The 66,736-nt window shown below is 63.9% G+C and overlaps 4 protein-coding genes across 4 annotated transcripts in view; 2 read left to right on the top strand and 2 right to left on the bottom strand.

The window, feature by feature from the left end:
• The window catches only part of LOC119233703 (la-related protein 1B-like), a 9,040-nt gene extending 1,067 nt beyond the window's left edge, over positions 1 to 7,973 (top strand). The window contains 11 exon segments of the mRNA XM_054690427.1: positions 1 to 286; positions 422 to 480; positions 1,114 to 1,173; positions 2,969 to 3,134; positions 3,988 to 4,098; positions 4,101 to 4,127; positions 5,635 to 5,772; positions 5,857 to 6,004; positions 6,422 to 6,566; positions 6,684 to 6,852; positions 7,242 to 7,973. The exon segment at positions 1 to 286 is cut by the window's left edge and continues 1,067 nt beyond it. Of these exon segments, the coding sequence (XP_054546402.1) occupies positions 241 to 286; positions 422 to 480; positions 1,114 to 1,173; positions 2,969 to 3,134; positions 3,988 to 4,098; positions 4,101 to 4,127; positions 5,635 to 5,772; positions 5,857 to 6,004; positions 6,422 to 6,566; positions 6,684 to 6,852; positions 7,242 to 7,261 (1,089 nt within the window). The 5' untranslated portion in view covers positions 1 to 240 and the 3' untranslated portion in view covers positions 7,262 to 7,973.
• A 4,492-nt stretch (positions 7,974 to 12,465) lies between these two features.
• Positions 12,466 to 16,558, top strand: LOC119234784 (la-related protein 1B-like). Its single transcript, XM_054690428.1, has 6 exons — positions 12,466 to 12,546; positions 13,071 to 13,225; positions 13,675 to 13,819; positions 14,104 to 14,213; positions 14,591 to 14,718; positions 16,109 to 16,558. Exons 1-6 carry the CDS (start codon positions 12,506 to 12,508, stop codon positions 16,340 to 16,342), a joined length of 813 nt encoding a protein of 270 aa, XP_054546403.1. The 5' UTR covers positions 12,466 to 12,505; the 3' UTR covers positions 16,343 to 16,558.
• A 6,870-nt stretch (positions 16,559 to 23,428) lies between these two features.
• Positions 23,429 to 34,276, bottom strand: PGRMC2 (progesterone receptor membrane component 2). Its single transcript, XM_037497780.2, has 3 exons — positions 33,907 to 34,276; positions 25,918 to 26,073; positions 23,429 to 25,158 (listed from the first exon to the last, which is right to left on the bottom strand). Exons 1-3 carry the CDS (start codon positions 34,274 to 34,276, stop codon positions 25,061 to 25,063), a joined length of 624 nt encoding a protein of 207 aa, XP_037353677.1. The 3' UTR covers positions 23,429 to 25,060.
• A 5,226-nt stretch (positions 34,277 to 39,502) lies between these two features.
• Positions 39,503 to 44,911, bottom strand: LOC119234782 (uncharacterized). Its single transcript, XM_037497779.1, has 3 exons — positions 44,819 to 44,911; positions 44,538 to 44,659; positions 39,503 to 39,833 (listed from the first exon to the last, which is right to left on the bottom strand). Exons 1-3 carry the CDS (start codon positions 44,909 to 44,911, stop codon positions 39,503 to 39,505), a joined length of 546 nt encoding a protein of 181 aa, XP_037353676.1.
• Between the last annotated feature and the right edge of the window lie 21,825 nt (positions 44,912 to 66,736).

The raw sequence follows: 66,736 nt of genomic DNA, 5'->3' as shown, positions 1-66,736 counted from the left end.
TCAGGGGCAGACTAGCACGGCCGGCTGCCAGACGTGTTTGTTTTCAAGGACACGTGGCTCGAGGCCCGCTGGTCATTTTCTGGACGCTCGCTGGTGAGCGTGTAGCTGTGCGGGCCGGGGCCCCCACAAGGCAGCGCCCCCTCACACCGAAGCAGGCTGCCGCCTGGCTCCTTCACACCCCCGCTCGGGGAAGGGCTGGTGTCTCGGTGCCTGTCCCGAGCGTGGCTCTCCCACACGGTGATGCGGCCTCTGGAGAGCAGTGCAGCTGGACTGGAGCTGCTCTCTGGTGAGGAACTGGGGGCCCTGAGTTCAGGTTTTGTTGGGAGTGAAGATGCCGGACTGGTGAATCTGGTGGGATCGCTCTTTTGTTAAAGGCATTGGATGCAGTGGTTGTAAAAACTGTTCTCTGTGTTTTTTTTAGAACTCAGTTCCCCCAAAATTATAAAAGCAGGAAAACTCAAGACAAAGAAATCCAACAAGGTATGTCTTCACATATTTTTTTCTTTTAAAGATTTATTTATTTATTTATTTATACAAGCACTGGGGACAGTCAGAAGCGCGGGAGGGTGAGAGAATTCACCAGAGCCAGAGCGGGGAGCAGAGCAGGCAGAAGGACCGAAGGACACTGCTGAGGGGAGCAGCGGGCGGCAGGAGAGGTCTGCGCGCCATGTGGGACCCTCGCAGGCAGCCAGGGATCAAACTGGCGCTGCAGAGGCTGCGGGCAGCTTCGCAGCCCAGCGCTCAACCGCTGCGCCACCGGGGAGGCCCATGTCTTTGCATATTTTTACCATCTCCTCCTCGATGATTGTGTATTTTCCCCCAGCCATGCCATTGATGTCAGCCTAAGCTGTCACACCGCGAGCTTTGCCCAGGCCCTCATGTGTGCCCGTGACCCTGTGCTTATCCACGGAGTCGTTAGAGACCCTAGAAGTTCGGTCATCAGCCCAGATCATTCCCATGTCGGTGTTCTGTTAGTAGAAACTGCATTAATTTGGCAAATACCTGCATGTAATTAGATGTAGGTATTTTTAAAAATTGCTTTCCCTTTAGAAAATATTGTTTCTATTTAAAATTTCTGATTCGCAGACCTAACACTCACTCATTGCTTCGTAGGCCAGCGACTTCAGCGACATGGCGAGCTGGCCCACGCCGGGGGAATTAGCAAGCACTGGAGTGAGTATTGTTTCAAGGCTTTTTTTCAATGGAAGGAAAATGTTCCCTTTCAACACGCAGCATTTATTCTCCTCCAAGCTGTGTTAGTGAGGACAGACCCTAGATAGCTGAGCCACCCCTGGGAGCCCGCCCTCGCCCGTCACAGTGCCCCGGCTGGTGGGAGGCCAGTTGGCTGGGTGCCCCTGCCCGGCCCCTGCCCGGCCCCTGCAGCCAAGGTGGCTGACTTCTTCTCTTTCCCTTTGCACGCTAAAGGACAGGCGTTTAGGGAGGGACAAGGGAAAGGAGGCATCTGCATGGTCACAGGTGGGCGGGAGGCGGCCAGGGAGGGTGGCTGCTGACCGAGGCCCAGCTTATGTTCAGGGTCCATGTGTACCTTTCATTCACGCCCTCTCGGTGGGCTCAGGTGTGTCCTGTGTTACACATGCACGCCCATGGGTGGGGTTTTGACTTAGCTGTCAAAGGGGCAGAGGAAGCGCCAGAGGGGCTCTGGTGGGCTGGGGACCGGGGGTGGGGTTGCTCTGGGCCCAGCCCACGGACTGTGCCAGGCTCTGTGGCCTGCGTGGCGCCTGCAGTGAGCGACTGCAGGTGGCATCTGCTTATCCGCTGAGTTGATGTAAAAACGACATAGTAAACTACCCGGTTCGCACAATTAGATATTTTGACCTAGACACCCACAGTCAAGACTTGACTCTGCCCACTCCCCCAAGTTTCCTCGCCCCAGCTGGGTTCTCCCCACCTGGTTGCCCCATTGTCCAGGCAGCCGCTGCATCCAGTTTACTGTCAGGTGAGCCCAAGGCCACTTAGGGCCGACTTGCGCCTGCCGGGAGCCTGGGGTGAGTGGTCACGCAGCGCACCCCCCAGCTGCCGGGAGGCTCCACCTTGCGTCTGCAGCGCTGCCCACCCCCTGCCCTGGGCACCCTGGTGTGGGTTGCAGATGTGGGCAGTTGGAAAGCAGGCCGGGTGTCTGGCTCTGCGCTCAGGCTGCAGCGGCCGTGCTCCTCCCTGCTCGGGCACCCGGGCTGCGCAGCACGTTGCAGCTGCTCCTTTGGGCCATTAGGGAGCTACCAGCGTCCCGTCCACACCTCCCTGCCCCGGCCTGTGCTCTCCGGGCTGTGGCGGCCTGGTGGGGTGTGGTATGTGCGGTGTGGGGTGCAGTAACTGCGAGTTTAATTTATGCTTCTCTGACTAATGACATCAGGTGTCTTTTCAAATGCATGTGCTGTCGGTCCACCCTTCGCAATGTGTGTTTACTACAAACCCTTTTTTTTTTAAAGGTTTATTCATTTATGCATCCAAGAGCTGGAGTGCAGGTCAGAGGTGGGAGGTGAGAGGATTCACCAGAGACAGAGCGGGGGCGCAGAACAGGCAGACTGACTGAAACACACTGCTGAGGGGAGCAGCGGGGAGACAGGAGAGGTCTGCCGCGCCATGTGGTCAGCGCCCTGGGCGGGGATGGACTCGTGCTGCAGAAGCTGTGCACAGCTTCACAGTGCTGAGACTTCACCCCTGCCAGGGCGGCCCCACTACAAGTCCATTTTTTAAAAATTGAATTTGTTTCCGTGTCACCACGTGTGGAGCATCCACACTCTGCCCGCGCGGCGAGTCCTCGGCTGCCTGCGGGCGTCTCCCGGTCTGTGACCAGCTCTCCTCAGCGTGTCTTTTGAACAGCCACTTTTCAACTTCAGTAGTGGTTTGTTTTGGGGGATTCGGGCCGGGTGGGGTGTATCACCCCCGCTCAGTGGGTCTGGTGGTGAAATGGCCGTGCAAACCACTTCACTCGGATACCCCTTTGCAGAGTCAGAGCGTTGGCAGCCAAGGACACAGGAAGCCCCAGGGCCGGAAGGAGCGAGAAGACAAGCCCGAGAAGAGAGGCAGCGGTGAGAGCAAGGAGAGCCGGGGGGCCAAGGCCGGCGAGGACGGCAGCGAGGACGAGGCGCAGGCCAGCGCGCAGCGGAAGCGGGGTCAGTGCCCACCCCCCGCCTCATCTGGAAACAGTGGACACGGCGTGACCAGGGAGCTGGCGCGTGAGACGACAGGGCCACCCTTACGGAGTCCCGTCACCCCGCACCCAGCACCGCTGCCCGCGGGCTCCGCGCTCCCTCGCACCTCCGGGCCTCCAAAAGCCCACCCAGGCCAGGCATCGGCGCCGACGTTCGAGGAGCAACACGTTTCACGCACACGTCACCCCGCGGGGCCGCAGGGGACCCGATGTCCTCGGGCGCTGGCCGTCCCCGCAGGCTGGCTGTCCTTCGCCTACGACTCCGTTTTTGTTTTCGTTACACATGCGTATTGGGTCGAAGGCTGGCGTGTCCCCTGGGGGCCTGAGAGCAGCTGTGGGTCGGCCCAAGGCCCCAGCTTCAGTCTGTGAAAGTCAGACCCTTTTGGGGTGTAGTCAGGCCCTTTGGGGGGGGCGTAGTCAGGCCCTTTGAGGGCCTAGTCAGACCCTTTGGGGGGGTGTAGTCAGGCCCTTTGGGGGTGTAGTCAGGCCCTTTGGGGGCGTAGTCAGGCCCTTTGGGGGCGTAGTCACTTTGGCAAGCTCTGTGAGACGCAGGTAGACAGGACTGTCCTGACTGGGGGAATGTCGCTCCTTCTGGCCAGTGCCCCAGGCTGGTACGTCTCCCTGGGTACTGACCCGAGGATGGCAGGGTCCCCCCTTTTCCTTTGGTGTTGGAAGCGGTCTCTGTCCAGCAAAATGAGGCTGTGTCTGAAGAGGAAAACCATTCGGGGCCCTCGGCAGCCGCCCCTCGGGGCAGGTGAGCGTGTCCTGCCTGGCCGGGCTGGGCCCACGCGCTCAGTGACCATCTGTCTCCGCAGCCACCAAGCACCGCTGGGTCCCGCTGCACCTGGATGACGTGCGCCCCGACAGCCAGGACCGGCCAGGCCCCCGCGCCAGCTCCCGCTGCCAGCCCGACGCCAGCAGGCCCCCGCCAGCAGCCGCCGTGCGGACCCACGGAGTAAGCTGCCCCTCCACCCCGACCACCAGTCTGTGCCGAGAGCAGGGGTCCCCACAAGTCCTCGGCTCCAGTTGCTCCACGTGGTCCCACTGGGTCCCCTGGGTTCCTGCTGGGTTGTCCCTGTAGCCCCCCTAGGGGTGGCCTCCCTCACTCCCCCTTTCTGGGGCTGCCTCCTCCAGGGCTATGTGGGGTATGTGCGGGGCATGGGGTGTATAGGGGTGTGAGGGGGTATGTGGGGGTGTGAGGGGCTGTGTGGGGTGTGAGAGGGTGTAGGGGGTGGGGGGGTGTGTGGGTGTGAGGAGCTGTGGGGTGGGGTGTGGTGGTGTGGGGTGTGGGAGGGTGTGAGGGGGTGTAGGGGTGTTTGAGGTATGAGGGAGTGTGTGGGGTATAAGGGGGTGTGGTGTATGAGGGGGTGTGAGGGGGTGGGGGTGTGTGTGGGGGTGTGAGGGGTGTGTGGTGGTGTGGGGTGTGAGGGAGTGTGTGAGGGGGGTGTGTGGGGGGTGTGGGGGTGTAAGGGGATATGTGAGGGTATGTGCAGGGTGTGAGGGGGTGTGTGTGGTATGAGGATGTGTGTGGTGTGAGGGGAAGAGCTGTGCGGCCAGCTGCCCGCCTCCCCCAGGCGCTTTGTCTGGGTGCGGGGGGCCACCTGCGGGGGTGGGGAGTGACGTGGGCGCCCCGACCCGAGCGCGGGTCCCCTGAGGGGCCGCTCACCAGCTGAAGTCCAGGCAAGCGCTGCGTTTCCTCAGTCGTCCGCGGCGCGACGTTAGCGCTGTGGGATCTGCCCGCAGCCCAGGCCTCCCTTTCCGGCGCTGACCCACCCGGAGGCCGCGTCCACCCGCGGGCGCGCGCCTGCGCCTGGGGGCTCCCGGGGCCACGCGGGTGGGCATCGCCATCGGGGCTCGGCCCGTGGACGCGCCTGGCCCGCAGCCCCTCGCGCCGCAGCCCCCGGCCGGCTCGGCCCGGCACGGCCTGGCGCGGCGCCCTCCCTGCGGGGTTCAGGCCCTGCCAGTCCCGCCGCCGCGGCCCCGGGTGCGCCTGCGGCCCCGGGCGTCCTTGGCCCAGCAGGGCCCGGGCCGAGCGGGTGGCGGGGCTGAGGCGGGGACCCCCACGGCCGAGTCTCGTGGCATTCGTGACTAAGCGGCGGGTCTGGGGTGACACCCGAGGAGGCTCGTGCCGCCTGGACAGGGAAGACGCTCATGGGGTGTCGGGGGTGGGGGCCCCACGGGGCTGGTCTCCGGGGCGGCCCCCGCGCGCGCGCACGGTGGGGGTGCAAGGGGGTGCAGGCCGGGCGTGTCCGCGTCCTTGCGCGTGGGCCGTGGGGGCCCGTGTCCTCCCGGCTGCGGCGGGAACGCGCTCTCGGGGCCCCGCCTGCTCCCCGGCGCCCGCCTCGGCCCGGCGCCCGCGGGGTCGTGCGCGCCTGAGGTGGGGCGCCCCTGGCGGGCGGGCGGGCGCGCGGGTTGTCCGCAGTCGCGCGCCGGGTGCGTGAGGAGATCTTGGTTTTTGAAAGGTTGGAGGCGCGACCGGGAAAAGAGAGACGACCGGGACGAAGTGTCCAGCGTGCGGAGCGAGGGCGGCGCCGTCCGGGGCTCCTTCCGAGGCCGCGGCCGGGGCCGGGGTAGAGGCCGGGGCCGAGGCGCCCCGCGAGGTACGCACGGCCCGGCCCGGGGGCGGCCGCCCCCCGCCCCCCCGCCCCAGGGCGCCGGGCACCCAGGCTCCTTCCCGCCCGCAGGCCCCGCGGACTTCCCCGGCGAGCGCGCCGGCCAGCCCTTCCCCGCCGAGCCGCCCCCCGGCCTGACCTACTACTACGACGACGGCTCGGGCGCGCAGGTGTACCCCGTGGGCGAGGCGCTGCTCAAGGACTACATCCGGCGCCAGATGTGAGCGGGGGGCGGGGGCCTGTCCGGGAGCGCAGGGGCGCCTCTGAAGCGGGCGCCTCGAGGGCGCGGCACAAGGGGCGCGGAGGAGCTGGCTGGGTGCCGACTCTTCTGGCCCCGGTGTCCCTCTTGCCTGTTTCCCCGAGGGAGGCGCTGGCCGGTTGGCTCGTGCCCTCTCCCTGCTTTCCTGGGGGGACACGGGGCTCCCGGAGCCGCCGGCTCTGTCCAGCCGCGGCAGGGCCCCGAGGCCAAGGGCGGGGCTCCTCGCGGGTGTGTCCCCCGGCCGAGCCCCCGAGGGCCCGGGAGGGCGCCCAGCACTGCGCTGCGAGCGAGGCCCTGCAGCGGGTCCGCACGGCCAGGGCTGGTGCGCGGCAGTGGGCGGCGGCGCGCCCCGGCGGCCTAACGCCCGTCTCCCGGCAGCGAGTACTACTTCAGCGTGGAGAACCTGGAGCGGGACTTCTTCCTGCGCCGCAAGATGGACGCGCAGGGCTTCCTGCCCATCTCCCTGATCGCCGGCTTCCACCGCGTGCAGGCGCTCACCACCAACCTGGGCCTCATCTCCGAGGTGAGCCGGCCCAAGGCCCGCGTCCGGGCCTGCAGCTCGTGGGGTCGCTCCCTCCGGGCCCGCGCACCCTCCCCCGGGCTTTTCCATGACCGCCATTAAGTTAGAACCCCGGGCCAGGCGCTGAAAGACAGCACGGAGGTGGAGATCGTGGACGAGAAGATGAGAAAAAAGATCGACCCAGAAAAGTGGCCCATCCCCGGCCCCCCTGCGCGGCGCGCGCCCCAGACCGACCTCTCGCAGCTGATCGACTGCCCGGAGTTCGTCCCGGGCCAGGCCTGCGCCCCAGGTAACGCCCTCCCGCGGCCCGAGCCCCACGCCTGCCCCTGGCGAGGCCCGAGAGGGGCTGGAGGACGGCCCTGCCCGCGCACAGCGGCCGGGCGTCCCGCAGAGCCGGAGCAAGGGCTGTGGCGGCCCGGCCTCCTCCCGACCTGGCCCCGGCCGCGGAGAGAGTCGGCGGGCGGAGCTGCGCAGAGGCCGGAGCGCGAGCCGGGGCCTCCCTGGCTGGAGAAGAGGCGCTCCCGCCTGCCCTGGAGCCAGGGCTCTCTCGGGAAGATTTTGTCAAAACTCGGTGGTACTTAGAATTTCTGAGAATTGCTTTCAATGTTGAGATTTTTTTCCCGGAGCATTTTTGAGGCATTCCCTCTTGGGAAACCCGTGTGCTTACACTCTCTTCAGTCAGGGTGATGATCTGCTGATGCTCTTGGACGGGACAAGCGGAGGAGTAGTGACTCTGACATGTCATGACCACAGAGGGACGGCCGGAGCCGCGCAGAGGGACGTGACGGCCCTGCCCTGCCCGGGCATCCGCCCGGCTCCCCGGAGGAGGCCGCGGAGACCACCGAGGTGCCGCCGAGACAGCGTCCGTGCGTCCCCAGAGCCGCCCGCCACGGGGATGCGGCCCTTCTTCACGTGGGAGTGTTAATCGTTCTGGAAAAGCCGCAAGATTCTGTCTGTCCCTTTCAGACTCATGGGCTGTCCAGGGCAATACTGCCCACGCGAGGGTCGGGCTCTGGACACCAGGCCTCAGCCCCACACTGCAGCGCCGGGGCCCTGGGGCTGGTTAATGTGGACACCACGGGACAAGGCGTCTTAGGCAGGACAAGAGCATTTTTTCCTTCACTCTTGAAGATGTATTTTTGATACACCCGTGGAAGAGGCCCGCCCCCGGCCGGCCCTCGCCTCCACACCGGGCAGGCGCCTTAAACGTTGAAGCAACACTTTTCAGTTTTTTAAGGAAATGTAATCTGTTTATTTAAGTTAGATTAATTTATTATGCAACCTTGGGGTCTAGGTTGAGAGTTGAGACCTGGCACCAGGCACGCCACGCTGCCCCAGGGAGCTCAGGCGGCCAGCCACGTTGGCGGCGCGTCCAGTTGCCCTTTATGCATTATTAATAAAATTACAAGAGCGAAATCACAGTGTCTTGTGCATTCTTGTGTTTTGACACGCACAGCACAGCATCTGAGACAGACCATGTATTTCTATTATCATCCAAGGTTTCAGCTTCTTTCCAGTACATGTCCTCGTCAGAGGCCACCCCAGGGGGCACTCTGGGCACTGCCTGCACAGCCGCCCCAGGCACACCCGTGGTCCGACCCTCTGGTGAGCAAGCCCAGCCACCTGCGCCGAGGGGCAGCCTGTGCCAGGAAGTACAGGGGAGCAGGACGGGGAGCAGCTGCACGTGCGAGTCGGGGTGGAGAACGTGGGACTCAGACTAGACGACCTTCCCTTTCTGAAACATGACCCGAGGTGCTTTCCTTAAGGGCGTCCCAGCTTCCCTCTCCCTGTGGGGCTGATGTCTGAGCAGAGGGCATGAGGCAGCAGGAGAGAGGGGGTGCAGGAGACAGGACGCTTGTCTTGGCAACAGGCCCTCCCAGTCCTGTGGGCCTGGGGCTGTGTCACCAGTAGGGCGTGGAGGTGCCGGCCATCGTGGCTTCTTGGTTATGGCTCCTCAGGGCTGCGTAGGGGAAGCTCGGGCGTCCTGGGGACACCTGGTCTGCAGAAAAGTTCTCAAATGTGCCACGCACAGACCATATCATGCTCCTAAAGCACCTGCAAGTTTCCAGAGCTGTGGCTCAGGGTAAAGAGGTCACCTGGACAGAGTAGAATTGTGGGGTATGTGTGTGTGGTGTGTGTGTGTGATGCTTTCTCTCTAGAAAGGACAATTTTCAATCAATAAAAGCAGTGGAGATAGGTCTTTTTATGGTCTCACAAATTAGAACCTCAGAACATACCTACTTCTTTTTTTCTGTAAGTTTAGTGTGAAGCCAAGTTCTATTCAAACTCATTTGAACATGGGAGACCTTCAAGTTTAGTCCAAAGTCTTTTCACTGGAAGAGAACGCAGACACGGAAACTCTCACAAAGCCTACGTCGGGTTTAACACCAAGGCGAGCACCCTTTAAAAATCTTAGATTCAAGGACTAGCCTAGATTTTCTTTTTCACCCCAATTTTTCAGTGATTTAAAGGCATTTGATTTCTCGTGTGAATACAGCCTGAGGCTTGTATAGAATAAACTTCGTGTCTAAACATTCAATTTCCATGCTGAAAGGGCGGGTGCTGAGTCCCGGCTGCGCCACCGGCTGCTGGGAGCTGCCTGCCTTGCTCAGCAGCGTAGGTGCCGGCGGCGCCCGGAGCCGGGCCCTGCAGCTGGGGCATCGGCCCGGCCTGTGCTTCCCGCCCTGCGGTGGGTGAGCGGACGCAGGAGGCTGTGCGAGCGGAATCATGTCAATACTTAGGGAACAGGGATGTTTTGATATATCCCAAAGAGCGGCCATTTAGCACGCCCCAGTGCCGGGAGCCTCTGGCCGGCCCCGTGAGGTGTAGCCCCCCCAGGAGACTGCGTCCCGGAGAGCCAAGGCGCTGGGCCCTGCGGCCTCCCTGCCCGTGAGAAGCCATCGGCCGCCTGCAGGCGCCGGACGTGCAGGGCCCTGACCCGCGGGGACGCTGCGCCTGCCCCGGGCGGGCAGAAGGTGGTGCTCGAGGGCCGCCTCGGCGGGGCCGCGCGGGGCCGGGGCCGGAGGGAACAGCGCCTGTCCAGCTCCACGGTGTAGTTTCCGAAGCCCTTCCCCAGGCAGCCCACACCGGCTGTAACTGAAACCCTCTTGACTTTTGGAAAAATGTCACGGAGGCGGCCTGGGTTGTGAGCAGCGCGGCGCCCGCGGGCTGAAGCGCGCAGAGAAGCGGGTCTGTCGGACGCGTCACCCAGGGCCTGTGTTCAGGGGCTCCTGTCCTGCTCGCGCCGCCTTGGGAGCGCCGCCTTGGGGGCCCCGCCGTGTCCGGTGACCCCCAGGCGAGAGCCAGGGCAGCGCGGGCGGCCCCCTCAGCATAGCCTCACCGTCGGCTGCGCCGGCCCCGGACAGCGCGTGCAGCCTGATGAGGTCGGGAGTCCGGGTGGCCGGTGGGCCCGGGTCCTGCCAGGCCAGCGGGCGGGCGCTGACCTGCAGACTGGGCTCCCAGGGGCGGCGGGCGTCCTGGCCTTGTCGGCCGTCGCCCTGTGGGTCGGTGACGCCTGTGATGTTTTTTTTTGTGGGCTTCACCCGAGAACGTCTTACAACTTCAGGTTTGGGAAACGAGGAAGGGGGGCCATCAAGCCGTCGTGAGAAAGTAAAGAAGGAGTGTGCTTCGTGAGGAAGGCCGTGACTGGCTGTGCAACTGACTAAAACTTTTAGAGCCTGCTCCAAATGCTCCAAGAACGGGCAGCCCCCTGAGCCAAAGGACACCGAGACCTGCTGCCCCCCCAGCCGGCTGCCCGGCCACGTGGACACAGGATCCCGGAGGGAGGCGACAAAGAGGTGAGCCCATGCCCGCCTGGGCCTCAGGTCCGCGGGGTGTGGGGACCGGGTGTCCAAGCAGCCCTCGGCTGCCCCACGCCCTCTCCCATGGGCCTGCAGCTGCCTCCTGGGGTCGGTGCTGCCTGGGGTCAGCTGCGGCCAGCAAGTCCCACGGCCGAGCGTCTATTCCTGGCATTGAAAGCGCGGGGTTGTTGGGTGACTCGGGTTCTGGAAGTGCTGCCGAACTTGAGTCCTTTTTGGAACAGAGTTATCAGTGCAAACACGGGCAGGTTAAAATCGCACCCTCCCTCCCCCTCGCCCCTGCCACTTTCCTTGCCATGTTCAGTATCTTTTGCACAATAATGTAAATACCCTCAACATTGCAAAGCTTCACCTTTCAAGATGGTTAAGATGAAGTTTACCGGGTATTTTTTTTACCTCAATTAAAAATAAAGATGATACAAGAAAAACCAGCTATTCACCAAATATAAAAATGTAACCCAAAAACTTGTGCGTATATCCAGACGGAATAGACCTAAAAAGTAGACGTGGAGACAAAAAGCTTTGCAATCGCTAAAGAGTGAGGAAATCCACAGAAAAGCCCGCCTTAAGATTTTACATATCAAGGGCCTCCCCGGTGGCGCAGTGGTTGAGCGCTGGGTTGCGAAGCTGCCCGCGGCCTCTGCGGCGCCGGTTCGATCCCCGGCTGCTCCCCGGCCACCGGAGGAGGGTCCCACATGGCGCGCAGACCTCTCCTGCCGCCCGCTGCTCCCCTCAGCAGTGTCCTTCGGTCCTTCTGCCTGCTCTGCTCCCTGCTCTGGCGAATTCTCTCACCCTCCCGCGCTTCTGACTGTACCCAGTGCATGTATAAACAAACAAACTAAATAAATAAATAAATAAAGCATGCCTCTAAAAAAAAAAAAAAAAGATTTTACATATCAAGTGTTCAAATGCACGGAGCAAAAATCTCCAGAGCAAACCAGTCAGAGGAAGCAGCTTTATTTACCCCCCAAATACACGAGGAGCATCACACACGACGGCAAGGGGCTCGCTCAGACCAGCCGTGCAGGACGCGGCCCTCGTGCAGTCTCTCACCCCCGTGGGTCACAGCAGGCGGCAAAGCAGTGACCGTCGGGGAACGCCACTAGCGGAGTAAGTTGATGTGTGATAGAGAAAGAAAGTTCTGAACATTTGAAAGCAAAGATCTAGTTTAGGTAACTCACCCGTCAAACACGGCGGGGCCCCAAGCCGGCGTGGGGGTGACTGAACTTGAGGTGCAGCCGGGGAGCTGGGGAAACGTGCTCGACGGGCCTGACTGGCAATCCCGGGGTGTCGTCACCGCGGGCACCTGTGTCCCCAGCCCAGAGGCTGCGCGCACGGCTGTGGGCGCTCGGGTCTGGACCAGCCTCATGGGGCTCACCCGGAGCGCCCCATCGTGGGAAGCCCACCCCGGAGGGCTGTCGTGGGGCTCACCGGGAGCTGCTCTGGCCGAGGTGTGGCAAGGGTGCTCTTCCCCAGGGCAGGCGCGGGTGAGCCGCGTGGGGTGAGCAGCGTGAGCAGGGCTGTGGCGGAAGGTGGGCGCGGTGGAGTGGGGGTGGCACAGAAGCAGAAGTGCGCGCTGGCCGCGGTTTGGGGCTCCAGGGTGGAGGGGAGCACAGCAGGTGACACCACCTGAGCAAACCCCAGACGTGTCCCGGAAGGCCAGTGGCCGCAGCAGGGAGGACAGCAGGCGCCTGCGATGAGCCCTGACGTCCCATGGCTGGCTCCTGCCGCTGCCCCAGGGAGCGAGGGCCGGGCCGTGGGCCCCAACGGGGCTGCTGCGGGGCATGGCCACGGCCTCCGGGCCAGAACCGGCCTCCTCCGGCTGGGTGGGTGTCAGCGTCCGGTGCGGCAGCAGGACGCGGTGCTGGGGCTGTCGTCCAGGCGTCAGGCCCGCGGAGGCCTTGCTTGTGATGCCTGTGCCGTGCACAGCACACCTGGGCTCTGTGACTTCGCGTGATTTCACAATGTGTCAGCGCAGGGCAGGCGCGACGGCCAGGCCCCTGGCAGGGAGGGCCTGCTGCTAGCGGCCACCGCAATGCCCGCCTGCCCCTTCTGCAGCGCCCAGGAGAGAGGAGAGCAGGCCCCGGCACAGCACCCCCTCCAGAGTGTCATGTGGGTCGGGCCATGGACGCCAGAGGCCGGGGGCCACCAGCACCCTCTGTGAGGTACGGTGGGCGCCGCGCCGCCGGGAGCTGCGGTGGAGCAGACGTGTTCAGAGGATCTCTCCCCCCACCCCAGGCTTCACGCGGGCTGGGAAGGAAGGGGGTCTATGGGGGAGACCCGGAGACGTGGCCGCTGCGCCCAGCCAGGCCGTCAGGGGCAGAGCAGTGAGTGTGTTCTTGCACCTGTCTTGCACACTCGTCTCGCACACCTGTCGCGCTTGAGGCTCTCAGGGACTTGCAGCCCCTTTCCCTGAGTGTTAGCGTCTGCCTGGGCGGTGCACCCGCAGACGGCAGGGCGCGGGGAGATGTCTGGCGGATGTGTGTGTCGTAAGGCTCACGTCTCCTCCCGGCACGTCTTTGGTCATCAAAGATAAAACGACTTGGTGGTTTTTCCCGGTGATGCGCCTCCCCGCCAACCCAAGCGAGGGGGATGCAGTATCAGACACCAGGGGCGCAGCGACTCGGGGAGCCCAGGGCCTAGGGGGGCCCCCCCCGCCAAACTTGCCACCTTTCCTCCTCTGCAGCAGCAGCACCTCCCCCACCGAGGGCGCCCCTCCTCCGGGCGGTGCTGGGCGCACCCCGCACCCACTCCCCAGGCCCCAGCACCCCTCCCACGAGCTCCTCAAGGAGAACGGCTTCACCCAGCAGGTCTACCACAAGTACCGCCGCAGGTGCCTGAGCGGTAAGGCCCAGCCCCGGGCGGGGGCCTCCAACGGTGCTTCCCTCCAGGGGCTCCCCCTCCGCCCCCTCCCCTCCCCTCCTGTCCCCTCCTCGCCCTGCCCCCATGCGCCTGTTTATTCACTCCTGGCTTAGCCTGTAGGTTGCCAGGGACAGTGCAGGTGGCTTTACCGAGCCCTCCAGGGGCTCCGGAAGGAATGTCTGCGAGGGCAGGGGTGACCCCTCGGGGCCCCTGGACTGCGAGGCACCCAGAGACACCGGCCCACAGAGCCCCCGCGGAGCGCCCCAGCCCGCCCCGCCCGGCACGACACTCAGCCTCGCGCCCACCAGGGGCCGTCCTGGGGAGGCCGCCCCCAGGGGTCACGGGGTTCCAGCCTTAGGCTGCCGGGAATGTCCGCGGCTCTAGAGAGCGCCTGGCCTGCGCCCACGTCCTGTGATGTCCGCGTTTTCCAGAGAGAAGACGCCTCGGGGTCGGCCAGTCCCCGGAGATGAACACCCTCTTCCGGTTCTGGTCCTTCTTCCTCAGAGACCACTTCAACAAGAAGATGTACCAGGAGTTTAGACAACTCGCCTGCGAAGACGCGAAAGAAAATTACAGGTCGGTCCCTCGCGCGGTCGCGTGTCTGGAGGGAGATTTCAAGCGCTCAGGCGCGGCGGAGCGGGCGTCCTGCCTCCTGCGGGCCGGGGCGGGAGCCAGGCCTTTGTCGGCTCAGCGCTCCTGCCCCCGCCCCGCAACCCCCGCCCCGCACCCCCTGCAGCCCCCCAAACCCCCGCCCCAGCCCGCAGCAGGGGCCAGGCCCGGCCCGCTCGCACCTCGGGGTCCTCGGACGGCACCGGGCGGCTCCCCGGCCGGCAGAGACCCAGCGCTGCTTCTGCCCCCAGGTACGGCCTGGAGTGTCTGTTCAGGTTTTATAGCTACGGGCTGGAAAAAAAATTCAGACAAGACATTTTCAAGGATTTCCAAGAAGAGACCAAGAAGGACTATGAATCGGGTAAGAGAGAAACAAAGCCCCCCGCGACGGGCCTGCTCTGCTTGGAGCGAGCCGGGCTGCGGCGCTGGGGCGGGGGCGGCGGCGGCCGCGGGATTCCCGCGCCCCTGAGCCGGCACCCGCGGGCTCCGGCCGTGTCCGGGAGCTGCAGCCGGGGCCCGCGTGACCTGGGTGACGACCTGACCTTGCCGGCCGGGAGGGCACTCGCCCGGGGTCGCAGGGGCTCCGCGAGCTCAGCGCCCCTGACCCGAGCCCGGGGCCGCCTGGGCGCTGAGCGGCTGCGGCGCCCACGACCCAGCCCAGCCGAGGGCCAGGAGCGTCCCCTGGACACGCAGGGCCGCGGGGCCGCGAACCTGTTTGGGAAGTGCCGCGTCTTCCAGGGCGGCTGTACGGGCTGGAGAAGTTCTGGGCTTACCTGAAGTACTCCCGGTCTGGGGCGCACGGCGTGGACCCCGAGCTGCAGCGCTACCTGGGCGGCTTCCAGAGGCTGGAGGACTTCCGCGGCCATGTGAGTCCCAGCCCCGCCCCGCGGCGCTCTCAGCCGCCGTGACTAACTTGGAATGTGCCAATTTTATTTTTTAGCTTTCCATTTTGAAAATGTCACTTTCCAGGTTTGTTTTTTTTTTTTTAAAGATTTATTTATTTATGCGTGCAAGAGCCGGAGCACAGGCCAGAGATGCGGGGTGGGGGGCGGGGGGCAGAGGAGAGGACCCACCAGAGACAGAGCGGGGAGCAGAACAGGCAGAATGACTGAAATCCACTGCTGAGGGGAGCAGCGGGCGAGTCAGGAGAGGTCTGCGCGCCATGTGGGTCACCTCCCTGGCTGGGGATGGAACTCGTGCTGCAGAGGCTGCTGACAGCTTCCTAGTGCGGTGCTGAACCCCTTGCGCCACGAGGGAGGCCCCAACTTTCCAGTTTGAAACCAGACTAAAGGCAGCGCAGAGCAGTGCAGAGACCCCCAGCCCTGTCCCCAGCAGGGGCAGCGACCTCCCCACCGCTCACTCCTTTCTCAGCCCCCGTCTGAGTTTGTTTCCTCTCTGCGGCCTTCAGTCGGCAGCTCTGGCGACACCGCGTGCAGCGGGAGCCGGGGCCTGGAGTGGCGCGGGCAGGGCGTCTGTGGTCTTCAGCGGCAGGAGACCCGGTTGGACGGTCAGATTTCCAGGGAGAGGCAGCGCCAGGGAACGGGATCCTAACAGAAAAGCAGCAGGAGGTGGCTGGCTCTGCCCAGACACCCAGCCTCGGGTCAGCGGCTTGATGCCCAGGACCGCGTGGCAGAGGGGCCCTGGCAAGCGGCTGAGCCGGCCATGGACCTGTCCTGCCCTCCCTGCCCTGCGCGGGCGCAGCCGAGAGGCTGAGAGTCGGGCCTCGGCTTCCAGATGCAGCGGGGGTCGGAGGGGACGTCATGTTCGTCCCTGCTCTCCAAACCCAAGCCCCGGTCTGGTGGGGAGCAGCTCCGGCCTCGGCCCTCACGACTGGGAAGGCCAGTGGTGGACGGTGGGGTGCGGGCCTGCGGCGTCCAAGGGTCCCAGGGCCTTTCTGTTGAATGTATTTAAGGTCACACCCCCTGCCCCCCAAGATCCAGGGCTCCCGCCGCGGAGTGTCTGGCTTCCTGGGTGTCTGGCGCCCCCTTCAAGAGAGCGGGCCGGCTCGGGGCACGGCAGCTGGCGGAGGGGAGTGAAGAGGGGGAAGCTCAGAAAGGCATTCTGGGGGCGGGGACCCCAGCCTCCTGCCGTGCCCTGTCACGCCTCCGCAGCCCTAATACCCAGGGGGAGCCGAGCACACAGGTGGGGCAACCGGAGGGGCAGCCTGGCAGGGGACAGTCCTGCTCCCCCGCCTGGGAACCTGCACTTCGCTCTTGGGGGGGGAGTGTGTCCTCACACTGTCTCTTGTGCCCGCAGCCCCCTGTAAGCGAGGGGTTGGGACGAAAAAGACATTTAACCACTTCGGGTGAGGAGCGTCCCCAGCGACCCCCGTCAGATGCCTCTGCGATGCCACCCGCCCCTGCCCGGCCCTCACCTGCCTCGTCCTCACCTGCCTCGAGCTCCCCTGCCTTGCCCTCACCTGCCCCGTCCGGGAACGCAGCGGCCCTCTGCCCGCCCGCCTGGTGCTGCCTCGGGCTCAGCCAGCGGTGACCGCCGGGAGGAGCCCGGGGAGGCCGGGCCCGGGGAGCCCAGCCCCCAGCAGGCGCCTCCGACGTGCCCTCGGGATAAGGGATAAAGGATAAATCAGACAGAGGAGAGAGGAAGACAAGTGCTGGCATTTTTTCAAGCAAGATAACGTCTAGAAATGTTTTCCCAATTTCATAAACAGGACAGCTCTGGTGGCTTTTCTAGAAACCCTCTCGTCACGCGTCTGGTCTCGGCGCGTCTCCCCCAAAGCCGTTGCTGACGGCGGGCTCTGGAGAGGCCCACGGAGCCGCCTGCGGTGCCGCCGCCCTGGGCAGATGCCGCGGCTACCTGTCCGCCCGGAGCCGCGCTGGGCCGCCCTGGGCTCGCTGCCCGCTCCCCGCCCCGGAGCGGCCCCAGGGACACTGGTCTTCCCCCGGCGAGCGTGGCAGCTGCCGCGGCGGCCCAGTCTCCGCCCTCGGTGCGGGCTCTGCTGCTGGCCGTGCTCACCGCGGGTGCCCGTCCTCCTGGGACGCTGGCCGCCAACCGACCACGGGCCTGCGGGCGGGTGGGTCCCCGGCAGGGAGGCCGCCGCTCATTGCAAAGGCAGAGTTTTCCCTTTTTCTTCTTTCGGTTCTGTTTTCCTGCTCACGCTTTCAGCAGTTGGAGCAAGTTGATTTCTCACTTCTAGTGCGGTGGACGCAAATGATCGTTTCGGTTTTTGTGGGAGTGTAAAACATCAAGCCCTTATTCCAATTTATTATTATTTTTTGGGGGGGGACCCTCGCTGGCGGCCGTGGAACGAACCGGCGCTGCAGAGGCTGCGGGCAGCCCAGCGCTCAACCGCTGCGCCACCAGGGGAGGCCCCCAAATTATTTTTATTTGTGCTCAGCATACAGTTGAAAAGCCGGAATAGTCAGGTTCTGCTCACAGAGCCCCGTTATATTTGCAATGAAGTTTTGGTTATAAAGTCCAATCGTTTTCATTCGGGACATGAACTGGCAGCAGTAGCTGGTTCAATACACCAGATTAGCTGGCATTTGCTTTTCGATGTCTTGTTCTTGTAGAATGACAACACTGAAATGCATGTAATCTTCTTTGGTTAATGGATTATTATTTATTAGTAGGTAGAGAGGTTTTGTTGGGTTGTTTCCCATGCACAAGTGATAATCGGCAAGTTCATAATGTAATATTCGGGGGGTCATTTGGACGCTTTAAGAAATACTCACATTTGCATATTCAGAAAATTTATTGACAGAGTCTGGAAAGCAAAACTGCCACTGGATTAGAAAAACACTTTTAAATGTTTTCTGAACCGGGCATGGAGCAGCTCTGGCTTTTCAGTGAAAAATTTCCGCGCATGCTGATTATCGTGTGGTCTCCTGCGATGGTCCGAGAGTTTTTTCTCAGCATCCTTTCTGTCTGAACACGTACACCTGAACCCTGCATTTACCCTAGCACTAGCCGCTCAGCTGAGTGTGCAAGTGTAAATTTGATTGGCAAACTATATATATATATATATATTTAAGATTTATTTATTTACACATACAAGAACTGGGGTGCAGGCCAGAGGTGCAGGGAAGGGGGTGAGAGGATCCGCCAGAGACAGAGCGGGGAACAGGCAGATTGACCGAAGTACACTGCTGAGGGGAGCAGCGGGCAGACAGGAGGGGTCTGCTGCATCATATGGGTCAGCTCCCTGGCCGGGGATGGCCGCTGCAGAGGCTGCGGACAGCTTCAGAGGTTGTGTCCTAACTCCTTGTGCCACCAGGGAGGCCCCAAATTATATATTTTATAGGAAACTACAGTATCAAGAGTTTTGTGATGTGTAATTAATTGGTAACCTTAACTCTGTTATTGTTATTTTTATTTTTACCAAACACTGCTTGTGGTACCAAACACAGTGCACCGGGAAGCCCGGAGAAGCACAAAAAAGAAACAAAGTACATTTTTAAAAAAGAGCAGACACCAGCACGGCTGCCCCACCTGCCCGCCCCATTGGCTTGTGCGGGCCGGGCCGGACTGGGCTGGGCCTCAGCAGCCGCCAGGTCTGGGCTCTGGCTCTGACCCGACGGCCAAGGGCGGTGATTCCGGTGCCCCCTGCAAGCTTGGGGCCAAGGAAAGTCCTGCAGGCCGAGGGCCCGGCAGGGCTGCCTCCCCCAGGGGCCGCCCAGGCCTCCACTTCGCGGCGGAGGCGTGGGCTCTTAGACCCCCATCTCCTCTCCCCTGCACCCCGGCCAGCCTCCCCGGTGTGGGCCTGCCCATCAGCCGAGGGAAGGCGCCCACCCTGGGCAGGGGGACCTGCCCCCGCCTGGGAGCACATCCCGGCCCTTTCGGTCCCAAGAACCACACGTGGAAGAAGGCAAAGCCCCTGCCCGGGGCACCTGCGCCCTGACCACCACCCTCACTCTCGCCGCGTGTGACCAGGAGCCGGTCTGGTGCGCAGTCGGCGGGTCTGGGCTTGCCTGTGTCGGAAGCGAGTGTCGCTTAGCTAGTAACACACGTGTTCAACAACTGCTGAAACGCGGACAAGGCTGCACACCCGCTGACGCTCCCGCGGGCTCGTCCCCACGCACGTGGCCCCAAAGGGACACCAAAGAGCAGCGAGGCCGGCTGCCGCCGAGCCCGCACCCTCACTGTCCATCCGCGTCTCAGGATTCAGCGCGCGGCTCGTTGCTTCACTGCCCGCTGACCCCGGCGCGCGCCTCGGGGCAGCAGCCGGGCCGGAGCAGAGCTGGCAGGCTGGCCCCGGTGCCCGGCACGCGGTCAGGACACACCTGGCCCCTGGCCTTCCTATTACTTCACTGGCCACCTGCCCAGTGAGCCCGGCCACGAGTTCCTGCCTTTGCAATGGGCCCGGGAGAGAGCCGTGGTCGGAAGAGCGCCGCCGACACCTCGCACAAATGGTCCAGAAGCTCTGGGGCCCAACGTTTCCCGACGGCGTTCAAGCTTCCGGGGTGTATCGCTGGGCCTGGCCCCGCCCCTCACAGGGCTGTCCACTGCGAACACAGGCCTGCACAGGCATGGCGGATGGCCACCACGTGGTCGGGAAAGCAGCCTTTAATAGCAAGAGATCAGACACAGCCGCATGTCCACCTGCGAGACCCTGGCCAGTCCCTATCCTGTGGCCATGAGGGGCCCCACGGGTAAGGCCACGGGTAAGGAGTGTGGGGTCCTCCTTAGGGTGTGGCCACGTAGGGGAAATGGAGACGCTCAGGCTTCTGCGCCGCGGCCTCTACGGCCATCACCTGCGGCCTTGAAAGCAGGAGGCGCTGGGGGCGTGGGCGCGGGGCAGCGGGCCTAGCGGTGGCACCTGAGGTGCGGTGTGGGCCTGCGTGAGTGGGCGCACCTGGGCCTGGAGGCGCGACTATAAGGGCGGCGTCACAGGGTCAGGGGCGGCGGGAGCAGTGGAGAGACTACGAGAGGGCACGAGAGGCCAGAGAGCCCAGGGAGGGAGGCTCGCGGGCGCCCAGCCCGCCGGCGCAGGAAGGCCGTGGTGAGCCCGGAAAAGCCGCCGGGGGCTGGGACTCCCCTTGGCCGGCCGCGTGCCTGCACCGGTCTCCGGTGAGTGAGGACGGGGAGGCGTGCGTCCTGCCTGCGGTCGGTTGGCCGTGTGGACAGAACAAGCCTGGGAGGAGAGCAGGGGCTGGCGGGGGGCGAAATCTTATCCCTTTCCTCCGGGTCGATGCGCTTCGTTTTGTTCAAGTTCCTAAACTTCACCAGGCGAGAAAGCTGAGGGAATTACCATGGGCTCCTCCTCAGTCTTTTTGGTTTTGCTCTAAAGACAAACACCCCAGCCCCTCAGAGTGTCTCCTAGACAGCGGCGCGGGGCCTGGAAGCAGCCGGTGCAGATGGCGCTCCTTTGCTTTCCCTCCAGGCGCCGTCAGAGGGAGCCGGGCCCCTCCCTTGAACTCAGCTCTGCCCGGCTCAGAGCTGCAGACCCGCAGGTGCAGGCTCCTCTGAGGAGCGGAGCCGGGATGGGCAGGGCCGGGGAGGGGGGCAGGGGGGGAGCCTGCACCTGCCGCTCACCTGTCCCTGCACCTGTGGGGGAGGCAGGAGGCTCTGCTGCACGGACCGGCAGGGTTTCTGCCGTGCAGACTCGGGAGGGACGCGGCCCAGGCCGGGAGAGCAGGGCTGGTGGCCCCACAGGTGGCCCGGTAGCCGGGCCCAGGGCTGGACTGTGTGCTCCGCCACCGTCAGATGCATCAGGTGTGCCTGACGCCAATTTTTGGCCCGGCCCGCTGGGCCCTCAGCAAGGCCGGTGCTGGGGTGGGGAGGGGCTGGGAGGCCCCTGGTCCAGGCAGAGGAGCCGCCCGTCCTGCCTCCTCGGAAAGGGGCTTCTCGCGTGGCGTCCCTCGCTGGCCTGACGTGGGTGTGGCCCTGGTCAGAGTGGAAAGGGCCATGGCCATCTCTGCAGTGGGTTCTGCTGGGCCGGCGGCTGTGTTGAGACTCCACCAAACAGCGTCACCCGGGGCCTCTCGTCCAGGAAACATGGCGCGGGCCCCCACTCAGGGGTGACCAACGCCCGTGGGCTGAGGTGACCACCGGGCTGGACTTGCAGACATCGGAGATAAGGGGCAGCAGGCGTGTGCCGTCCTGGGGCCCTGGGGTGACCGCAGGTCGCTGCCCACCTGTGTCCCGGGCGAGGGCTGCTGGCCTCCCCCAGACCCTCTGGCCCCGTCAGCCCCGGGTGAAGCCAGAGGTGCCTGCCTTCCTGGCCAGGGCCGGCTCCACCGCAGAAGGTGAGGAGACCTATGTGGGCAAGCCCCTGGTGAATTACCCCTTCGTTTGAGGGTGAGGGCTCACACGTTCCGGCAAGACCAGGCTGCCCTCATGTTACCTCCAGACAGGGGTGCGGGGTGACGCCCTCATTAGGTCCCGGGTCAGGATGGAAGGAGGCTGGGGATGAGGACTTGCCCCGACGGGGCAGGGTGGGCCGGGCCATGCCGGGAGCTGTGCCCCTGGATGCCAGTCGTGCCCCGCCCTCTGGGGAGGTGGCCCGTCGTCCCCCTTGGCCAGAGAGTGAGGCTGAGGGGCCAGCACGGACCTGCTTGAGGTGCCCGCGCCCCCCGTAAGAGGACAGGCCCGCTGCCCGCCTGGGGTCTGCAGTGTCCGCCGTTTCTTTTAGGCACTGGGTGAAGACGCCCGCGTTTCCTCTGGCCTCCAGGCCTTGGAAACCTCTGCGCCGGGGACCGGCCTCCCTCCCGCGAGACAGGCGCGTGGCTTGCTGGGTCCGAGCTCCTGCCGGCCACGCGCCTGGGCCCCGCTGGCTCTCCGCCACGTGTCCTCTCCCGCGCTGACTTGTGTAAACCTTTGCCCCAGAAGCAAACGGCCCAGGCCCTTCGAACTTGCCAGCAACTTTTCTCCTATAACCTCTGGACACGGTTGCATCAGCTCAGACACGTGACTGGGAAGCAGGGAGCTCAAAGACCGCTGGCTGAGGGCTCCCCACGTGTGCCAGTGTGTGGGGTGCAGCGACCTCACCCCAGTACCTGGAGACACAGGCTGACTAGTTGGGACTGGGGGGACTGGCCTGGAGGAGGTGCACGAGCCCACACAGGCGCGGCCTTCGGACACCCCCGGGGGAGGAGACGTGGGTCTAGGCACGAATCCTCCATCCATCCCTCCCCCACCCGGCCTCGCCCCCCAACTTTCTGAGCAGACGCTATTGGAGGGCGGGAGACGCCTGGGTAGGAGAGTGGGTTTCTGTGCCCACGCTGGGGCGGGAACCGAGAGGGAAGGAAGACACAGAGACCGTTGCTGCGCCGCCGCTCCCTTCCCCACCGTGTTCGGCTGCGTCTCTTGCGCCGCCGCTGGCTCGCACGCTGTCCGGCGTCGGGGAAGGCCCGCTCTTCCCGCCTTTCTCCATGTGAAAGATGCTTTGTCCCGCGGACCACAGGCCCAGATTTAATGGGTTCCCTCACCGGGCCAGCAGGCGTGTGCGGAGGACCGCCTGGTCTGGCCGGGGCCCAGGCACCAGGGAGGCCCCAAGGGCAGCCTGTGGGCAGCGTGGTGGGACCCGGGCTCTCCCCTCCTCCCTGCCTCTCCGCTCTCCTCGGCCCGGCTGCGGGCCCTGGTCCCTTCTGGGCTCCAAGCAGAGCCCCGACGGGACCTCAGAAGGAAGCCAAGGCAGCGCCAGCCTCACCGTCCAGGCCCCCGCAGCCAGCAGCCTCCTTGGAACACCCCTGCCGCCGCGCTCCGGGGCAGGCAGCCTCTCCTGAGACGGCAGCCAGAGGCAGATGGGCATGTGCCCCCGCCCCAAGGGTACCAGGCGGCCAGGATGGGGCCCTCGTGGGAGGCTGGGACTGCCCCCGCCCCGCACCCCGCTGGGCCTGCGGGAGTGAGAGGCAGACCACGCTGCGGAAAGATTTCCAAAGCACCTGACTGGCCAAGCGAGAAAGCCTGGGTCAGCGCGGGAGGCTGTGTGGTCGTCAAGGATGAGGGGCAGACGCCGCGGGCGGTGTCCCGGCACCACCTGGGGCGCACTTGGCCTGGGGAGCCTGGGAGCTGAGACTGTCTTCAGCCCCGCTTTTCAGCTCTGGAAGCTGAAGAGCTGGTTGCCAGAGGCCAGCTCCAGGGCCAGCCACGTGACGGGTACGGGGGTGCAGGCAGCTGCCGCGGTGAGATGGCGAGCGGCCTGTGTGGGGCCGAGCCCAGGAGCGGGGGACGCTCACCTCCAATGGTGAGGCTGGGCCTTTATTTCGAGGTTCTCGCCACAGGCCAGGGTCACGGCTTGTGGTGTCCACCCGTGGGCCCCCAGGATGCTCGCTCAAGGTGACCTCCACCCCAGGCGGCCCCAGACCGTGCGCCGGGTCACTGCGGGCAAGCGGCCCTCCTCAGACACTGCCGGTCTCCTCAGTCACGCGGACACCGCGCTGGACATCGCACTGGACACCTCTGCGTTCCGTGTTAGGGTTCATGTGAAGTGGCCTGATTTTTAACTCAGATGCTGAGGAAGCAGGGGTGATGCCAACCAGACACAGGGCGCCAGACGCAGCGGTCCCAGAGCAAGCCCACACGGGTGGAACCGGGGCGCTGGGGGCCCCTTCTGGGACCACGGCCCAGGGCCAGCACCGCCAGGCCCAGCTGACGCTGCCCACGCCACCCAGGAGCGAGAACCACCAGGCGTGTCTGCGGAACACCGTTTATTTCCAGCCCAGAAGACAGCGCTGCTCACGCTCTCACAGACACGAGACCTTCGTTGCGTGAACACGCGTGGCTTCCCCACCCAGGCCCCGACGACCCACACGTACGTGTCCATTTACTTCAGAGGCAGGAATTCACACCAACTGTTCAGACAATGGGTCACACACACAGGGCATTTGCCGTCGCCTCCATCCCACTGCCGGGCTCCCGGAAGGCTTGGCTGAGGCCCGTGGTTCCCACAGAGCCGCCCCGCTGGCGGGGTGAAGGGGCGCGGCGTGCACGGCGCGGCTCAGTCGGTCGAAGGCCCCCGGGACGGCTTCTCCTGGCGGTTGACGTGGTCTCTTGGTGTCAGCCGCCCCGTCCCCAAGAACCCAGACCCTCCTGCTGGAGTCACGACCCGCCACGAGGGTGGTGCCAGGCTCAAGGGAGGCGGCACCTGCAAGCTGACACCGCCCCGTGGGCTGGCGCCCCGAGACCCGCCTGCAGAGGGGCCTTGTCCTTGGCTTGGGGCCGGGCCACCCCACTTCCTTCTCCTCGGGCGCGGCCTCGTGCCCTCGCCCCCCGCGCACACAGAGTCCCACGCGCGGCTGCGGGGTTGCACATGCTTTATTAAAACGCACTGGTATTTACAGTCGCAGAGCCTCCCCGGCCTCGCGCGCTCAGGTCCGCAACGCAACACCCACACCGCGGCCGAGCGCCTCACCACGAGGGGCCCGACGCCTCCAATCAGGCAGCTGTTGGGGGGTAGAGTCGACTTGGTTTTCGATGTTTTTGACAAGAGAAAAGCACGGGGACGCAGCTGGCCATGGCGATGCTAACTAAACCGTGTGCAGTGGCATCCACGGCGGTAACACTGATGGTTCCTGACATCCTATACACAGAACGACTCAAGGCTTGCTGGCAACAGCACATCCCAGCTTCAGTCTCAGCGCTGCTGTAGTGACTTCTGACCTCACACAGGGGCTGTCCCTAAAAGTAACCAAGTCTATGTAAGTGAAATAAGGCACAATTAACATGGGTCTGGTCGAGGGCGGCAGGTGGACACTATTTCAGCTGGCCTTACCCTGGAGAATTAGCCTGGGCTTAAATCCTTTGGAAATCCCTTCACCTAATTTCCAAAGTTTTTTGTTTTTAAAGAAATAAAGGCTAACAAAACCCAAAAAGAAGAGCCTGGAATCCACTCCGCTGTCTGGGCGGCCTAAATGACGCCAGTGCTGTGACCCCACGGCGCCGCCTTCCTCGAAGCCAACGAGAGACACGAGGCGCTGCGGGTGAGGCGGCCCCGCCGTCCCGTGAGGAGGGCTGCACACGTGTGTAACAAATGCACATCTGGTTGTCTATGGTTAAAAAACAAAAAACAAAAAAAAACGGGGGAGAAAAGGAAAAAGCAACCTCGTGACTTTCCTGCTGCTGGGAAGTCCCGTGCCCGTGCTGGGTGGGGCGCCCGGCAGAGCACAGCAGCGCACGGCCCGGGGCGCCTGGTGTCCGGCGAGGCGGCCGGTGGCGCTTCTGGTGCAGGTGAGCCGGGCCCGGGACGTTCTGCAAGAGGAAGTGAGAACTGCAGTTCTGAAGGCCCCTGACTTTAGTTGTGTACAAAGTTCAGTCCTGTTTATTGTGATCCTTGGTGTCTTCTTCGTCTGTGTATTCTGACGGCTCTTCTCCCGGCTTTAGGAGTCTGCCGACGTAGTCGTATTTTTCTGAAAGACACATCAAGACAAAGTCAGGAGTGGTCGGTGCATCTCACCGCTCGACTATGCAAGGAAAGCGTCTGCCTCTTTGCACGCCTGGCCGGCTCTGCAGCACCCAAGGCGGGAACAAAGACAGAGGGGGCTCGCAACTCCGCTGGGCACAGCACGGGCACCCTGGGAGAGCGCTCAACAGGCGGCGGGTCTGGCCCCCACGGGCACGCCAGGAGAGCGCTCAACAGGTGGCGGGCCTGGTCCGCCCCGAGCTGCTCGGCCCGACTCTCGGGTCAGGCCTGGGACACAGCGGTGACCTGTGAGTCCCAGCAGCTCCTGACTTTGACACTTGGCTAAAGCAGATTGAGAACCGCGCTGGTAGGGACGGTCCGGTTATTTCAACCCTATAAAGAGACGGGATTTGGCACAGAACTGAGGGGAAACGAAAGGTCGGGGTGCTTTTCGGGGCTACAGAAGGCCAGGGAGGGAGAACGGTGGCGCGCGCGGGGCGGAGGTGGGGGAAGGGGAAGGGCGCGGGCACGGTGCAGTCTCGTGCAAGCAGCTCCAATGGGGGAGAGTTTGGGGGCGAATGGTCTCCAAGAACATGACCACACCGGCAGCGGAAGGCCATGGTCCTGCGCGGCCCCAGCCAACCTCCGCCTCCGCTAGCCCTTCCCGGCCACCACGCCATGCGGGCCTGCAGCCATCTGCTCTCCGAGCAACGGGGGCGCCGGGCCTGGCCAGACACGGGCACGTCCAGGTCCCCGGAGGATGTACCTTTAAACTGCATCTCCCACTCCCGGACACTCTCCATCTGCACGGCGTTCAGGTCTGAGAGGTCGTCGTACTCCTCCCGCAGCGCCTCCTTGTCCAGGCAGAAGGTCGCCAGGCCTCGGGACGCATCCCTGCCCGCAAATATCCCGTAAGGCCCCGCTGGGGAGAGAGAAGAAATGATTTAGCTTTCCTAAGGGTGTCTCAGGCTGCCTCAGAGGAAAGGCAGGGCAAGCTTGGGCGCGGCGCCGTCTTGATTCCAGAACGAGTCTCGCTAGGCGGGACGTGGCAAAGAGTTTCTTCAAAACCTGCCTATTGGCCAAAGTATGGCTTTTCAATGAAAATTTAAACATAGAATTTCAGTTTCTTTAGCTACCCGCAAATCTGTATCCAAAGAGGAAGCCCTGGAGGCGCTGGGAGAAGGGGCGCTGAAGCAGGTGGGTCTGGAGGCCAGTCTTCTTGAGGGGAACCGACACTCTGGCCTCTGGCCAGACCCCCACAGCAGCCCTGGGCATGCACCGTGGAGACGCGCCTGCGACACGTCCTTCCTCCTGCCGTCCACAGGGAGACGCGATGCTGCCCCGGCGGGTGGGAGGCCAGAGCCCGGCACGTGCAGCCCCCCGAGGCTCTGCTGAAGGAGGCGTCTGACAGACACGAGACCCGCTTTCCGAGACGCTTCACGCAACCGCCACAGACTCACGACGGCTGTATACACGAGACGCCAGCAAAGAGACGAAAGGTCTCACTTCTCGTGGGTCGGGGGGACAGACATGGCCGTGAGGAACAGGAGACACGAGACGAGCCTTTCCAGGGAGCAGCGCCCGACGGCCCCGAGCCCTGGGCCGAGCACCGTCAACGGCTTCTGCGAGCTCATCACGGTTCTGAGCAGCAGAGACTCTCGCTGCCGACCCTCCCGCCTGCAGCCGGCAAAGTCTCCACCCGGGCAAGTGACGAAAGACGCTTTGGTCATTTAAAACACACTAACGGGATGAGGCGGCTGACGTGTCACACGTCTAGGAAGCCGGCTGAGCACAGCACGTGAGCCAGCAGAACACTACACGCCACCAGAAAGAATCGGTAGCTCTACGTGTAGACACACGGCAGCCCATGCTGTAACGACGAAAAGCCACCCGGAGGAGCGTACGGTGTAATTCACTTTGAATTGTGAGGGGGATGCGCGTGTGTGAGCACGTGTGCGCTGCGGGCCGCGCCAGGAAGCACACGGCCCGCTCAGCAGTGGCAACGTGTCTGGGGGCAGAAGGGAAAATCTTAACCTCATGTAACTGGGAAAGTCTAGTTGTTTAAAAAATGATTTTCATGATAACCTTTCTAGAGTTATTTGTTTCCGTCTAATCTCGTAAATTTCTGTTAAAAATGTTCTTTTAAGAATACATGGTAGTGGGGCCTCCCCGGTGGCGCAGCGGTTGAGCGCTGGGTTGCGAAGCTGCCCGCGGCCTCTGGGGCGCCGGTTCGATCCCCTGCTGCTCCCCGGCCACCGGAGGAGGGTCCCACATGGCGCGCAGACCTCTCCTGCCGCCCGCTGCTCCCCTCAGCAGTGTACTTCGGTCCTTCTGCCTGCTCTGCTCCCTGCTCTGGCTCTGGTGAATTCTCTCACCCTCCCACGCTTCTGACTGTACCCAGTGCATGTATAAACAAAACAAACAAACAAACAAATAAATAAATAAATAAAACATGCCTCTATTAAAAAAAAAAAAAAATAAGTATTAAAAAAAAAAAAAAAAAAGAATACATGGTAGTAAACAAGGTTTCCAAAATATAGAATCTTACAAACAAAAAATTTCTTTGCCAAATCTGAAAGCTGGCGATACAAGGCCACAGGAATTTAGGGAAAATCACTTTAAAGTCACAACCATCGGTGTAAGGATCGCGAGCAGCCGTGACCGGGGAGCCCGCGGGGCGCGGGTCAGGATGCAGCATCTCCCCCGAGCAGACGCGCCGGTCAGCGGGGCGTTTGTCGGGTCTGGAGCCAGCGGAGTGCCCCGGGCTCGTCTAGGACAAGGGACGTTCTGTGTCGGGGAAGCGCCTGCACCCTCGCCAGCGGGGCCCAGCAGCTCCCTCAGAAAGACAAGCGCTAAGCGCCATGAGCTGGGCCTGAGCAGGAGGGGGCGCCCCGCAGCCCTGCTGCGCCCTCCTGCCGCCCCGGCCATCTCCCTGCCGCGTGCAGCTGGGCCCGGCGCCGTTTCCCTCCTCGGCCTGGGCCGTGACCGCCCTCCCGACGCAGGAACCGGCGCGCAGGGTCGTGCAGACAGCAGGGCGGCTCCCGCAGCCGGCCCCGCCAGCGTCGCAGCTGGAAATCCGACGTTGCTGCTCTCCACAGAGAAAACCTCGAGTTCGCTATACGGGTGCTCGTTATTCTAGAGAAATGTTCATTTTCCCGAGGGGGGGGGCAGCGGCCACAGGGCTCGTGGAGGCGCACACCGCGGCGGCTTCCCGGAGAAAGGGCTGCCCAGGGGCAGCTCAGTGCTGACCCGGCCCTGCTTCCCGACGTCTGACAGCAGCAAGCCCAACACAGAAGGGGAAATAAACCCGATCAGGCTATGACAACCACAAAGGTACTGACAGCTCCAGCTCGTTAAAGAACCTTTTTTTTTAAAAAAAAAAAAGATTTATTTATTTATTTATTTATACAAGCACTGGGTACAGTCAGAAGCGCGGGAAGGTAAGAGAATTCACAAGAGCCAGAGCGGGGAGCAGAGCAGGCAGAAGGACCGAAGGACACTGCTGAGGGGAGCAGCGGGCGGCAGGAGAGGTCTGCGCGCCATGTGGGACCCTCCTCTGGTGGCCGGGGAGCAGCCGGGGATCGAACCGGCGCTGCAGAGGCTGCGGGCAGCTTCGCAACCCAGCGCTCAACCGCTGCGCCACCGGGGAGGCCCTAAAGAATTTTCTGGAGCGTCCCCTGGCCTCCCCGCGGCCAGGCCCGGTGAGTCACCGACAGCGGAGGCAGGCACCAGCCCACAGCCCCCACCCCGCAGCAGCACCCCTGGAGAAGCGCCGACAGGGGAGAGCGGGCGCCACCAGCACCGCCTCTGCGGGCACCGGCATTTTAGGGACCTGTTAAGTCAAGCTGGAAAAGACCAGTGAGACGCTGCAGGTGGAACACGGCGCTCGGCCTACCGCGCCCCGCCCTGGCCTGGGAGGCGAGGCTCGACCCCGCGGGGACACGTCGGGGCCCGCCATGGCGGCAGGGGGCGGCCGGCGACCCCCTCGGGCCAGAGGCTCCCGAGCCAGGGTGAGGGTGCGCGCGACGCCACCCGAGCCTCCCGGTGCCAGGAGGCCGACCTGCTCCCGAGGCCGCGCTGCCCGGTGGCCTTGCCCGGGGGGCGAGGGGTGTGCCGTCCCTCCGAACCGACCTGGCGCCACTGCCGCCGGCGGGAGTCTCCCACCCAGCCCCAGCTCCTGCGGGCCCGGGGGCACCAGCCCGTCTCCAGGAAGCCCCCGAAGACCAGAGCGCCGCGGACCAGAGCCGGGGCTGGACGAGTGGCCCGGACACGGGGAGGGTGCGGCGGAACCCGGGGCGCCTCCCCCACGACGCGGCCCCCGCCTGGCCGCCCCTGACCCCAGCCGCGCGCGTTCGGGTGCTGTGCTCAGGGCCCGCGACGCCACGGACACTCCTGCTCTGGGAAACGACGCTCCCCACACGCTCCCGCCGCGCGGCGCAGGCCGGGACTTCAGAGGTTCATCTGCTTCCGAGAGAGCAGGCGGCCCAAAACCACGCCGCACTCGTCAGGACCGGGCGGCGCCAGCGATCTTCGGGGCTGACACAGCTCGGGGCGGCTCTTTGGAGAGCAAAGGCGCGCGCGGAAGCTCGAAGCTCGGGAGCAGCACCCGGCAGAGGGCATGGGAAGCGGCGTCCTGCAGACTGGCTCCCGCGCGGAGACGCCAGGAAGGAGGAGAGCAAACACCTCAACCACGCAGCTGACCGAGCTGTGACTGCCGGGACGCTCGGGAGGCGCCAGCGGGGCTCAGGAGAACGGGAAAACCCGAGTGAGGATGCTGCTTACTCCCCGGGTGTGAAAAATGACTCCCAGAGACAAGGCAGCGCCGGGGTAAGAGGCCGTGGCTGGCAGTTTCGAGACCCCCGCGGCCGGTGTGCGTCTGCCCAGAAGACGGCGGCGGGCTGAGGAAGTGACCTCCACGCCGGGGTCCTGCCCCGGGGAGGGGCGGCACTGATGCCCCACCCGTGACCCGGGCAAGGGTCCACGCCCAGGACCCCGGAAGCCCGGAGCAAAGGGGGAAAGCACTTTCTGGACTCCAGCCAGGGCCACCCTAGGTAAGGTCTGGAACGCTGGACTCGCCTAGAGGGAGCGGGCGCTTCCCGCGCCTGGGTCCAGCCTGCAGGCCTCCGGCGGGGTGGGGCGCGGGACTCTGAGGACAGAAAGCCCAGGCCTGGGCCACCCGGGCACCGGCACCGGCCGGGCAGAGAGGGCGTGGCTGCAGCAGCTGCACAGCGGTGCCGGCTTGAGCAGCAGCGGGTCGTTCTACAGGCGGCTGCGGACGACCAGCTTCCGTAAGAACCAAGCCCACGCTGGGCCCCCCTTCCACAGCTCAGAGCATGATAAATCCCAAAGGCAACCCAACCATGGGAGTATTAATCCGCAGATTAAACAATCATCTTTAAGTGCAAAGTCTCCCAGCCATAGGAAACTCAGCCTCAAAAAAAAAGATACATTTGACTACAAAAAACACCAAAACTTCCCCTTGGTTTAGAAAACACCACCAGAAAGGCAAAAGGAAAACACTAGGAAAAATATTTGCAGCAAATGCTGATTCTCTTTCTAAAGAACACCCGCCATCTAGAAGACCAATGTCACGCCTGTCACACCCCAGGAGAGGACACGGCGGGTATTGCAGGGGCGGAATCCATGGGCCCCAAGGTCACCCAGGAGAGGGTACCCCAGAGGGAGGCGAGGCCCAGGCACCAAGGAGGGCCAGGAGGCACAGCATCTCCAGGGGCAAGCCACGAACCCCGAGTGAGCCCCTGCCCTCCTGCACTGAGGCGGCACCCCCAGACCCCGAAGGGCTTCGGGTGGGCACCGAGCCTCATCTCCGAGAGGCCAGACAGGGAACACCGCACAACCACCACCACTGCGGCTTGTGGAACAACCTGGAACAAAACTCAGCGAGAGCTGCAGATGCCCGGGGGGCCAGGCACCCCAGAGCTGGTGAGGAGCTCGAGCAAGCGGCTAAAATCCAGTAAGGAAGGAGACGCCAGGAAAGGTGGGGGGTGGGGCAGGCCCAGCTTGGGGGCGGAGGGGTGTCCTCAGACACTGGGGCACCACGCGGGAAACCATAGCACCCCTGTCGTCACCCGCAGGAGGAAGCGAAGGGACAGCGTGCAGGGGCAGCTGCGCCCCCAGGGCGGGCAGTGGGGCTGGACACCCCAAGGGCCAGACACGGAGCCGCCAGCAGGCGGGCAGCAAAGTATCCTCAAGAGGCGGTTCACTCTCACCCAAAAACGCCCGCTGCCGCTCTTAGGCCACTCAGGGCTGGCCTCGACAGTGCCCAGCTGCCCCGTGACGCACAGGACGAGCCCCGGGGGGTCTCGCAGAGACAACCAGGATGTGTGTGAGCAGGGTCACAGTTGGCCAGGAAGCGGAGCTGCCCCCACCTCAGGGCAGGAGGGCGCGCGTGGGTCTGGCCAGACAGCACCAGGGCCAGGCCGGGCCGGGCAGGCCGCACCTGCGATTCTGCGGACTCGGAATAAGCCCGACCGCAGATGGAGCTGCAGGAGGAGGAAGCCACTTGGCAGGCTTGTGACTCTCCCCACTCCTGAACACCGGGGAGTCAGGCGTTGCTCCGTACTCTCCTTCCTGGGGAGTCACAGGGAGCCGAAGCAAGCACGGCCCCGGGGCGGGGGGCACAGGCCCAGATGTCAGGAACAGGCCGAAAGGCCAGCAAGGGCCTCGCCTCTGCCAGCACAGACCCGCTTCTGGTGGGCCCTCCAGGGGCGTTAAATCCACTTTCAGCCCCACCTCCGCGCCAGGCCCTCGGGGAGCCACTCCATATCAGTCGCCCTTCATGTCACTTTATTTAAGGTCAAAGTGGCATTTTGTGGCCGGTGCCACCACACCAGGCAGCAGGACATAAAGCTAAGGGCGTGTGACTTTGGCGCTCTCGATGCCCCAGCAGGATCCCCGCAAGCTTCTCCCAGACAGCAGCGAGGCTGGGCGCTCAGCTACACCTGGGCCGGAAGGCCCAGCCAATGAGACCCGCCAGCCCCGCCAAGGCAGGCGGCCTGCTCAGTGGGTGCTGCGGAACCTGCTCTCCTCGCTCCTCCACTCTGCTCACCTACGGGCTGAGCACCTGGACTGTCACCGACGTGACAGCGACGCATGTGGCTGGTGCCGGCCGTCTGCCGGCGTGTGTTTACCCCACTAAGCAGTCAATATGCTGCTTTTTAAGGACCTGGACTTTAATGCTGCATGACTGAAAAGAAAAGGATCTCAATCTGAAAAAACCGAAGCTCACAAGCTCTGGCATCATGCCCCTTACCCTGGCATGGGGCAGCTACTGGCGGCACAGAAACCGCCAGCTTGTTCTTCCCAACTGCCGAGAGCTCAGATAAGGGTTACTGCTTCTGAATTATCCTGCAAAAGCACCCAATTTGAGACTCACAGTAAAAATCAAAACCCAACTGAACGTGTGTTGCTCCATAGCCAGAACCTTGGCTTTGAGACTGCGGGAAAGTGCTCTGCGGTCTGTTAATGTGAAATCTCAACCCCGCCAGGCGCACCTGACGACTGGCCGGCGTCAGGGGTCCTTTCAGCCTTAAAACATCCCAAGCTCCCCACCAGGCCTCTGGCCAGCGAGCACCTGGGACCATGTGGCGGAATGCGGGCCTGGCTGTGTGGGCGGGAGTCTGGCGTGGGGTGACCTGGGGGGCCGCGCTCAGGCGGCCAACACGACACCTCTCTTATCTGAATTTTTAATTTCCGCTGCAGAACACTTGCCGCTGGAGGCTGCCAAGCTGCCTGAGACTGTCTCTCCCAGCTATTTTCAGAGCGTGGGGAGGCACGTGTGAGGGGGCTGCCTGGGCCCAGCAGCAGCTCAGAGGGGGCCAGAGGCGGACCCCACGCAGGGCAAGGCTGGAACGCAGGAGACCTGCACCCCGTGTCTTAATGTCAGCCAGAAACAAACTCTAACGAGGCACAAAATACTACATAAACCCGAGACTAAGAAAAATAAACGATTTCATCTGCTCCACCTGCTTAAATACAGTATTTCGGTCCCACCCCTTGTCCCGTGTGCACGGGAGTCAGCAGAGGACCAGCCGTCTCCGCGCTGTGGGGGGCACGTCTGGCTCCACCTTTAGACACCCCGAAGCAAGCCTTGGCTGGGCTGACCGGGAGAGGCCCCGACGGGGCACCCGCGCGCGTGGACACACCCCGGGCAGGCTAAGCCGCAACCCCCGGGTTCTCGCCCCACTCAGCTGGCAACAGGCCGCAGCGCCTTCTGAGCAGGCTCCGGGCAGGGCTCTGAATCCAAGGGGCGCATCTGCAAGTGTCAGTAAACGGCAATTACACCCCGAAGGGAAGCAGCCGCGTCTGCACCCGCCCACCCCGGCCTGGAGGGCCTGACGGCCTCTTTCAAGGGGCAGGTCGGCCCAGGTCTCCCCTTTGTTGTTCTCCTCGCCCGCACCTTCGGGCGCCCGGCCCGACGAACCCTCGCCCCACACGCACGCCGTTGCTCAACCGGCCGCGGCTCCAGCAGGCCGGGGCCGGCACCGGCCCACGGCGCGGCCCGACCGCGTGGCCCGCGCGCGCGGGGACGGAGGCCCCGGCCGGCCCCGCCGCCCCCCGGGCCGCGCCCGGAGCCCAGCCCCGCGAGCCGCAGGGGCGCGCCCGGCCGCCCGCCCGCCCGCCCGGCCGCCCCGCCGCCCCCCGGGCCCGCACCCGATAAGTCGTTATCGCGCGTCGGAGCGCCCGCCCCGCCCCCGCCCCCGCGGCCCCCGCCGGCCCCCGCCCCCGCGCTCACCCGGGCCGTAGAACTTGCTGCCTTTGGTCACGTCGAAGACCTTGCCATTGACGGCGAGCAGGATGCGCGGGGTGCGCGCGCCGTCGTACTGGCGCAGCTGCTCCAGGCTGAAGTCCCGCTTCTTCATGCGCGGCAGCGCGGCGGCCGGCCCGTCCTCGGCCGCGCCCGGCCCCGCGCCCCGGCCGCGCCGCCCCCAGCGCCGCCACAGGCGCAGCGCGCCCAGCAGCAGCAGCGCGGCCAGCGCCGCGTGCAGCAGCATCTCCCCCGCCGCCGGCAGCGCCGCCCACGCGCCCGCGCCGCCGCCCGGGCCCCCGCCGCCGCCGCCGCTCCCCGGGGCGCCGGGCTCCTCGGCCCCGTCGCCCGCCGCCATCGCTGCCGCCGCCCCGCCGCGCCGCCGGCCCGCCCCCCGGCCGCTCGGCCAATGGCGCGCGGCGGGGCGGGGCCCGGCGGCTCGGGATTGGCGGCCGGCGAGGTCGCGTGGTCCGCGCCCGCCCCGCCCGCCCCGCCGGCCGTGGCCGGGCGGCGCGCGCGGGTGACGTCCCGCGCGGCCCACACTTCCCTGCTCCGCGGGCGGGGCGGGCCTGGGAGCCGACGCTGCGCCGGCGCCGCGACGCGGGGCGGGGCGCGGCCGCGGCGCGTGCGCGGGCCCGCGCGCCACGCGCCCTCCTCGCCGGCCCCGCCCCCGGCGCCCGCCCCGCCCCTCGGCTCCTCGGCCCCTGTGCGCGTGCGCGGGCCGGCTCTGGGGGCGCGGCGGCGGCACCGCTCCGGGCAGGGGCTGCCCCCGGGGTGGGGCTCCGGGGCGCGTCGCCGACGCGGGGCCGCGGCGCTGTCCGCTGTGCAGCGCGGCTTTTGGGGTCCATCGCCCCACCCGGCCTCGCGCCCCGCCACTGCCCACCCCCCGCCCCGGCCCGGGGACCCCGCCCGCGCCCCCCCGCCCCGGCCCGGGGACCCCGCCCGCGCCCCCCCCGCCCCGGCCCGGGGACCCCGCCCTCGCCCCCACGCCCCGGCCCGGGAACCCCGCCCGCGCCCCCCCCGCCCCGGCCCGGGGACCCCGCCTGCGCCCCCAGCCCCGGCCTCCGCGCGGGGGCGGGCCCGGACGCAGGTGTGGCGGGGCGCGCGGGCGGGTGCGGCGGGTGTCCTGCGGGGGGCAGCGGGTGGCCAGTGGGTGGCCAGTGTCGGGGGCGCAGGGGCGGGTGAGCCGCGGCCGCTGGGGAACTGGGGCTCCGCCTGGGCGGAGGGGGGAGCCGCGTCTGGGAACAAGAGGCGCCCGGGGACGGCGCGGACCAAGTGGCGTCGGAGCCCAGAGTGCGCAGAGCGGGGCGCGGAGGAGCGGGGCGCAGAGCGGGGCGCAGAGCCCCGGGATCCCGGCGCGGGCCGCGCGTCTGTGCGGGGAGGGCGAGGGCGGGGCTGGCTCCGGCCGCAGGCTCTGCACCCCTGCACCCCCACCGTGGGCCTGGGCGAAGCCCGGGGTGTCAGGACCCCCGCCCCTCCCGGGAGAGCAGCCACACGCCCCAGGGCATAAGCCGCGCTGAGTTCCCAGTAAAACTTTATTTATGGGAGCTAGAAATGTAATTAACACACTTTTCAGTGTCAGAAAGCGGCATCCTGTGGATCTAAAATCACAGCCATGTTTTGCTCTCCGGAGGTATGAAACACCTGCTCTCCGAGGAGCGGGGTCTGGGGGGCAGCAAGGACCCAGCTGCCTCTGCCCAGCCTGGAGGGCCTGGCAGGAAGGGGGCGCACAGCGGCAGGTGGCTTGCCGGCCGGGCGCTTCCCAGGGACACAGCTAGAAGCGGGGCCTGGGGCCTGCTGGTGTTTATCGGCCTCCGGCAGGCCCTGGCAGGCTGGACACTGACGTCTTGCCCCTTCTGTCAGGGCCAGCGGCACACCCAGGCCCACCTGCCTTCCCTCCACCAATGCGCACAGTGCTGGCTGGGGCCCCTGATCACACCCCGGGACCGGCCTTGGGCTGTCTAGGAGGTGAGAGGCTTCGGAGTGTCCCCTCCATCGCGGCCACTGCGCCGGAAGCCCTTCCTCTTTCATGAGTCCCGTGAGCAGCTCACTGCCCTTCCAAGCCCCGAGCTGGTCTGCAAGGGTCGCCCAGGGCCTGCCTGCTGCTGTCACCTCTGCTGCCCAGACCCGTCAGTGGCCGCCGAGTCCCGGTGTCCAGTGGTGTACAGGTATTCGGGGCCACGGGGCATCGGCGCTCAGGGCCTCCACCATCATGAGCAGCTTCTCTGCCTTGCAGCGCGCCCGCGGCCAACTCCCTTGCCCGCCTGACACCAGCCTCCGCCCCAGGGATGCCCCGACCCTGCCCACTCAGTCCATCCCCCTCCAAGACCTGCACGCTGCTCCCCAGGGCCACGCAGTCCCCACACTCTGGGCTCGCTGCTCTCCTTCCTTGAATTCTGTGCCTCCCTTGCTGTGACCGCCAGCCCGGCCTCTTCTGCTCTTCCTGACATTACGTTCCTGAAGCTCTCCCTAGGGTCCTCCGCTTCTCCTGCCTCTGCAGCGGCGTTTCTGCCTCCTCTCCACTCTCTCCCCACCGGCCCCCTGAGGCCCGAGGCCGGCTTGGGCATCCGCTGCACCTGCGAGGCCGTGACATTTCACCTGCAGACTCTCCCTGCCCTCCTCATGGAGACCACCAGCCCCCCTCCCCCACAACATGGCAGGGTCTGGCACCAGGGGTTCCGTGTCTCAGGCGCCTGAGGCGTTGGGTTCCATCTGCCAGAGACGCGGGCTGGAGGCAGCGGCTCTAAGGACCTGTCCCTTCCCATGCTCCCTGTCCTGTGGGCCCAGTCACCCAGGAGTTCGCCGCCCCTGTCCGGGCTGAAGTTGTTGGAGGTTCCACGCCCTGCCAGATGGCCGGGGCTTCCACGGGGCTCCTCACGCGGCCGCTTCCCCAGCGACCTCTGACCCGATGGCGCAGGCTCTGCTATGTGCAGAAGCTAAGCTCTGGCAGGAACATCTTGGGGTGCGAGCAGCCCCGGCCAGCGCTCTGGCTCCTGCTGGGGTCAGGGGAGAGAGACGGCGTTCGTGGCATCCCACGCAGCAGCGCGGGCCGGCCCCGCCTGTGTGGGCAGAGCCCCGGCCCTGTTCTGGGCCACTGAGCTGTCTGGGCCTTGGCAGCAGGCGGCGCTGCCTAGTCTGTACACTGGAAGGGCCCCTGGCCCAGAAGCAGCCACCGCGGTGCCACCCTGGGTGTGCGGCCTGCACACTGGCGGTTCCGAGCAGTTGGTCGAGCTGTGACTCACTTAGGAATCTCCCAGCAGACCTAGCCAGACATTTGAACTCAATAAATATTTCTTAAATAAGAGAGACTGTTTCTTGCAATCCTGTCCTATTTCTCCATTTTTGGGAAAAACACTTCTTTCCCACATCAGATGCTCCTCGGAGCCGGAGGGGGTGCCGCTGGCATCCTGCTGGCTCTCGGCGTCAGCACACGTGGCCCTCGCCCCGTCTGCGGAGCTGGCACCTGCACAGCGCTCCCTGCGGGTGCCTGGGTGGGGGCAGGCAGGGAGCTAAGCTCAGTGATAGGACCTGAGAGTGAAGTTTCATTCACGAGAGCGGGAGTTTGCCGTTGGACGTGAATGATTCTGGATTCTACCCAGAGTGGATCAGATACCTTGGGGCTATGATTTAGAAGAAGATAATTTAATCTGCATGTTTCACTTCTTCCTAGACAATCCATATTGGGAGGCGTCCTGGCCAGGTGGAGAACGTCTTTTGGGCTCTCGGTGGCTGGGTGTCTTGATGAGGTCTCTGGACCGTCCTATAGAACTTCTGGTGATACTGGCGTGGCCATGGAAGGCGCTCTGAGATGGCGGGAGAAGGGGGGATTGACTGCCTTGGCGCTGACCTACTCAGGGCGCTCCGGGGACCCTAGGGATCCACGAAGAGGTGGAGTCACCGGAGAAGTGAGCTGGTGGATATGGAGCAGGACATGTTCTCCCCTCAAGGGGGATTTGCACACCCCAAGTCAGTCGCAGTGGATAAGCCGAAAGGGTCAGGGCAAAGGTTTTCGTATATTTTTGCCAACATACACCCCAGATAATTATTAAGTTGATAGGTACACTTTTTGTACTTGGTTGCAAAAGATGTACTTTTAGGCATAATATAAATATTAGCATTTTAGTATAAAAAAGTTTGTGACCTTCACGTGCATTCAATGACTCTAAATCCCACAGAACTCAAATACTTCGATCCATTTTTTAGAAATTTTACATTATTCTTTTTCTCTTTAAATTTGTATTTTCATTCCATTTCACCAAAGACTTAAAAAAAAAATTATGCTCAACTGTACTTGGTTGCTTATGTATTCGTTTCCGAAATAAATTTTATTGGTAGGTTTTCGCATTTCCTGTGACTGCAGCTTCTGAGTGTCAGGATTCCTGTTGGGTCGAGCTCTCAGGCCCATCCTCCATCCTGCCGGCAGGTCTCTGCAGACCCTGGGGAGAACCACTGCGTCCTTGGGAGCGGGCCCTGGCCTGCCGGGAACGCGCCCGCTGCGGGGCAGGGCGAGAGGGTGTGAGTGTCCTCACGGGCCCAGCCGTCAGGTGCTCTCTGCTGGAAGAAGATGAAGATAGATTTGTTACATTCACTGATCTCGAAAATCAGTGAAAGCGTCTTCCCCCAATGCGTCTGAAAATTGTTGAAGAAAATACAAACCGTCAGCCACGCCTGACACCTGCTCCTTGTACACGTGACCTGACCTGACTGAGCAGAAGGCAGCACTTTCTGGCCCTTTCCTGGAAATGGCCTGAAGGAGGCTGAGCCGTGGAGTGAGGCTTCTGCAGGCCTCTGTGGCGCAGGCCAGCCTTGTTGCTGGGGGTACGCCCGAAGGCTCCCTGGCTCCATCCTGGGTGGGTGCAAGGCCAGGCCCCAATCCTCACTGCACACCGGAACTCAGCGCCGCCCCGCCCGCGTGTGCTCAGCTCTGCTGGGGGACGCGGGCTAGAAGGGCGCCGGGAGGCCCTCTGTGGCCGCTGGGCCCGCCAGAGTCGCGGGTGTCCCTTGCGATGGCGGCTGAGAGGCCCTGGCGCACAGGAGCCCTTTGCCCACGACCTCGGCCGGCGAGAGGAAGTCTGTCTCTGCAGTGGGGAGAGTGACCCTTCCAGGGAGACCAGAGTCCTGCCGACGCTTCCGCCTGCGCCATCTTCGGGCAGCTTGGTTTCAGGCAGGCGCGAGTGAGAGCTGGACCACTGGTCCCGAGACCCTCGTCTGCCTTCTCGAGGGCTGAGCCGGCTGAGGCCCGCTGGAGGGGTGCAGGCCGGCGGGAGCGGGGGTCCCTGCAGGGTCCGGAGGCTCTCCTGGCCTCATGGGCGCCCGTCCTCCCTGCGCGAGCTGCTGGGGCAACCTGGAGCCCCAGGCCCGAGTCCCCGGCCGGTCGGCAGGAGCAGGCCGCTGGCCCGAACGTAAGATGGCTGCCCGGGAGCCCGGCCCTCTGGGCGGATGGTGTTCTCCTGCCTTGGGCGACACGCATGGAACAGAAGTAAGTCAGAGAGCCGCGGGGAACACGGCAGGCGGGAGGGGTGACTGGAGGGCGCGGGCATGTGAGCCCGTCCCCTGCCGGGTCTGACATGGGCAGGGCGCAGCGTCAGGCCCCGCTTCTGGGCTCGGCGGAGAAGAGGCTGGTCGTGCGAACCAGCGTGGCCCGCGCTCGCTGCCGGTGTCCAGGCGGACCTGGAGGGACGTAGGAGGGGCCTGAGCCGCCTCCTTTCTGGGGACTCCGGATGCCGCTCCCGGGATGGGGTGTCTGGGGCGAGCTCGGCGGAGCTGCTGGGAGAACCAGGGGCCGAGCAAAGGTCCGAGAGCTGCCGCGAGCTGGGCGTCTGCGGGGCCCCGGCGGGGCGGATGCCGGGGAGCGGGCGGCCTGGGCCGGGGGGAGAGAGGCCGACGGTCGCCGGGGCCGGGGTGCGGACTTTACCCTGTAAGAGCGAAGGAACCACGGAGGCCTTGAGGCCGGCCAGAGAACAGCGGGCGCCGCTCCTTTCTTCCAAAGGGCATTCCCAGCACCGCCGGACAAAGTCCCCGCCGGCTCCCGCACGTGGCCTCTGCTCACTGCCCGGCTGGCCCCGCGGACCCCGTCACCCACCGGGCGCCCGACGCCCCAGACGCCTGTCTCCAGACGCCTCCCCATCTCAGGATGCCTGTGCCCTCCCCGCGTCCTCCAGGAGCTCCTGGACCCTCCTCCCGGCGCGCGGTCTCGGCAGCAAGCCCCGCGCAGAGGCGTGGAAAGGAAAAGTCAGAATTTCTCCCATCCTGTGCCCCCCGCACACCCGACAGTGAGCTCGAAAGTGGCTGTATTTTTAGCTTGGAGAGAGCTGTGCAGCCCGATCTGACGGCTGTCCCTCCGCGCCCCCCATCGGAACCCGGAACGCAGCTCCATCCCCCCCTGCCTGCAGATGCAGCCCCCGCTCCCCACGCCGGGCTGGAGGCCAGAGCGGTGCCCCCAGTGGGCAGCAGAAGTGACCCTGCTCCCCGAGTGCGCCCCTCGGCTTGCAGCGTCCCCTGGAGGCCCCGAGTGTGCTGGCCGGCCCCTGCCCAGCTAGTGGGGTGTCTCGCCCCATCTGTCACGCTCGGGAGCCTTCCAGGACCATGGCCCGCCTGAACCCCTGCCGGGCCAGGCCTGGCGCTCCCCTGGGCGCCATGGGGCGGGGCAGCCCCCCTGCACAGCTGAAGCTGCCGGGCCATGAGGGGCGTGTGCTGCTCTGCACCACCTCAGGCCTGCGTCTTCGCTGGTGTCTGCTCTGGTGTTGTCGGGGGGCACAGTTCTCTGACGTGCGCTCAGGGGTGTCCTCCTGTTTCCTGCTCATTTGCCTTTTGAGATTTTTTTTTAAGATTTTTATTTATGCATACAAGAGCTGGGGTGCAGGCCAGAGATGTGGGAGGTAAGAGGACTCACCAGAGACCGAGTGGGGGAGCAGACTGACTGAAATCCACTGCTGAGGGGAGCAGTGGGTGAGTCAGGAGAGGTCTGCTGCGCCATGTGGGTATCTCCCTGGCTGGGGATCGAACTTGTGCTGCGTGCTGCGGTGGCTGTGGACAGCTTCTAGTGCAGTGTATTAACCCCTTGCGCCACCAGGGAGGCCCCGTCTTTTCAGGCTTTTAAGGCTTCCAGGGCCTTGTAGAATCACTAGATTCCACGTGGTCAACTGTGGATTTGCCTTCCTGGGGAGAGGACACTTTGGTCCTCCAGCTCTGTGTGACGGGTGGGGCCCCCGAGGCTGCCTGGGGGGCTGGAGAACTTTCCTCTCGGGTTCTCTCGCCTCTGAGGCTCCGCTCTCCCCCAGGGGACCCCCTTTTCTGGGATCTGCAGCTGCACTCACGGGCCCGCTCCCGGCCTGCAGTGGCGGGTCGCGGAGCACAGCGCGCCCTGCTCTCCCCCATCCCGTGCGCGGGTCGTCTGTGTGTCCTGCTCTTCGGCGCCCGCCACTCTGGGGGCTGCTGCTTCTTGTTTGGAGTTTGGGGCCAGCACCAGCCTCTGATTTCTGAAGCTTTTAGAGGCACTTTAGAGGGAAGCTGCGTCCTGGGCCCAAGCCCGGGTGGGAGGGCGATGAGAACGGGAGGGGGCGCTCTGGCCGCCTCTGCCTTGGCCGCAGCCCCGAGGGAGCCGTCCAGGAAGGGGTGCGGGCACGGCTGGCAGCACCCACGGCCGCTCACCATTCGTTTAGGCATTTCTTCCCTTTCAGCCACACGTCAGGACCCTCCTGACGAGGCCAAGTCTTCACAGAGCACCTCGCTGTTCCTTCCGGCGGCACAACCTTCCGCTGGCCGTCAGCCCCTGGGGCCGGGCGAGGCTCGCTGCTCTCCACGCTGGGCTTCTTTGCCCCGGCCTCGCGCGGGCTGCCCGTGTCATGAAGCTGGAGAGAAGCGTTTATTGGTTTTATTTTGCAGTAATGTTGGTTTAAGGACGTGTGTTATTTAGGGGTGTGATTGAGGGGGTGGGGTCACGCCTCCAGCCCACTCCCGAAGCACAGTCCCCACCACGGTCCACGGGGCCCCTCCTACTTTGCTGTCCACCCTCCGCTCCCGGAGCCTCAATTCTGTGCCAGGTTCTAGGTTTATGTGGGTTTCGTTTTCTCTGCTCCTGTTCTGCTGCTCTGCGGTCCACGCGCCAGTGGAATCATCCCGACTCGGTCTTTCTCCTTCTGACCTATTCCTCTCAGTGTCCCCTGCACCATGTTGTCTCGAAGGGCAAGAGCCCGTGGTCTGTTTCTCCCACGGCCGCGCGGTGCCCCGCTGCGGCCCTGCGGCGCCCCTCGCCCACGCTGGTGTCTCTGGGCGCCGGGCTGTGACCCGGGCTGCTGGGGGTGGGCTGCAGTGACCACGGGGTGTGTTCATCCCTCTGTTCAGCAGATAATCCAGTGGGAATGAAAGTGGAGACCATTTTGCAAAAACCCTGGGTGACGGCCGGGGCCAGGAGGCCGAGTCTGAGGTGCGGGGCCCCGGGGAGAAGAGGCTGCTGCATTTGGGCAGATTTCAAGGTGTCTTGGAATGTGTCCCAACTTTTATTCACGGGGTCCTGGAGGAGAAAGTGGGGAGGGCCCGGCTGTCGCCTGCCCAGGCCCAGCCCAGGAGGCGGCTGCGTGGCTGCTCGGTGCTGGCGCTCCTGGGAACTCACTTCAGGGCTGGGGGGAGGCCCTGGGGCCGTGGCCTGCGGAGAGCTTCCCCGACCTGGGGGGCTGCCCCGCTGTGCTCTTTGCTGCCCCCTCTACCTCTGCGGGGGCACCCCTGTGGCCTGGGCCCACGGCCGGGGCTGTGCTGTGTGGAGGGGGTGCGGAGGTGGGAGGGATGTGTGTCCCGTGGGTGCAGGGAGGAGGGGCAGGGTGTCAGGTATGCCTGAGGGTCTCCAGTGCGCAGGGGACATGCCGGTGGGTGGAGCAGCCTTGCTCGCAGGAGCAGAAGGCGGAGGAGGGCAGAAGGCGGAGGAAGGCAGGCGGGCAGGCGGGCAGGCGGAGGGTGTGTGTGCATGTGTGAGTGTGAGTGAGGGGGAGAGAGGGAGGGCAGCAGGGGCTGCTGTCAAGTAAAAAAGCCCCCAAAGTGTTCGTGATTGTCGCCTGTATATTGTCATCATTTTGCTGTATGAAATCAGAGACCGTGGCCCAGGCCTTGAGAGGAAACATCCACCGTCCGCGGCTGCGGTGCTCGGGGCACGCTCGGGGCACACTCAGGCGCCTCCCAATTTCTGTGTTTTGTGAGGACAAGTGAGGAAGCTTCCGAGAGCAAGCAAGGCCGCCGCCCCTCGGGCCTGTGATGCTCTGATAAGGCCAAGGGGCCGTCTGACGCCCACCCGGCAGCCCGCTGTTTCCTCCCCATCCCATCTCTGCACACCATGCACGCCACAACCCCCACACACACCCCACACACTCACACACGCACAGACACACACACCCCACACCCCCTCCCCGCCTGTGCAGACTGCATGGGGCTGGTCTGAGCGGATGATGCCCTGCGGCTGCGGAGCCTCCTCACGCGTCCTGGGCTCTGCCTAGTCCAGCTGTGCCCAGGGAGGCGCTGGCCGGCCAGGCCTGTGGAGAGCTTGACCCTAACCTGCCCGGGTGCGGCCGGCCCTGCCCCAGGCCTCGAGCTGTCTCCCTGAGCAGGCTGGGCTGGAGTTGGGACCTAATGGGCTTGTGGGTTTGCACTCATGTCCCGGCCCTGCCCCTTGTCCCAGTGATCAGGTGACCGGGTCCCTCCCTGCCACCCCTGCAAGGCGTGTCACCCTCCGCCAGGCTCCCGCCCCCAGCTGCCAACTCCCCTCCCCTTCCCTTTGAAGCTCCTCTGAGGACACAAGATTAGGACCCACGTGCCCCAGCCCCTGGGGAGGAGGGGCCTGGGGCACAGCGCAGCCTGCTCTGACCTCTTGCCCTCTCTCAGCGGGCCTGGCTCTCAGCCAAGAGCCCCAGCAGACTCTCCAACCGGGTGTGCTGGCCTCTTCCCCCAGCAGTCCTGGGAGCCCTCTGCAGGGGGCCCAGGAGCCAGGCGCCTCCTGCAGGCTGCTGACCGGTGGCCCGTCCTGACGCGTTGGCAGGAGCCGGACCTTCGGCACAGCCCTTATCCCCGTGTGAAGGTGAATGTTCCCTGGAGAACAGGCGCTGGATTCTCCACGTGTCCGTTGGAAGTTTAGTCTCCGCGGTTTTCTGGGTCACCGAAATGGAAAACAGACCCAAACCCAGTCATGTCTACATTTTTTTTTTACGTGGAAAACCTGGGATATGGGCCCGAGGTGGGGGGGTGAGAGGACTCCCCAGGACAGAGTGGGGGGCAGAACAGGCAGATCCCCTGAGATCCACCGCTGAGGGAGCAGCGGGGAGGCAGGAGAGGTCTGGGGCGTCCTGTGGGTGGAACGCAGGCTGTCACAGTGGCAGAGCTGGGACTGAACCCCTAGGCCTAGGCTAGAATAGTGAATTTTATTACCGCGCAGGGATCTCTTACTCGAGGAAGGTTTTTATTTGGAGACAGTTCCCAACCTCAGAAGATGCAAGGACGGGGCAGCCGGCACCCCCGCCCCCCGACTGCCCACCAGTCTCGGCCCTGCTCGCTCTCCCACCCACACCCATGCGTGTCGTTCAGGATTGTCTGGGTGTCTCCAGGGCTGGGTCTGGGGAGCTGGACTGTGCAGGGCTCACCTGGGCGGGGCGGGGCCCGGCGGCCAGAGGACGGTTGTGGGGCACGGCACGGCGGCTTGGCCCAGGGCTTGGTCGTCGGGGGGACGGGGTGAAAACAGAGAGACGGTTCTGTGATTTGGACCCTGCGGCGCCGGGGATTGGGCGTGGATGAGGCGCCGGGTTGTGGAGGCTGGGTGCTGTGTGCGTCTGGGCGGCTGTGCTGCACTGGGCCTGGGGCATCTGCACAGCAGCAGGCAGGGCAGCCGCATATGCCAGCCCTGGGCAAGATGCTTCGGACTCACTGACGGCGGGTCCACCAGCAGCACGGGAGAGGGGGGCGGGGCGGCGGAGCCCGGGAGGTCGGCCAGTTGGTTCATGCACTCATGGTCATCCATCTCCTCACCTGCTGAGGACCTACTGTGTGCCAGGCCCTGCCCTAGTACATGGCAAAACATAGGTCAGCTCTGTCTAAAACCCCAAGTGTCCCCACCGGGGGACAGGAGGTAGAGATTGGACCCCGGGAAGGTGGGGGGTGGGGTGAGATGAGGTGTAGACACTGCCCAGGGCCCTTGTCTCACTTTCGAGAGCTTCTCTGCTCCAGGCTCCGGCCATCACCACCTGTGGTCACCAGGGACATGACTGGGGTCACTGCCAGGAGCCTCCCTCCTTCCTTCGGGTCTCTGGCAGCCAGCACGGCCCACTCGCTGGAGCTGGTGAGGATGTAGTGGTTGGAATCCTCATGCATTACTGGCAGGAATGCTGAATTTGTTCAACATCTATGAAAAGCAATATGGTAGTTTCTCAGAATTTTAAAATAGACTTTCCGTATGAGGCAGCAATTCCCCTCTGGGCATAGACCCAAAAGAATGGAAAGCCAGGACTTGACACTGATGCACACGCACTCTCAGCAGCGTCATTCACAGGACCCACAAGGTGGGAGCCACCCAAAGGCCCACAACCTGTGTGATGGAGGATGAAAGGATAAACGAAACGTGGCAGACAGGTGCAGTGGAATATTATACGACCCCGAAGAGAAAGGCTTTCTGACGCAGGGTACAAACTGGATGACCTTGAAGCTATTGTGCTCAAACAAGCGAGACGCCACAGGACAGCTGTGGCATGTTCCATGTCAGGACGTGCCTAGAGTGGTCACGGTCATGACCTGCTCATAGAGGCGCTCACCAGGGGATGGCAGGAGAGGCAAACGGGCCAGCGTGCACTGGGGATGGGGTTTCCGTGTGGGAAGATGAAAACGGCTGACGTCGGGAGTGGGGCTGGTCGCGCAGCAGTGTCACCAACCCTGAAGCACCTGGTCCCTGGGGATGAACGGTAACATCCCTGGCACTGTGGGTGTGACCACAGCATAAGCCTGCGGAGGAGAACCACCCTGTCCTCGGCCATTGTGGCGGGAGTAGCCGGGTCCGTCTGTGGGCAGCACAGGCCCGGGACGTCATGGGGCTTTGAGGCAGGTCACACTGGGCACCGGAGACTGGGGCCCTGGGCCATGCTCGTGGCTGGCAATGGGGCGGGTGCCACGATGGGGTTGCGGCGGGCCTGCTGGGGGAGAGTGGCTCGAGGGCGGCGCTGCCCACTGCGGGCAACCCTCTGCCATTGCTGGACTCACGAGTGGCGGCTGTGCCTGCAGGAGGCCAGAGCCCATGCACTGGGCCTGCTGGGGCCACCCCAGGCACCCACATACGACAGACCTGCTGGCCTCACAGCCCATGCTGGGCAGCCCCTGGGCGGGGTCCCCGTGCTGCCAGTCCTGCCACCAGCGGCCACCCACTGAGGGGGGAGAGGTGGGGCCATCGGGCGCTGACCAGAGTGACAGGGGCTTCCAATTCAGTCCTGCACGGCATGTGTTTTGGATGGAAATGGGGCCAGAACAGGAGTGTGAAACTGGTTGAACCTGAGCTGACCGAGACCTGGGGTGACGGGGGAGACCCCGCTGGGACAGAGGCCGGGGTGACGGAGGAGGACGAGGCCAGCAGGCTGCGCTTTGTTCTGCATGGCGAGGGGCAGGGCTTCCCGCCACTGGGTCCGGTGCCCATGGCAGTGCTCGGCGCAGAGCAGGACCTCAGTCAATACTGGCAGGATGAGGCCGTTTCTGCGAGCAAAAATGAGGGGCCATTGCCAAGGTGACTTCCTCGGGTTAAATCCTCCCTTGATACCGGTGACCGCCCCCAGGGCCAGTGCAAGCCCCCCCCAGCCAGCCAGTGCTCCGCTGGCCCCGCCCCGCACCCCTCTTCTCACCCCCTCCTGGCCAGCCGTCCCCTGCCCCCCAGCCATCCAACGCTTTTCTCAGCATCTAGGGCTGCCGTGGCTGTGTCTTGTCGGGGTTCTGTCTGTCTCATGGAGCGACACCCCCTCCAGATCCGCCCCTATTGCCCCAAAAGGCACAGGTGACTCCAGGGCTCGGCGCCAGACGCGGACCCACAGGTGACCCATGGGGCGCTGCGACGGACGGGTTTCACCTCCCTGGGAGGCGCATGGGTGTACAGCAAGAGCAAGGGCTGGTCGTGACCTGCAGGCCAGCATGGAGGCCGGGAAGACGACACTGGCGATGACGCTCCTCTCCTGCTGAGGAGAGGCCGTGGCGCCTTCTGAGGGAAGATCGCTTCAGACTGCAGTGTTTGGGCAAGTTTCAGAGTCTCGCTGTCTATTTTGTGATAACGTTTTCTCCTTTGAGCGACACATTTGCAAATACGAGCTAAGGAAAGGCGTAAAGCAGCCATGCTTGCTTACGCTGCTTGTGCAGCCTCAAGGTCCTGACCTGACTTTGGAATAAATATTAAAAAGAAGCTTTTACTTTGCTCAGGAGTTGTCGAGCCGCAGAATTTCAGCCACATTTTCGACGGTCCCGGGCTGTGCTCAGAACGCTTTGGGCGAAGCGCAGCGATCCCGGGTGGAGCACAGACGTGGGCCCTGCTTTCTGTTACTCACCAGCCTGCGGGTGTGAGGCAGCGAGGGTGTGCAACTGGAAAAACCTCCAGCAACTTATCGGTGGGCTAGGGATGGGGGTCAGCTTTCTGCAACCGGTAGGTTTCCAGAAGGAGCCCACCGAATGTGACAAAGAGAAAACCTCCCCAGAAGGAAACAAAGGCATAGGAGCCATTTTAACGCTACCCAACTCGTTGTTTAAAAGAAAAACTTAGCTTTGTTGCAAGAGAAACATCTCTTTTTTTTTTTTTTTTTTGAGAAACATCTCTTACTGATAGAAAGTATCTCAAAAGATGTCAACCAATCTCCAGCGTGCTAGCCACCCAAAAAGAACAGAACCCATCAGTAAAACCAGAAACTTATCCAAAGTCCAGTGGAGACGGAAAGGCAAAGCCAGCTGGGCCTCAGTTCTGCTGTTGCGCGGGGTTTGCCGGAGCAGGATTGCGCGATGCACCTGCACCTGGTAGGTTTCCAGAAAGCGCCCACGGAATGTGGAAAGAGAAAATGTTAAGAACTAAAGTATTCAGCGTAAAGGCCCAGACAGACAGACACTTTCGTCCCGTCCCTGGACAGAGCCGGCGGCACAGCCCCTGCGGGAAGGGACGGGGCGGCCAGGCTCGACGGGCGCTGGGGCCAGCGGCAGGAGCCCGGGCCCGGCCTCTCCCAGCAGCCCGGCCCTGCGTCCAGGCCTTGGAGCAGGTGGCGGAGAGGCCTCCCCTGGAAGCTCAGTGGGGACGGGCTCCCTCGCGCCGCCCGGGCAGGGTCGCAGCGGCCGGGCCTGTGCTTTCCGCCCTGCTTCGTCAGAGCCGCCCTCGCAGGGGCACGCTTCGTGGGAATAATGCGGGAATAAAATTATTTCCTAAACGAGTCCTGCTTAGCAATTTGCATAATTGGCTTGAAATAGTCCGCATCTGTGATAGAATGAAAACAGCTGCTGGATGGGACCATAACCCCCCGAACAGCTGTGTCGTGGCAGCGCCTCAGTCCTCGGGCCTGAGTGGTGGGCGCGCAGGTGGGTGGGCGGGCGAGGGCTCCGGCCTGGGCTCCCACCACGGGTGACGCCGTCCAGACGCCCGAGGCCGGCCATGGACCGGGGCTCCTGCGTTGTTCTGCAGCCGTCCCAGGCTGGCGGGGTCACCGCAGTTTCAGGCAGCTTAAAAGAGAAGCTTGGAGCCCCGGCGTTGCTCCCACGCAGGGGACGCAGGCTGGCGGGCCCCTGTGGTCTCCTCGCATTCCTTCCTCACCCGCCGCCCCTGCCCCTGTGACCCCGCCCTTATATCCTCCCTTCCAGGCCCAGGGGCGCCCACCCACGCAGGCCCACACCGCACCCCAGGTGTCCACCAGCAGGCCCAAGGCCCTGCCCCTGCCCCCGGAGCCTCCTGCTCTCAGAGCCACTTAGAATGCCAACAGTGCAAAGCCTGAGCATCTCCACTCCCTGCATGTGTGTAGCAGCGTCTGCGACTGGGTGGGGGAACACCCTGAGCTTGCACAGGCTCCGCTCCGCCCCTCCAGGGCCTCCTTGGGCTGCCAGCCATGGCCGCCTCTCGGCACCACCCCAGGGCCAGTGGGGCGCTTCTCCCTGGAGGCCGGGGCTGCCTGCGGCCTCCTTGCCCTGGGAGCCGAGCGCCCACGGTCGGAAGCGCTGAGGCTCACTCCTCCTTTCTGAGGGCTCAGCACCTGGCACGGCCCATGATAAAAAGGGCCTCAGTAAGGAGCAGTGACACGGATCTGTGAGTTTATCCTGTCTGGAGACAGTGGGAGAGTGACTTACTCTGTGGCTGGACGGCCCGAGCCCTGCCTGGGAACAGCGAACTTGGCCAGGGGTCAGCGTGCCCGCCACCAGCCCCGCCCGCTGCGCCCCATCAGCTAGGGTCTTGGGGCAACCCCAACGCAGACAACGCTGCCTCCAGGGTGTGCAGAGCCGCAGACCTGCCCTGGTGGGCGGTGAGGTTCTCGGCTGCCATTAGACACCAACGTAAGAGATCGTTGCTGTGAAATGGAGGGAACATTAGTTTACATCGGATGGGTTGCAAGGGCACACCTTCTCGGCACGCCCACCGCCCACCACGTCTGCCCCTCTGCTCAGTCCCTTCCTCCTCCCAACATGCTGTTGTCAGAGCCGGGGTCTGCTTTCGTTTACTTTATATTCCAAAAATGAGTGAAATCATGTGAGCCTTATCTTCCTCCTCGTCACTTATCTCACCCAGCACCATCCCCTCCAGTTCCAGCCATATTGCTGCAAATGGCAGGGTACTGTCTTTTTCAGGGCCGAGCAGTATTCCACAGGGTGTGGCCCACATCTTCCTAATCCACTGCTCTGTCTTTGGCACTTAGGTTGTTTCCATGACGTGGCTGTCGTGACTAGTGCTGCCGTGAACACAGGAACACGGAGACCTCTTTGAATCAGTGATTTTACACTTCTCAGGTGTTCCAGAAGGGGAGTTACCGGATCACATGGTAGTTCTATTTTTAATTTTCTTGAGGAAGCTGCACACTGTTTTCCATAGTAACTACACCAGTTCACATCCCCCCTGCAGGGAACGAGGTTCCCTTTTCTCCACATCCTGCCATCAGCTATTATTTCTTGACTTTTTGATAATAACCAAAGAAATGATTTTAGATGTGTTTGGAGCAGTTTTAAGGACATTGCAGGGACCCTGATTTGTCCATCCCTGGGGAAACCCTTCTCCGGCTTCTATCCCAGAACCTTCTCCTGCTGTGCTTTGTGGCCGTGGGCCTTGGTGAATCTTAACGCCGACAGGCTTCCCTTCTTTCACAGTTTGGGTGCATCACTTCCTCCTTCTGAATCTGCTTCCCCGCGGCCGCACCAGGCCCCTTTGGTCACAGAGAGGGCGGTCCCGGGCTGGAGGCGCCACCTGTGAGCCTGCGCAACCCAACGCTGGCCTTGGCCGGAGGAGCCCGGGCCGGGGTGGCTGTTCTGCAGCCTCCTGGGGCTCAGTGCCCTCTGGGGGAGCACACCTCTGAAGCCCGCCCCGCACCAGCGAAGACCCAACACCCCAAGGGCTTATTTGGGGCTCACTCCCAGGAACCCTGGGGGAGGCAGGTCTTCCCTCCCCCTTTCCGGCCCCGGAAGCACGAGCGAATGACAGCCTCGCAGGCGGCTGGGCCCGCTGCTGTCCACTCACAGACACACGCGTGAGGGTGGACGGCTGATGAGTCACGCGGCCCGCCCGGATTTCACCGCATGAGTCAGGCTGCCGTGCAGGGAGGGGCAGCAGGGGAGGCTGCCCCGTTCGCCCACTGACTCCGGCTGCCCCGCGTCGGGGCCTTGTGTGGGGGCTGCCGTGGCGTCTCCCCGGCCTCGCCACGGGAACGCCCACTGGAGGGGCGGCGCGGGGCCTGCTGGCCTGGGGTCAGCATGACTTGGGGGCAAACGCTACCCTGGTGCTTCAGTTTGGTCTCTCCAAGCACATCTCTTCCTTCTCCTGGACGGGAGGCTTGTGCCACCCACGACTGACCTTCTGTTGGGAGGGAGGCTCTGCTGTGTCCACTCGCTAGGCTCGGGGAGGGGGGATTCCTGGTTTGTGCCGGCTGGCATTCAGCCAGGGCCTGGGACTGAGCGCCGAGTTTTGGTCTGGGCGCGTGCCGGGTGCGAGACGTGGGGCCTACCCGTCTGTTCTTTGCTCCCGGATTTACAGTCCACAAAGGGAGAGAGAGGTCAGGCGAGGGGCAGTGGAGGACACATGGGCTGCCTCGATACTCACTCCTCGGAGCACAGAAAGGACATGTTTCAGGTTGTCAGAAGCCAGTCTCGCCCTGTTTCTCCAAAGCTGGGATGTCTCAGAGCACGGCTGGGGCTGCAGATGTCACCACCGGAGTGGCCATAGGCCGGTGTCGCGATCCCGGCCTACCCGCGTCTCGAGAGGCAGACACGGACGGAGGGCAGGGAGGGCAGACACTGTCTGTCCAGCCTGGTCCGCAGCAGCTCCCTGCCGCCAGCGGGCTCCTCTCGGATGTCCGAGCTGCCGCAGGGCAGGGGCTCTCGGGAGCGGCCTCACAGCTGGGCGCAGCCCTGGCAGTCCTGCAGCCCACATCCCAGAGGGCACACGGCCTGGCCGCTGGCCGAGGGGGCACCAGCACCGCTCCAGCTCCGGCTCTCCTTGTTTCTGCTGGAAGAACTACACATACATGGGGGCGGGGGGGGGGCACAGCTAGATATTTCTCCTTTCTGAGAAAAGAAAACTCTACTTTCTATCAATTATAATATTTTTTCAAAAGTGGCCCGGGATTGTTTTAGGTTAATTCCTAATGTAGTTTTCTGAATGAATGTTTTTTTGAGATGTGCGATCTGCCCACGTCTTAGTGGAAGCCCGGATGAGAATGCAAAGCGTGTGCGCGAGGGAGAGCGCTCATGTGGGGACCCCGACGGGCCCATGCGCCCAGATAGCCCGAGTCTTACTCATTACTCTTCACTTGGCCCCACTTCCAGCATGAACAGGAAGACAGCAGCTCTGGCAGATCACTTAAAACATTTCATTAGACGAGCGGGAGCAGGCCAGCGCACTTGGACCACTAGCTCCGCAGAGAACGCGCAGAAGATGTATTTACCGTCTCACCAAAGGCTTTATTTGGAGGCGCTGATACACAGGCCCACTCGGAGCAGCGCCGAGTGAGTTATTAGAGCGTTTCAACAAGATCTCATTGTTTTCATCAGCAGCGTGTTCCTCCCTCCGTTTGCTGGAGAACGCCCTGCAGTATGAGCAGCTCCTTTTAATTGCGATGCTTTCACATTTCCTTCAAACGTGGCTGACTTATTTATAAATATTGAAAGCATATAATTGCTATTTTGCTTTAATGAAAATCACAACATGTTTAGATCATCTAAGGGCTAGAACCCGTGTCCACACGTCGGGCTCAGGGCGAGGGGGCACGATGCATCACTCTCTGCCAGCGGTGGGGGTTCCGGTCCCTGGGCATCTCAGGACACGGGTCAGGCCTGGGTTCCTGCAGCCCCTTACACCCCAGCTTCTCCTGCTCTCAGCCTCCGGCTTGCTTTGTACTTTCCAGAGAGTGATGCTCAGCCTGGTGGGGAGCTGGGCGCAGATGGAGTGTACCCAGCGGGTCTGCAGGCATCAGGCGGCTGCTCTTGCAAGTATAAGAGCTCACTGAGGGAACCCTGGAGGTTCTGTCCCCAGAGTTATCGGTGGAGAGTTACTTGCTGCTTTTATTATTGGGGTAAGAGCCCCTATTTAAACCAGGACCATCCCTTCAACGCTTGGTCTTTATCTACACCCCACACCAGTGTCACAACAGCCGGTGAGTGACGGTCTCACCTGCAGAAGGTGGGGCAGGCTCAGGCCCTGCTCTGCCTGGAGACTGAGGTGGTCCACTAGCAGGCCATACTCAGCTCACCTGGAGGCTGGGGAGGTCCATCAATAGGCCATACTCAGCTCACCTGGAGGCTGGGGAGGTCGACCAGCAGGCCTGCCCAGCTCAGTGTGGAGGCTAAGGAGGTAGACCAGTGGTCCAGAACCAGCTCACTCTGGAGGGAGAGGGGGTTGACCTGCAGACTGAGCCCAGCTCGACCTGTGGACTGAGGGGGTCAACCAGCAGGACTTTACCAGCTCGGCCTCGGGGCCGGAGAGGTGGACCAGCAGGCCCACCTGAACTCGGCCTGGGTGCCGGGGAGGTCGACCTGCAGGCCACCACCAGCCTAGAGGCCGGGGAGTTTGACCATGCAGCTGTTCCAGGCTCGGCCTCTAGGCCCAGGTGGGTGCACCAGCGGGCTGGCCCTAACTCAGCCTGAATGCTGAGGGGGTTGATCAGCAGGCCGGCCCCAGCTCTGCCTGGGGGCCAAGAGGGTCGATCAGCAGGCTGGCACCTGCTCTGCCTGGAGGGTGAGGAGGTCGACCAGCAGAACAGCCCAAGCTTGGCCTGGATGGGTGCTGAGGGGGTTGACCAGCAGGCCGGCCTTAGCTCCACCTGGGTGCTGACCTGCAGGCCAGCACCAGCCTGGAGGTCAGGGAGATCAACCAAGTGACTGATCCCAGCTCGGCCCGGGGGGTCGAGGGGGTTAACCAGCAGGCCATCCCCAGCTTGGCCTGGGGGCCCAGGGCCCAGGGTATACATCAGCACCCAGACCCCATGTTGGCCTGGAGGTCAAGGGGCTGACTAGTAGGTGGGCCCAAGCTTGGTCAGTGAGCCTTGGGGGTCGACCAGCAGGACGGCTCCAGCTCGGCCTGGGTGTCAAGGAGGTGGACCAGCAGGCCAGCACCAGTTTGGCCTGGGGGCCAAGAGGTTTGACCTGTTGGCCAGCACCAGCCTGGAGGCTGGGAAGGTCAACCAGGCGGCGGGTCCCAGTTCAGCCTGGAGGCCGAGGGGGTTGACCAGCAGGCCGGCTCCAGCTTGCCTGTTGCAGAGGGGGTAGACCAACAGGCTGGCACCAGCTTGGCCTGAGGGCCAAGGGGGTTGACCAGTTGGCCAGCACCAGTTCAGCCTGGGAGCCAGGAAGGTCGACCAGCAGGATGGCCCTGGCTCAGCCTGAGGGCCCAGGGGGTACATCAGCATGCCTACCCCATGGCGGCGTGGGGGCTGAAGGGATTGACCAGCTGGCCGTCACCAGTTTGGCCTGCACCAGTTTGGCTGGAGGCTGAGGGGTCGATTAGTAGGCCAACCCCAGGTCGGCCTGGAGGCTGAGGGGTTTGACCATGAGGCCAGCCCTAGCTCGGCGTGGAGTCTGGGAAGGCTGACCAGCAGGCCGACCCCAGCTTGGCCAGGAGGCTGGAGAGGTCGACCCGCAGGCCTGCCTCAGCTCAGAGTGGAGTCCAGGAGGTTGACCAGCAGGCTGGCTCCAGCTTAGATGGAGACTGGGGAGGTTGTGAGGTCTGGTGCCCCAGGAACTCCCTGACACCGCCGTGCGTGAGGTGGGCGGCATCATCTCACTGTGGGGCCAGAGGGGTCTGTGCTTCCAGACCCACTGGCCCCTGTCTCCCCGGGTGGACTAGCCTTGTGGTGCCGCAGGCCAGCTCTGGGCAGCCTGCACAACCGCAGGGCCGAGCAAGGGCCGCTGTGATTTGTCTTTTGCTTTTTTCTCCACATGTCCAGATTCCCAAGAGGCAAGAAAACGCCAGCACCAAAGACCTCATTAGCATTCTGGATTAGACAGCTATCTGTCTTGTCTCATTTTTGATATGCCAGCTGATAATTGGGCACAGCAGAGTCTAAAAATAACAGAGCACATGAAAATACGGTTTCTGGCCTGCGTCGCCAAGGGCGCCCTGGGACGCAAGTGTGGCTGGAGGACGAAGGACTCCTGCTCTTTCCGCCTTGGGTGCGCTGCACACCTGCCTCAGGGCTGATGTGGCCCCTCAGTGTTCCTCTCTCCCTCCAGAAACACCCCGATACAGAAATGCCCTCCCCATGCCGGGAGGACCAGGCTGGGAGGACAAGGGTGCAGCCGGGCCCCCTGGGACCTGGCCCCTCGCTAGGGTGCTTTGGAAGGACCAGAGGGCGTGGGCTCAGAGCCGCTGCTTCACAGCCGGTCTGCATGGGGGGCAGGTCCGGCCGGGAGGGCGTGTGGCTGAGGGAGGGTCCGTGTGTGCCTGTGTGCATGGATATGTGTGTGCTGTGTGTGCGAGGCTGTGTGTGCGCGCCTGTGCGCACGTGAGCCTGGGTGAAGCCTGGGGTCTGGCAAGGAGGGGAGGTGGCCGTCACCCCTGTGCGTTTGGGGGCGCATCCCGTTCTCCTGCGGGCCGCCGACCTGTGCCCCTCCTGTGCCACCTGTGCGCAGCCCGGCGTGCGCGGCCTGGGCAGCGCTGGGAGGGGCTGGAGCTCCCGTGGCGCCCCACGCGGGGTGCGGGCTGGCGCGGGCGCACGGGCACCCCGGGCACCCCGGACGGCACCTCGTCCCGCCGCCCGCGGCAGCTGCAGAGGCGCCGCGTCGCCGACAGGTGGCAGCACCCGCCCCCGGGCGCCGGGCCCGCTGCGTCACCGCGAACCGGGCGGGCGGGCGCGCGGGCGGGGCGGGGCGGGGCGCCGCGGATGGGGGCTGGGGGCGCGGGGGGGCGCGGGGGGCGCGCGGCTGCTTCCGGAACGTCCAGGAAACAGTGCTCGGGGCTCTCCCCGGGCCGGGCCGGGGGTCCCCCGCACCCCCGCTCCCCGGCAGGCGGCCCCGCGGTCCTGGCACGAAGGCGCCCAGCGCGCGCGCCTCGGGGTGCGCTCCCCAGGGGCGGCCCGTGGCCAGAGGCCCACAAACCCTCCGCTGCCGGCGAGCACAGGAAGGGGACCCCGCCGGAGCCTCACCTCTGGGGCAGGTTCCCCGGGGGCCCTCCCGGGCCCCACGCTGGGCGAAGCTCTCCCGGGACACAGCTGCTGGCCGGGGCGACCCCAGACGCGCGAGCCCCGCCGCGGGGGCGAGGGGAGCGGGCGGGTGGGGCCTGGAGCCCGGGGTCGGGTGCCGGGCAGGCCGGATGCCCTGCAGGTACCTGTGGGTCCCCTGGTCTGACCTGGACACGCAGAGGTGGCTTTGCCAGTGGGGTCATGGCAGGGGTGGGAAGCCAGGAGCAAGCTGGAGCTGTTTTGGGGTCAACTCAGTGATGGGACACGACCAGTGGGTCCACTCCTAGGTGCCGCCCAGCAGGTGGGGAGCCCAGTCGCCAGGCAGCTCCTGCTCTGACACATCCTAGGGTTCCCCGTCCATCCGCACAGTCTCATCCCATGCCCCGGGCCCCGTTCTCCCACTGCCACATGGCCCCGGTGCTCCCAGTCGCAGGGGACCGTGGCTCAGACGGCTGGTAACGCATGTCACTGTGGGTTCAGGGGTTCAGGCCTGTGAACCCCCCCTGCCCCGCGCCTGGTTCTCTGGGGGCCACAAGGCAAGAGCCCCGTCCCCTGTGGCCCCCTTCGGTAGCCCCCTCCCCAGAGGGCTCATCCTGACAGAAGAGGGAGAAGTTATTCTCCAGGTGGTGACTCTGTGTCCCCTGGTGACGGGGTGACCCTCCAGGAGAGGGAACGGAGGCCTGAGGGCTGGGCCTGCCTGGGGACATCCTGGCTGTGTGCCCTCGGGCCCTGGGCTCTCCCAACCCCCGGATCAAGTTAGGACCCTCGCACCTGGCTCCAGGGCGGCGGCTCATGGAAATGCTGCTGGAGCCTGTCCCACAGGGCTGTGGGATTCAAGCCGTCCACGCGGCTCGTGCCAGGCAGGTCGCCTGGGGAGTCTGAGCAGCGCGAGCCAGGACACTCCCTCCCTTTCACTTGCTCGGTAACAAGATGCTGATGAGCTGCCCCGGCTGGGCTGTCGCTGGCTGCGGTTTGGGCCTCACTGACCAGAGGCAGTGGCTGACCCGGGTCCAGCAAACCGTCACTGTGCTTACTGGGGCACTGTGTTCAGCCCGCTGATTGTCCAGGAGATCTCCCTTGTGGGGTGTGTCTGGGCTCCCCAAGTGCCACATGTCCACAGAAGTAGCCCCTCTGGCCCCGCAGGGAGCCAGGCTTTTCCCCAACACAGGCTGGGCTCTGGGGACCGTGGACAGTCCTTTGAGGAATGTCAGTCAGTACCATCCTCTCTCCAACCCATGTTTCTGGGAATCTGACTTCATGCGCTTACAATTGTTGACAGCAAGTTGCAAGCCCTAAGGAATAGTTTCAGGCCTGCTTGTGTGGGACAAGCTCGAACACCAGGACAAGTGTCCAGAAGCTTGGCTCCCCCACCCCCATTCAGCATGATGATTGGATGAAATAAAACATTAGTAAATAACAGTTTTGGGCACATCACTTCCTCCTTCCAGGGCGGGGGCAGCAGTCTGGGTGCTTGATGACGCCGCAGAACAGGGTGTAGATGCTACTGTGAGGCCACGGTTCCGGCTCCTTTGCTGGCTGCCCAGCCTGGGGCCGCTGGCACAGACCCCGTCCTGGTCTTACTTCTGAAGCGCCTCCACACTGTCCCGCCCTGCACTTGCACCTCCGTGGTCACACCTCCCCCGCGGTGGCGGGGCCTGGGGCCGGGATTTACTGCGGTTCCCCTTTACTCTCTTTACTCCCACAGCCTTGACCTGCCAGAGGCCTGCAACGAGTCCCAGAGGGGGGTGAGGGCGCGTTCCCAGCCAGGGCAGCCCCTGCTGTCGGGCCTCCTCCTCGCTCTGCATTTCTGCTGTCAGGCGGGTCACAGTCACTGTCCTGGAAAGTTTTCCACGCTGCGGTTCCAAAATCCATCTTTTTGGTGAAAGTGACATTTGGTGCCTAATCTCTGACAGTCCCTGGACAGGCCAGATCATGTGTCCCAGGAGACCAGGCCGTGGCCGCCCTCCTGGACAGCACGCGGCGGCTGGTGAGGGGCAGGGCCTGGCCCGACCACAACCACTTCCCAGGCGCCCCCCCCCCGGCCCCCAGGACGAACTCTAAAGGGAAACGCAGTCTGTCCTGGGAGGTTTTCCAGAGCCGGCCTCGTGTGCGTGGGCAGCACGGTGCGAGTTCTGCGTGGAACAGCAGCTGGCCTCCTGCCACCAGCCGCGGGGACAGTGACCGACGTCACGCAGCTGCTCCGTGGGGACACTGGGCGTTTGCAGGGCGAGATGTTGCTGTTTTTCTCTGTGGTAAATCCCCGCACCCCTGCTGTCTCTTGGGGGGGGGTAGGGGCCCGACTTCTGTGAGTCGTCTCCCTTGGAAAGACCCCTGGCCGCTTGGCTTGCAGAACTGGGCTCCTGGATGGGCTTTCCTGTCGCTGTGCTGCAGCCGGCCGCTGGGGGAGGGCAGTGAGGGGGGCACCTGCCACCTGTACCCCTGGAGGAGGAAATTAGCCTCCTGTTCTGGGAGCCCAGCCTTTCTGGGACCTATTCAAAGGGAAAAAAGCCTTCCTCAGTGGTTGTGACCTATTTAGACATTCGGTGGCAGTTGCAATCATTTGAGGTTTTCTAAGAAAAGAAAAAGAAAGTCTAAATATAACCCTAAAAGCAGCTAACCTGACAACAGGCTCACCTGCCACCGGGGATGCTCTGGAAATGGGCTGGCTGGGCGGGGCTCCTCGGCCAGCCCTGCCCGCTGCCCCTGGCATCCATGCGGGCTCCCCGCACACACCCCTTGCCCCACCACCGCCCTCTGCCCCCTGCCTTAAAAGCAGCTCCAGGCCGAGGCCACTGACCAGGATGCCCTCAGCCCACGCCCAGCCTCCCGGCCCCTCAGCACCGGTCAGCTCCTGTCCAGTCCGGTGTGTCCTCTTGGGATCACGGAGCCAGGGTTTTTGGCTGTCCTGGTGCCTGCCCTGCCATTCCCCGCTGTTCCCCACCACTCCAGGCTTCCAGGGGGTGGGCGGGGTGCGGGCCCAGGTGCCACGGCAGGACCCCCGCGGCCCAGCTCCCAGGAGCTGCCCGCCGAGTGGTGCCTCTTTGGTCCAGGGTGTCCTCGCTGTCCTGCACGCTGACCTCTCCTTGCCCTCCCAGGGCAGATGTGGCCACCGCCCCAGCTGCGTCCACGGGGCATCAGGGCAGAAGGCGATGCAGGACTCGCCCCCTCCCAGGATGTCGCCATTGGCGCGTTCTAAACCCTCGCCCGTGCGGGTCAGGCTCATCGGCTCACTCCGGCCTCGCCAGGACACTGGGAGGGAAGCCGCCCCCGCACTGTGGGGAACAGCGTCAGTCCCCAGGGTCACACAGCTCAGCCGCGCCCTCGGCTCCGGCCCCTGGAGGCTCAGCGGCGTCCCGGGGCTGGGCAGAGGCCCCACTGGTCGTTAAGAGAGCGGATCAGCGGAGTTCAGGACCTTCAAGATGTAGCTGGGGGTGAGAGGCCAGGGGTCAGGTGGTCGGGCTGAGGCCAGGGGCCTCGCCCTCTGAGGCTTTCTGCACTAGGGCGCGTCTGAGGTTTCAATAGTTTTTGTTATTAAAATCGTTACAAGGTAGACAAGACCATCACTGGGTCCCTTCTTATTTTATATGAAAGGGAAACTTTGAAAACTGGGATTTTGCAACTAACTTTTACTTAGACCTGCCATACCCGGAGCCTAAAGTCTGCTCACAACCTACGCCTCAAACTTTCAGGATCTTTTTATTAAGATCTGAGCAGGTACCCTGACATACTGCACTACAAAAGTGAGAATCACCCCGCCGTGCGGAGCTGAGGCTCTGGAGTAATTAGGTGCGCCCGAAATAACCCCCTCCGCCCCCTCCTCTTGCGAGCACTGTGCCTCATGTCCTCTGGGCTGTCTGAGCCCCGAGCTCCCTCCTCCGCCCACACGCTGCCTCGGGGCCCACCTGCACCTGTTGCCCCTGTGGGCGTCCAAAGAGCCGGCACCACTGGGTGGGAACCCACTGGCCGGGGAGGGCAGCCTCCTCTCGCCAGACTGGGGCTGATCAGGGCCCTTCTCTCTGCGACTTTTCGATTTGGGGGTTGCGTTTTCCTGCCCCACGAGTGTGCTCTCCGGGCTCCCACGAAGTGGCCAGTGGTGGGTGGCCAGGGCATTCTCCGCCTGCCAGCTCCCTGGCCCGGGCAGGGCTGCACGGTCACCCGCAGGCCTTTCCCCCAGGGCATCAGGCTGGCTGAGGCAAGAGACGCTGGAGCAGTCTGAGGGTCTGTCCACCCACGTGAGTGTCCACATCACCCCTGTTTCTGTAGCAAAACGAGTTTTCTTTTTTATAGAGGAGAAAAGTCAGACTTAAGAGATAAATGAACGGCCCAGGGTTACTCAAACAGCAGCAGAACCGGTTTCCTTTAGCAGATCACTCCCTGGATCAACAAAGGCCTTTATCTGGTTCTTGCAGAAAAGAGAACCTGGAAGCCTGGCCTGAGGGTGCCAGCCGGGCGCGTATTTCACTGTAAGGAAGCTTAGGCACGGCATTTTGTGTTTTATGAAAATAGGCCTTTGCACACTCAGACCACGTCTGTTTCTGAGAGGTCGGCCTGGTGTGTGTCTTGCTGTACACTTGTCCACAGCGTCTGGCTCACAGGTCTCAGAACCCGGCCAGCTGAGTGGGGGGGAGGGTGGAGCCAGCAGCTTCTCTATGGATCCGGGCAGACGGTGAAGGGGAGTCCTGGGGCCCTCTGTGGCTTTTAAAGGTCTCGCTGCACCATGTGTAGTTAGCACCCAGGCACAGAGTAGGCAGGTGGCCGGGGGCTGGCAGGTCTCCCAGCCCCCGGCGAATCCTCACCCTTCTGGGCTCTCTGGCATCGCTCGTGGCCCCCCGCTGGTCTCTGCTGCACTCTGCGGCACTGGTGCTCTGCAACGCTGCCCCTACACGCCCGGAGCTCGGCCTCCTGGCTCAGGTGCGCCACTAAGCGCCCGCACCACACTCCAGATGTACGTCATAGATGCTGCGGTGGGAGCGCGGAAAAACCTGATCACTGCCATTCCCCTGCAGGTGGGGTGTGCTGAGGCCTCTCGGGAAGCACCTAGGGCTGCGGCCAGGAGAACCAGCCAGGCTGTGAGGGGGGCCTTTCCACCCGCCGCCCCCACACGCCGGGGAGGGTTGGGAGGGGGCTGCTGGGCGGGCCAGGACGGCGGCCCTCACTCCCTGTAATGAAGGTGCCATAAGACCCTGAAGGACAGGCTTCTGGGAGCTTCCGGGCTGCTGACCCGGAGCCCAGGGGAGATGTCCCGGGGAGGCTGGGGCCTGTGCCTGCCCTCGCGCCTGCCCCTGCGCCTGCCCCCGCGCCTGCCCCCGCGGCTGCCCTCACACCTCACCGCGTCGCCCACCTGGCCCTCCCGAGCTCTATCCCACTGCGACAAGCAGCAGTTTAGTAAGGACGCCATGGTGCTGCGGTGTGTGGACCACTCCAGCAGAAGAGCCCGCCCAGGGACGGGCTCCGGACCCCTAGCTCGCCCGGCCGTCGGAGGCACTGTGACAGCCAGGCAGGGACGAGGGGGCGGGCAGCGCCCGGTGAGCCCCTGACCTGCAGCCTGCACGTCTCAGCGCCCCGGCCAGCGCCCAGTTCCCGGCCGGCATGCTTGTGGGGGACCCGCACCTCCACACACTCCACACACCTGCATCTGCGAGCTGCTCCCCAGTGCGGGCCCCAGCAGTGCCACGGAGACCCCAGAGGGTGACGGCACGAAAGACCCTGGCGCCGTGGGCTCTCTCGGTCCTCCCGCTGGCCTCCTGGCCCCCTCTCTGCGGCCGGCCGTCACCACAGCTGTGCGGCCCCGAGGGGCCCTGAGGAAGCAGAGCAGCGCGGCCCGGCCCAACGAAAGGGCACACATTTGTCTTGCGAGATTTCTGTCAGCTCAGTTTTTAACTTGCAGAACCACGGCGGGAAACGTGGTCACTGACCTTCCTCAAAGACCAAGACGCCGCGAGCACGAAGCGTCTTGGTGTTTGAGGAAGACGTGTCTTTTCTCTTCGCTCTTCGCGAGCGTTGTGCTGGCGATTATTTCTCTGCAGCACTTTGAAGTCTCTCCTCCGTGAACTTCTGAAATTCTGCGCTGTCGCAGCTAGCTTTGGGCTCTATTTCCTTTCCTCAGAACAAAAGAGTCTTGAGCCAAAGGAGTCAAATCTTTTAGTCACTTGCGGGAACCGTCAGCCAGCCTCACGCTCCCGGCTCTGCTCCGGACCTGGACCGTGCTGGGCCTCCTCGTCTGGCTTCGGTGTCTCCTGATCTCTCATAATTCCCAAAGCCCTGCGTCTCGATGCCCCCTGCTTAGTTCCTCAGATCTGGCTCCCAGTTTACGAGTCCCCTCACTGTGTCTAATTGCTGCTCAGTCATTTACACGTTTAATTTCTTTGATCTCGCCCTGCGCGCGGGGATTTTACCCAGGCCTCTCGCACGAGGCGCGGCCCCGCGGTCCTGGCTGCCGGGCAGAGCTGGCTCTGCGCCAACGTCGTGTCCCCCGCAAGCGGGATTGTGAGCCCGAGGCGAGCAGATCGACAGCAACCCCCACCCCGCGCTGCCGCTCCGCCGTGAATGGACGTGAAAACTTGGCTCTGTTTCCAGTGACCCGTTTCTGGTGTCTGGGGATTTCTCTTTCCTTGCTATGCATGCAAAACATTTAAAATTTACATTTTATCGAGCATTTCTAGGTCTTTATAGTGAGATTTAACTTAGTCTGTGTTTTGCTAAAACAAAAAGTCTTGAGTGATATGTCACGAACGAGAAAGAGCGCCCCGGTTGGCTTCAAACAGAGAAAGACAACCCGCGGTTCCGGTCCAAGACAAATCACTCCGACAGCCCCGGCCGAGCCCGGGCTGTGTCCGCGTGCCCACGGGCGGTGGCCTCGGGTCGGACGTCTGCCTCTGGGAGAGGAGGAGCAGTGCTCGACGCTGGCTGCACGTCCCGCGGTCGCTCACCCGCATCTGGGCTCCGAGGCTCCGTGACCCTCCTCGGGGCGTCCATCCACAGGCTCGAAACCACCCGGGCAAAAGCCCCGTGTGCCAGAATGTCTGCTGCGGCGAGTGTGCAGTGGCTAGGACGTGGAGGCTGCCCACATGTCCACCAAGAGACGACTGGTCAGGATGTGGCCACACCAGGCCACACCATCCAGCCGCAGAGGAGGGCGGGATGCAGCCATTTCCAGGAAAGTGGGGGGTCCCCGGGGTGCTGTAGGGAAGCAAGTGGGAAGGATGAAAACAAACACTGGGAGTTTACCTCATAGGTGATTAGCAAAGTCAAGTGTGAAAACAGGACACTAATAAGGGGCGGGAGGGCTCTGATGGGGGGGCAGGCCGGGGTGGGGAGAGAGGATGAGGTCGGGAGAGGGGGGAACCCAAAGGACCTCGAGCTCTGGTCACGATTCCACCACCAACTCATAAGCCCAGGGCGCGCAGGGCAGTTAGTCTCTCGGTAGCGTTCATGAATCACTAGATCCTGTCAGTCCAGGAGCATGACCGGGCACCCGCTCTGCCCACCCTGAGGCTCAGGAGCAGAGACTTGGGCTCGGGACAGGGGTGGCCAGGGCCCCCTCGCACGGACGGCAGCGGTGTGCCCGGGACACGGGTCAGCGTGGCCAGCTGCGTGGGTCCGGCGGGGCATTACCAGAGAGAGCACAAGACAGGAGAGGCCCCGAGCGCATAAGCGGAGGCTTGTAGTGGACACCAGGGCCTGCGGCTCCTCGAGTGCTGCGGATGGCAGCACAAACCCTGGAAGGGCTCCCAGCCAGGCCCCGGCGTGGGGCTCCGCCAGACAGCGGCCCTGCCCGGGCCTTGCAGCCGTCCATGAGGGTCTGCTGTGGCTGGTTCCCGACCGGCAGCCTGCACCAGCTGGGTAAGCAGTTCCAGATGTTTCTACGGGATCTGGGGACTGCGCCTGAGGAATTCTTTGTGTGTCATGGGAACCAAGTCCTGACCGCGCCTGGCGCTGGACTCGTGGGCCGCTGGGCTGGTGCCTCGGGGACCAGGACACCTCTGGTGGGAGATGGCTGGGCCTTGCAGGGCGGCCTCACAGCCTGTGCTGAGCCAGGCTCAGGAGGGGAGGGCTTTGCCTCCTCCCCCACTCTGTGCTCCTGGGTGCACACTCGGCCCCGCCGGAGGCTCCGGACGCCTGGGGAGAGGCCTCCTGCTGGAAGCCAATGAGGATCTTCAGATCCTTCCTGGACAACTGTGTCCCCCATCCATGCCTGCTGACTCGCTCTCCCCGTGTGCTGGAGCCTGGTGCTGCTGAGCACAAGAGGGCCGGGCTGCGTCCGGGGCTGGGAGGGCTGCATCCCCGGGGGCCGGGCAGCCCTGGGTCTCGAGTCTCGCTGCGTGCGTGGCCAGGACCTCTGTGCGCTCTCCTGTCCATCATCACAGTGGCCCACGGAGGCGGGAACTATAATTATTCCTCATTTTAAAGATAACTTCATGGAAGCTGGGGGAGCCGGAACGATTTGCTTGCAGTTTTTCAACAGCTAGGTTAGCCTCCCACGAGTCCCCCCAGGGCAGCCGCAGGGGTGCCCGGCCTGACTCAGCCCCCCTGGGGCCGCGTCAGCCTGGATCTCCCCTGCCCTGGCCCGAAGGCGCTGCTTCCCCCCAGCTCAGCCACGCTGCTGCGGCTGAAGTCACCCAGGCAGGTGCCCTTCCCCTGCCCTGGGCTCGGTGTAGGGGTGCAGGCCAAGAGGCCGGAGCCAGGGCAGGTCCTGGGCAGAGACTGCAGCTCCCGAACTGTGGCCTCTGGGCAAGTCCACCTCTTCACTGAAAGACAAAGCTCAAGTGTGGGGACTGGCCCGGTGGTGTGGAAATGGAGGGGCCCCTGGAGGGGGCTTTGTCCCCCTCACTTACTGGGCACACTCTGTCTTCCCCACACCTGGGAATTAAAATGGAGAGAACCCCCAGCTTATCCCTCAGGGAGGCGCTCTCCCGCCACCCCGGCTCCAGGCGTGCAGCGGGCCCCAGCGGCTCTTGGCAGGAAAGGCTGAGCCTGGCCCTGGCCTCCCTGGACACGGACCCACCCCTCAAGTCTCTGGAGTAGCCCTCGGTCACGTGACCTCGGGTCAAACTACCCAGCTAAATACCATTCATGTCTTGGGAAAACTTTTCATGCAAAAAGCTTTGCCTGTCATAACCACCTGACTCTCAGCTTGGACGAAAGTAGCCGAATGTGTGTTTTCCTGGCGGTGGAAATTCTTGCCCGAATAGTTATGTTGCCACTAAATGTTCCCAGTTTATACAGCTAGAGACAAACAAGACTAATTTCCAGCTTCTCTGTCTAAGCAGTAACTTGGCCCCTGGTAATCAATTTACTTAGAAAGTGGGGAAAAGAAAGGCTCGTTGAGGACAGGGGCCTCCAACGTGCGTCAAACACCCGGCGTGATTCCGACAGCGAGTTAAGTGCTTTTTGTATAGGCCTGTTGCGGCCTTGCCGTGAGAGGGAGGAGGGCTCCTTCTCATTCACGGACCCCCTTCACTCGCCAGACCCCCTCTCACACGCCAGGCCTCCGGGCCGGGGTTTCGCCCAGCCCGGAGTGTGGAGGGCAGAGGTGGTGAGCGCTGGGTGGCAGGAGGCAGGCCATCTGGAGGGTTCCCCCTGCAGGAGTGTCCGGCTCCCTGGGCAGGCTGGACAAGAACCGGTAACGGAAACCAGATGGCTTGGGACAGAGAGCGCAAGAAGGAGCAGCCGACAGAGGTGTCCAGAGAGACCGGGGACCTCGAGCCCCCTTCTCGACCTGCCCATGACCTCTGCCCCGTCCTGACCTGTGGCCTGCCCGCCCAGCCTGAGCAGAGGCTCCTGCCCGGGCCCCACACCAGCCACCTGACCACGCCGCCCCCACCTCCACCTCCTCGTGCAGGAGCCCAGGGGCGGCCCAGCAGGACTCTCGCCCCAGTCTCGTGGCGCAGCCTGTACCGCTCCGGCCGCACGCCCGCATCCCCCTGAGCCTGGACCTGGTCTCTCCCGCTGTGACTCGAGGGCCTGTTGCTGTGGTGAAGTTTTCCTTGCCCCTGAGCAAGTGCCACAATGACTCTTCCTCTGGGCCGGCCCAGCACCGCTAAGTGTGGGGCCCCAGCGGGGGTCCCCAGGAACACACAGGGGCACAGTGGTTCTGATGAGCCCCGGACCCCGCCGCCGGCAGGAGACCAGGGCAGGGCCCGAGCGCAGCAGTAGCTCCCCTGGGCCAGCCAGAGCACCGTCCCCTGGGGGACACCAGCAGAGGGCACTCAGAGACCAGCATCCAGGCCCGCAGCCCGGCCTGGAGCTCACCCCGGGTCCTCCGGCCGGCTGGCAGGAGGGGGCCCTCTGGAGAGGCTGGGCAGGCGCTCGGGCCGGCCCAGTGCTGGCTGGTTGACTCTGTGCCCCAGAGCGGTTAGCGAGGCTGCAGGGTCGCCCGGAAGGCAGAGGAGTCTGGGGTCAAAGCGCATCGGCTCTCGGGGCCTGAGTGGCTGCTGGGCACCATCCCAGTGGACGCCGTGAGAGCAAAGCGTGCCACTGTCTGCTCGCCCAGCTTCGAGTGCTCTTGAGACCCTGCAGCCCCAGGGCCAGCCAGAGAGCAGCCAGGCAGGGCCCCGACTCGGCACCCCAGGGTGGGGGGCCTGGGACTATTTGGGCCTGAGGCCATTCCAGTTGCAGCTTCGCTGTGCCTCCCCTGTCAGCGCAGTGACCAAGGCCTGAATCCTGGAGCAGCTGAATCGGGGCTCCAGAGGCCCGACTCCAGCTGCTCACTGCCCGATGGGGCCCGGCAGTACCCCCTCCGCAGAGCCTCAAGGTGGAGCATGCACACAGCTCCGTCCTCCACCAGCCGCGAGGCTGGGACTGCACAGCCACAGCGGAGAAGGCTCCGTGAGCAGTGGAAACCCCTCACTGAAGCTTTGAGATCCCCCCAGGCCCCACTCATGCCCTGTGAAGGTCAGAGCCACCTCTGATACAGCACCCTGCCCTCTGTCCAAGGTTCCGCTTCCCTGGAGGCCATGGTCAGGGCCTGCCCTGCATGCACG

This window comes from Talpa occidentalis, unplaced genomic scaffold (assembly GCF_014898055.3).
Source record: "Talpa occidentalis isolate TD23 unplaced genomic scaffold, MPIMG_talOcc4v2.1 talOcc4.8, whole genome shotgun sequence".
In the NCBI taxonomy this organism is placed as follows: Eukaryota; Metazoa; Chordata; class Mammalia; order Eulipotyphla; family Talpidae; genus Talpa; species Talpa occidentalis.
Note: the sequence above shows the minus strand (reverse complement) of the source record. Positions and strands in the feature narration are given on the sequence as shown.

Bases quoted from the DNA above. Each gene is read 5' to 3' on its own strand.
- LOC119234784 (XM_054690428.1), top strand. From the start codon at position 12,506: ATGGACGCCAGAGGCCGGGGGCCACCAGCACCCTCTGTGAG. The intron at 12,547-13,070 runs GTACGGTGGGCG...CCTCTGCAGCAG, and splicing joins CCACCAGCACCCTCTGTGAG to CAGCACCTCCCCCACCGAGG. The intron at 14,214-14,590 runs GTAAGAGAGAAA...CGCGTCTTCCAG, and splicing joins CAAGAAGGACTATGAATCGG to GGCGGCTGTACGGGCTGGAG.
- PGRMC2 (XM_037497780.2), bottom strand. From the start codon at position 34,276: ATGGCGGCGGGCGACGGGGCCGAGGAGCCCGGCGCCCCGGGGAGCGGC. The intron at 26,074-33,906 runs GTGAGCGCGGGG...CTCTCTCCCCAG, and splicing joins CAGCAAGTTCTACGGCCCGG to CGGGGCCTTACGGGATATTT. The intron at 25,159-25,917 runs GTACATCCTCCG...TGTGTCTTTCAG, and splicing joins GTGGGAGATGCAGTTTAAAG to AAAAATACGACTACGTCGGC.
- LOC119234782 (XM_037497779.1), bottom strand. From the start codon at position 44,911: ATGGATGACCATGAGTGCATGAACCAACTGGCCGACCTCCCGGGCTCC. The intron at 44,660-44,818 runs GTGAGTCCGAAG...CCGGCGCCGCAG, and splicing joins TGCTGGTGGACCCGCCGTCA to GGTCCAAATCACAGAACCGT. The intron at 39,834-44,537 runs GTGAGCCCTGCA...TCGCTCTTACAG, and splicing joins CCGGGCCCCGCCCCGCCCAG to GGTAAAGTCCGCACCCCGGC.